A 72089-nucleotide genomic window follows, 5' to 3' on the forward strand; every position below is an offset into this window, starting at 1 on the left:
CACAGGACCATCACAAAACATCTGTCTTTAGGGATCAGGAATTTTGATTCCTTTGATACTTCCATACTTCAGGTTGCGACAATTAATCAACCTTAGCGATTAACAATAGACCTTTGAGAAAGTGTGTGACCTAGTATTTTAACGATTCAATTCAATTGTTTCTTGATGATGTGCTTAATGTGTACCGTGAAGATACTAGTGTAAATGTTATTGATCTTTGCCACGTGTACAAGTCAGAACTCAGAACCACACAGTAAGCTCAGGTCCTCTTATTGGACTCCACGCACCCTTAACAAGGTGAGGTTATTTTTCTCCCCTCATGTGGAGATTTCACCACCCTTGAGTTGACACCAATGATACAGGGGGTCGTGCCCTAACCCTAACCCATCAGCGATTGGCTTGTTAAACTCAACGGGGCAGTGAATTTCTGTGGATGTGATATGGTGCACCACATAATTTGTTCTGGTGACAAGTAACATTGACAACAGTGAAGTTGGCTTCAACTATGTACCAGTGTTTATGCATGTATGTATTTATGTCTAGATGGTATGCATATACTCACTGTATGTATTCACTTTTGTACTATTACTGCTGTTGCAAACCAAATCGTCAATTGGGGACAAATACAACACATCTTTAACCCAAACCTTAAAAAGCCTGGTGAATGAAACTCACAACAACAACACAGCTTCCTCCATTATGCTAATGAGGAGGCCAGATTAGCTTTAGCAACTCAACAGCTCAAGCTGTCAAGAGAAGAGAACAGACGCATGTTCTACTTACATACTGCATCTCCCTCAGAAAAAACACGTACAGCTGATCAGAGTCCATCATAGCAGGTCGAGGGAACGTATCGCTGTCCATGACAGATCGCAGCACATAAAATAAACAAGAAGGGACCTATAGCGATGCTAGTTTGACAGATGGCTGGCTAACGCTTTAACTACCGAGTCTTAACGTTATCCAGAGAGACGTTCAACAAAATAGAAGCGGTCCAACAACCCCGTCAACGAGAGGCAAATACAAAAAAAGACGATAGGTTGCAAACGATTAAGCAATCATTACTAAGGTTGTGGTATGGCTTAACTTAAGTCGACCCCGTTCACGATCAACAATAGAGCTTGAGTAGAGCCTTGGCCGGCTTTTGTTACCATTAGCACGTAAAGGTTAAGTACGCAGGTTAACTAACGACGTTAGTAGTGGATATAGTAGTTATTTCCCTGGCTCAGGCCCATCCAGCAGACTAACAGCTCGCCGGCGTCGCCGCTACCGTTAGTCAACGGGTGAACTTCAGTCTACAACACCGCACGGTAGAAACCAGTGTTGCCAGGTTTTGAGAGAGAAACAAGCAACCAGGTCTATGAAAACAAGACCAAAAGAAGCGAGCCCTTCGCCCTTTAAACATAATACGTTGGCCATTGGAAAATGGCAGATCTACAAGCTCACAACGCGTCGCATGCTATTTTCAAAAAACATTTTAACAACACAAATCTTGTATATGGCATAAAATGTTCTCAGATGGGGGTCCGCAGACAAATACATATTAATTTGGGGGTTCGTTCTTGACATGAAAATGTTTGAAAAACGCTGGTTTAAACAACATTAGTAAGCCCAAATAAGCAACTACACTTTAGAAACAAGCCCCAAAAACCGCAACCACCAATATTTACAAGCAACTTTACAGGAAAACAAGGCCGCTTATAATAAGCCGACATGGCAACACTGGTAGAAACACGTCAACAGAACATGCATAGAGTAGTTTTTCGCCTCTATGTAAGGCAGGCAGGTCCACTACTTCCTCCCATAAAGCGGTCATCATAAATAATCCAGGGTTTAACTGAATTCTTATAGTTTAACAGTTAAAATACACCAACCGGGGCTCTGATATCAGAGTACACGTCCTCAAGCTGGATGTGTCATTCTTTTAAGTTAGACATTAATCGTTCACATGCCAATGTGCCTTGTTACATGTGATTAGGACTTACAAGTGCCATATGCAACAGAAAGTGGAGTATCTTTGGGGAGTATCAGATGCATTCAAGATAAATAGGATCAGTGTCGAATCGATCAAAAAAGATTAAAGATGCCAAACATTCATTTGCAAAGAGCTGGGTTATGGGTATCTCAAGAATGAATGTTACCCTGTTGATTTTTTTTTTGTTGCATAATGACCTACAAGTATATAGCTAAACAATGCCGTGGAACAATGTACAAGATAGTCACAAAAACATTGTTAGTTTGAATATTTTTATGAAAAGGCATAATTTGTAGGATATGATTGATTGCCTGTGTAACTATTTCTTGAAATATAAGAACATAAGATGAAAACTGGAACGATTCCAACTCTAAAGTCAATCATAGGAATATAGTTTAAGCAGCCTCTACTAAGTTTTTTGTCACTTTGGATAGAGGCTGTTTATCATTAAGATATTTGATTGTTATATTCAGTGTAAAAGTTCTTGTTGCAGGCTCCTGGCTGCAACAGGCAATACAATTTGTCCTAATGCTGTACCACAACAATTAAGGTGCAAATCTAGAACAGCAGATCTAGATTGCAGAATGAAAAACGTAAATGCTGCTGGCATTTTCCATTCTGACATTTAGATGTGCTGCATTTTAAGCACAACTCTTAACGTGCACTTAACAGGCATTCAAAAGGATTAAGGTTACATGACTATTAATAGCATGGTCTTAAGACTTACCAGAATGACCCACTCTCCAATTTTTGTCTTGATCAAATCAAGGACACAGCCCGCATACAAAAATCCTTTCGACATAGACCCCAATTCCTCTTCCTCGTAAAAGTCAGAAACAGGTTCGATTGAGTCCACAGATCCTGAAGTTAGAAAACAAGCACATTTCACATCACATGTAGTTAGAAGCAATATCAGCCATTTTCCACATTATTTGAATTGAAACAATTTGATAAATACGGAAAGGGAACAATTCATTCCGGCCAGGCTGAATTTGGGGTTTGATGATACACTTTTTTGTGTGTTATATTATGACAATAATAATAAAGGAAACAAAAACTTGTAACCTTGTAAAAGGAAGAATTAACTTTTTAAGACTGCTTTGACAGAAATGAAAACTACATATCGATGCTGTTGTTGGGCTGAAACCTTGTATCTCTATATTTCAACTTTTTATATCTCCATACAAATATTAATGCCCCAATTTGTCGTACAAGTGTCACACAAAAGTAACTAAAATGGCCAATCTACAACACATTGTGAGCTTGTAGATCTGCTGCTTTCTTTTAATATTTTTAATATTTTAGAAACATTTTAAAAGTGAAAGTGGTTAACTGCATCCCTGGATTTTATAAATGTTGAACCAATGCAAAGTATTAACAAAATCGTGTGACCAAATAATAACAACATTGGATCCATTGGAACACAAGCTATTTTTTCCCTATTTCCTGAAAAGTAACCGTTTTGGACATACAAGGTTTCAGCCTGACAGCGACGATATAATAGCGACAATAGGGCTATGTTTTAGGAAGCCTCTAAACTGCCAACCTGAGGACGAGTGTTCCATCTCAACACCTAGGCCAATGTCAAATGGCTTTTCCAGGATTGTTTGTGGAACCTTCTGCATTTCCTCTGCTGGATCGAAGGTTGGCTGATTGTCTTTGTTTTTATTAAAGTGACCTCCATCTTTCTTTACAGCAATATCCGACCCTCTGTGTGCTTCGGTCAAAATGACCTGCTCATCTTCCTTCTCTGGCAGCGTTTCCTCCACCTCTGGTGCAGTGAGGCTGTCATCCCTCTCGGCCTCTGTGTGGTTGTCATCGTGTGTTTCTTCTGTATGAGGGAGCGTCTCACTTTCCTCAATATTTGGTATGCGTTTATCTGTTGAAAAACACAGGATTAAAAAGTTAATAAGGGACATGACTTTCTAGCTATTTCTGCTTTATCCTTATATCATATATTGTTGTTGATCTTTATGTTTTGAGTTCATAAATATTAACATTGGTTCATTCAATGCTCATGTCTTGCCAAGTCTTCCTGCCGGCCAGGAAAATATTTCAAACTAAATTTAAAATATTAAACAATAGAAAAATAACAACCTTTATCGAGATGTGATGCTGTGTCTGTTGACAGCGGTGTGCTGTCACTAGCCACTGAATATTTCTGTCGTAGGCTGAATGCAAGCTCCTGGAAATCATCCAGTATTTGAGATTCCTCATCAAACGCGCTTGTTTCCTTTTGCTGCGAGTCGCTCTTCAAGTCGCGGCCGTCTAGCATCTTTTCAATCTCATCCAGGATCGGGTTCTCAGAGGCTTCCAATATGGCCTCAAGTGCCTTTTCACTGTCGTCCAAGGTGCCCGTATGTGACTGACGGGTAGCCTGGAGCTCCAAGTCCAGGTCAGAGAACATAGCCTCCACCCTGAAGAGGTTCTTGAGACCCAATATCTTTTGGAAGCGCTCCATATACTCCTCGTTGAAGTGGTTTCGTAGCAGAGTCAGTCTCAGAACATCGTCACTGTATTCTGGCTCTGAGGTTGTCGGAGCAGGCAGGCTTGATTCAAGCAGGGGTTCAGCGTCTTCTGGCCGTGATGGGTGTGACTGTGTGGAGGAAATTGCATTTTCATCTTCAAGGAGTCCTTCCTTCTCACCCCCCTGCTCCACCTCAATCTCCTCAGTAGGAATGCCTGCTTCCTCTGATAATTCTGGGTGAGTGCGCTCATGCTTATTCTTTTCTAAATCTATTGCATTATGTTCTTGATATTGGTCAGATAGATACTCCTCTTTGTGATGATCTTCTGGCTCCTTTGTTTCCTCCTCTGCAACTACGATGTCTTCTTCTGTGTCCTCCTCTGCAACTACAATGTCTTCTTCTGTGTCCTCCTCTGCAACTGCAATGTCTTCTTCTGTGTTCTCATCTTCTAATTCAGTGCCGAGATCCTCACGGTGATGCTTAGAAGTGTTATTGTCCTGTATATCTACATCGGCTTGAACCTCTGGCATCTCAATCTCCAGCCCCACTTCTGCCTCCCCTTCCTCCTCCACCTTAGTGGGTCTGAGTAGTGTCTCACTTTGTGGTTTGTGAGGGTGGGGTTCCACTGAGTCGTGTCCTGTTGACAAAGGATTCTCTGCTGTAGTGCTCTCCTCTATGTTTTTGTGGGAGGCCTGCTGTTCATCAGTGGGAAGCGTGGTTTCGTCTTGTTCATTTTCATGCTCTGCAACTTCTTCCTCCTCCCCAACTTCATCCTCCTCTTCCTCCTCCGCAACTTCACCCTCCTCCTCCTCATCATATAACGATTGCTCAGAATCATCGTTGGTTTCCATCTCCACAGTGTTTTCAGGATTGGAGGTGAGGAGATCTTCAGACTCTTTCAGTGGTTCTGCTGACAGCAGTTGGATGTCATCTTGCTTTGCCTTTTCAAAGTTAGGAGGGGGTTTGGGGGCACTTTCTTCCTCGTCTTCATCATCCTCATCTTCCTCTGAACTTGAAATGTGTGCCGTCGTTTCTCCACCAGTGACAAGTGCAAAAACTTTATCCCCTAGTGATGTCCACACGTTCTTCTTCTCTTCTTTTTTCTTCTCTGAAGTCTGTTGATCATCATCATCACGTACTGTTGTTGGACTTTCCTCCTTCGCTGGATGTTCAGGAGCGTCTGCTGCCAGTAATGGAGTTCCCTTTTCAGTATCACTGTAATCTTCATAACCATCTGCCAATTCTTCACTTTCTTCCTCTTCATATGGTGTGACCTTCCAAGTGTCTTCATCGTCAGTTGTGACAGCATCAAATGTTGTTCCAAGTGTAGTTTTTAACTCAGGGATGGGCTTTCCTTCAGAAACAGAGTCAGATACAAGTTTTGAATCAAGATCATCTACAATATCATTTGCCGTGACCTTCGAAGTGTCTTCGTCGTCAGTTGTCACAGCATCAAAGGTTGTTCCAAGAGTAGTTTCTAACTCAGGGATAGGTTTCCCTTCAGAAACGGGGACAGGTCTTTTTTGTAATGCAGTAGTATCATCTCCGGGCAAAGATTTGAGCTCAGTGTTTGTTGGCTCATCTTTGGCTCCTTTTTTCAAAACATCGTCTTCTGTGGTAGACTGCTCTTGCTCTATGTCCTCTATGACACTCTCAGTCACCCCAGACACAGTTCTCGCACCAGACTCCTCTAACTCTTTATTGGGTGATTCCGTCATTATATCTTCCGGATCTACATCAAGATCCTGAGCATCATCGTTATTGTCATCCATGTTTTCAGTACCCTTTACTTCTTCTCCAGATAGCTCTTTTTCTTCTTCGGTAACCAGTGATGTTTTTCTTTGGTCAGATGTGCCATTATTTACATTAATATCCCCCATCGGCATAGAGGTCCCCAGCAATGAATCAATATCATAGTTGTCAAACCTATCATATCCTGTGTCAAAACAGACAAAATCTGTTTCCTGGAAAAAGAAAACAAGTATATTGCACTTTATTGCAACACAACAGATAAGAAACAACCACAGAGCTTGTTGAATTTAAGGACTATATAATTCAAATAGTGTTAAAGCTAATTCATTGTGTTAATAAAATAATAAAATGAATGTGTTCTCATACCTGAGCTGGGGCCTCCAATTCTTTTTTGGTATATATATGATTTACTGCAAGAAAGTCCTTAGGGAAATAGCCAAAGTGACTACCAACCTATTGACAGAAATAAGGAGACATTATATGGAACATTATAAGCATGTAGCTATAGTATATTGCATCCAATAAAGTTCAAATATTAAAGATAGTCAACTTACACTCCCCGCCCATATGTCTGTCCTTCTGCCTGATAGTTTGTAGTATACATAGATAGTTTCTGATTTCTTGAAGGACAGAAACCGACAGTCTGGTCCTGAGAAATCACTCACAGCTTTCCCTCTACATAGGAGCACTGTGAATACAAAACATAACAATTTTGGTTGAGAGGCAAGCCTTACTAAATTGTCATTTTTTCATACAGTGTAGGAAAAGAAATTCAAGAATCTAGCAGCAACCATTTTACACTCAACATTTTGTCAAATTGTGAATGATGGGCAAATGATTTTACCTTTATTACAAACCGATAAATTGTAAAATCATCCCTGTACTAAATGTTAGGCTTTGTTGTCCCTCTCCAGCATCAGTACCCGATATACCCATTTGATTATGAACGTCCTTGCTCCCTGCAGCTACAAAACAATCTCCTTTGAGGAATGTAAACAGGTAGGCCTAAGGGGTAAACAACATTTTTTTAAGGCGTAAACATTGTGTGGATAGAAAAACCCATAGGAAGTGTGGCAACAGATTAACAGCCCTGAAAATTCACCTTTCAGGAGGCCAAGAAAGGAGGTAGTACTATTTATTTTCCCGCTAGACAGACGTTCTTGTACATAGCCTTTATTCCCCCCCCCCCTTTTTTTATGTAGCCTACATAATGTTATCTTTTACCCGTTTTTAAAAAAATATATATTTGAACTGTGGTGCCACTATATATGTCTATGAATTGAATATCAAGGACCTCATTGGAAACAAGACCGCAAGGACTTTTATGAACGGACCTTTTAGACAAAGTATTTTAAATGTACTGTGCTGTTTTACATTTTTTGCCTAATAAAATATTCAATCAAATTCAATCAATCAAAAACAGATCCCCCTACTAGTTGTGGCAGGATCTGTTGCCACACTTCCTATGGATTTAGAAATATTAGCTTCATATGCTCATTTCTAGTTAATTTTAAATATTTGTATCGGCCTGAAAACTAATTCTCAGAATGGGCCTTTGGGGGGTGACTAACTATGCATGACACTAAGCCTGACTACATCCTTTACCTTACGTGTCATCTATTACTCTACTGGTCGAAACACAAGATTGTGATTGTGATCATGGGTGTGTGTAATAATTTAGAGTTTTAGACCTACTCTGGTGGGTAGAAAATACATGCATGTAACACTATGATATATTAAACTGCTAATATGTAAACTAAGATCAGGACTAGGGACCTAGGTGACGACTAGCCCCATCAGTGACCTCCACCTCCCCCATCCAACGGGGGGGTCACAGGGTCACAGCTGGGGACGATTGCTTTCCGTTGAAAAGTTCTACAGTATAAAAGCCATTTACAAACATCGAACCAAGCAAACTGCAGCTGATCCAGTTTGAAACATTCAAATATAACGACACGAAAACGCAGCAATAATAAGCCAAACATGCAAACACTGTAAATAAATGCTACTGATCCATTGAGGTGCAGTCAGAGGGGTTTGTTGTGAATTTCGCCAAACCGGCCCCGGCGTAACAAAAATTAGCTGCTAATGGTGGCTAACGCCATCTCGACGGGTTTTTCAGGACGTGACATAATATACACAACAGTGCAACAATCCTGCGAGGTTGTTATCCACTTTAGTTTACAAACTAACAGGTCAACAGGTCAAAGATAACGCAGTTTACAGCTTGTATTACAGTCCAATATCTCGTCACACACAGGCTGGCAGGAGCAAAGCATCACTGAACGATGATGATGAGCCAATAAAACATACTTACTGCTACACTCCTCATCGGCACATCTTTTAAGTTCAGAGAACCTTCTCTCCAACGCTGCAGCTGAAATAAGACTAAATAGTATTAATATAAGGCCTTTTCGGTAAAAGTCCTTCTTTGCTGCCATGCTGGCAGTTGTGTTGCCTGGCTAGGTTCGGCTGCTTGAGCATGAGCACTGACTGAGATGAAGCCGACACGTCAGCAGATCCGGCCTGACTCCTGAGGGTGTTCTTTTACTGAATACACTTCTGGTTTGAGCCTGAGGATGTTAACAGTTTCAAGCAAAGCTTAGATAAATACGATCGAGGCAATATGTGAGATATAGTTGTTGTTTTTTCTCTCTCCATGTAGCAGACCCCGTTCAGGACGTGCATTTATTAATGCACTTTTAGGGCAGTGGTACTGGGTAGTGTAATCGAAAGACTCGCCCCAAAACACGCTCACCCCCATATTTTTTCGCCGACCAGCGGTTCTAGTATTCTTGTATTTGTTTTACTGAGGAGGATAAGGTTAGAAGTATTCTTGTATTTGTTTTACTGAGGAGGATAAGGTTAGAAATACGTTTAGGGTTAGGCATAGTTTGACTGACGGAATAAGGAATAAGGTAGGTTTGGCATCGTTTTACTGAGGTTGCGTAACGCGTTTAGGAATAAGGTTAGGTTGTTTAGGCATAGTTTACTGAGGTTACTTTTAGGAATACCAGGTGAATACCGCCGGATTTGCCCCCGGACGACTGCGTTTTGGGGCGAGCGTTTTATGCCAAACAGCAATACGGATCCCAAGAAAAAACAAAACAAAAACCGGATTGAGGAGGAGGCACAGGATTTTTTAATCCTGAGATCTGAGGCTGATGCATCGGTTCTAGCCTAGGCTTCTCTGCTAGGTCTACCATAGCCTTAGATAAAGACTATTATCGTAGATGTATTTTATCGAGTCTGACTTTTACTTTCTTATCTACGAGTCTTAGCGACCCCCCCCCCCAGTTTGCCCTGCAATGTCACCAGTAAAGCCCGTATTTCTCCAAACATGTACAAATGGTAAATATAAGGTGCTTAACCGCTTGCCCCAAATGTTAGCTAGGTGTCCGGAGTATTTGTGCAATGTATTAGTCTATATTCTTAAGTAAAGACGTATTTTAATCCCGTCTGTGGCCGAACGCCTCGTTTACTTCCTATTTACATTGAGTGTAATTCCGGTCTTCACCGGAAGCGCTCCGTCACTGACGCCCATTGGGAACTTCCGACAGAATCAGCCACAGATGGGATTAAAACACTTTATTGAAAAGTATGGACTAAATACATTGCACAAATACTCCGGCTAAGACTCTCGTAGATATAAAAATGTCAAAATCGATTAAATACATCTACGATAGTCTTGATCTAAGACTAGCTCTATCTTAAGTGATAGGCAGGGCCTGAAGGGCGCTGCCCTAATAAATATAAACTAGAAAAGGGCACTCCTCCTAGGAGCGCAGGTCTTCGGCAGGCTGGGTGGCCTACCCACTAGCACTACCCAGGGATGTGTCAGTCCTGGGTTGCAGCCAAGGGGCCAGCTTCCTGCTTTGAAATTGAGTCGATATAGGAAGAGAGTTCAAGTGACTGTTCATATGAATGGCCTGTAGTTTCGATGTTTTACCCCTGCTGGTGTCAGAAAGAATTTCTCTCAATGCAAGCTGATGGGTTTTTGACGAACTTTAAGTAGGGTATGTTGTAGGAGGGGTACACAACCAATAACAAGCTACACAACCAATAGCATTCATTCCCCGCCCCCGCTCTTGATTGACAAGCTACCCAACCAATAGCATTCATTTTAGGGATTGTTTTCCGGTTGCTTTTTTGTATATATTAAAGATGGCGGATTTCAAATAGCTGAAAAATCAGCTTCAATTACGGTCTGTAGAAACCAATTGCGTCACTTAGTCCATTCATTTTTACGGTCTATGGTTGCAACCGACAGGATGATGAAGCTGCGGGCCGTGCGGGTGCCAAATAGCGTTTCTATATGACATGATAGTTGAAGGCCGGGAACGTTTTGCATTTTGTAAATACAAAAAGTTCCCGGTCTACCCGGGAAGGATGCAAGTTGGGAACCGTGCATGCACGTTGGGAATGCCTGGCTAAACCTTTATTTAGACAGTAAAAAGACACAAAAGTAAGTAAAAAGACACAAAAGTTCACACTTTTTCAAGTGTGAACTGGCCAAGAGGCCGAATAAAATTACACGTCTTTGCCAAACAGCCTACAACACAAAACAAACAACAATAGGACATCCATGATACACAGCAAATACCTAAAAGATTTCCAATAGTGATTCAGATTAAGCAACATAAATAAAAGCTAATGGTTCTACATAAATTCAATTTAAATAACAGATTATCTATATCTATCTATATCTATATATATATATATTTGGCATATCGGTCTGTTCTGGACAACCGGATCTCCATATATGCCTAATTATGGGGGTCACCAGAGATTTCGACCCAGGACGATTCGACCCGGACCATTCGACCCACTCTCGACCCGCTTGGACCTGACATTTCGACCCGGACCGCGAGAGAGAGAGAGAGAGACAGAGAGAGACAGAGAGAGAGAGAGAGAGAGAGAGAGAGAGAGAGAGAGAGAGAGAGAGAGAGAGAGAGAGAGAGAGAGAGAGAGAGAGACATAATAATAATAATATGTACATTGATTTACCAAACAATTATTATTTGTCCCCATCCACTATCACTGGGAGTCTGGGTTTGACTCCCGCTCGGGACATTACTTTTTCAAACAACACATTTTTTTCGCCGATAAAGTATAGTTTTGGACCATGACGGAGGCACGCCGACTCAGGAGACCTTGAGGCCAAGGAGTCGCGCCCGAGCGCCTCCAGGCGCGAGTGCCCGCGACGACCGGCCGATGGTCTCCTAGTCGACTAAGTGCCGTCCGAGTTATGTACCGATAGGCACAGAATAGTAAATGATGTTGTGGGGACTGCGTTTGCCCCGCTATGGTTTGCCCCAACTGCCACTCACTGCACTAACATAGCCCGCCAGCCCCCTGTATATAAAGTTTGTTGTGTCAGTTAAAGTGATGAAGTACATGCAGAGTAAGATTTAAGTCAGGACAGCTAGCTTATGAGATGAAGAACTGGGTCTGAATGCACGCACCTTGTACCTCCAGGACCTCACCACCGTCACCTTGTACTCTACTACCCTCTAGGGGTTAATAATTCGATAATAATAAAGATAATTCGACCCGGTAAATTTGGGTCGAACTGACTCGAATTCGCGGTTGGGCGAGTTGTCCTGGGTCGAAATCTCTGGTGACCATTATGGGGATATCAGCCGGATCAACGGTTTTGAGCAACCGCTGATCCGGCGGCTTTCAGGTAGGACGCCGGACGGGGTGCTTATATCTAGTTTAGGGGCACCTCCCCATTGAATTTAAGATGACATTTGGCTTGTTGTCTTTCATTTATACCGAGAGGTCCATTTTGATCTTTTTAAACTTGTATATACTTGTAACTTGTGTTCCTTATTACTTCATGACTTCACCCATTTTCAACCTATTTTCATATTGGTCCTCACTAATGCTCATTATAGGTACAGTTTTTGTCTACCCCATCTGTGTCCCAAAGGAGGGCTGTGGACAGTTCAGAAACCCGCCTACTACTAGTGACATCATAGATGGGGAATCCAAGTTAATAGAAACTGGGCTTTCTATTCCTGGAAAGTTAGCATGCTGTATAATGGAAGCCATTGCTCTCATGTTTTTTTTTAACAAAAAACAAAACAAAAAAAACTGCCTAATGATGGTGTCACTGGTAGGCAGTGACACCATCCTATGAGACACAGACCGAGTAGAAAAAACTGTACCATTTTATCATTAGCATTAGGTATGAAGATAGGTTGAAAATGGGTGAAGTCGTCCTTTAACTATTGTGCCAAAGTCTGTACACACACCAGGTTTGTTGATCACATGACCTGCACTGATTTAACTATAGGAATTTGGCCCGTCCTACCTGAAAGCCCCCCCATACCTTTGGTGATTGTACAACTTGTGGTTCAAGAGTTATAGGCCAAAATGTGAAGCGGCCTGACGGGCCTGTTATATAGTGCCGCCATGAAGCCGATTTGAAATATTTGGGGTGGAAATTCTTCCTTGGCCTACTCGGAGTGTGCGTACAAAATGTCACCCCGATCAGGCCAGCGATGTCCGAGATTAGCTGCTCACAATCAAACAGACAGAAGGACAGTGGCGAGAACAAAATCTCATGCCCTCGGAATAATAGGTTTCATAAAGTTTGATATATTATATATCAACACTATGATGTGTTATTCTTCCTTCAGTCATTGTGTACAAACATTGCACACTTTGTTTACTCACCACACAAATATGGAATATTTTTCACCTTCTGTGATTTTGTGGAAAACAGGGTTTACCTCTTTTATTTTGTTATTTTTTTTTATCAGTTTCTTTGTATTGGTCATGTAATAAAAAATGGACTTTGTCTCCACCTCATGGACAGCCAACGCAGCGGCAAGGCAGTCCACTTTAGTTTGAACACCATCAAAGGCTACCCCTCAGTCTCCACCAGTCATTGTGGTAATTTCTCTCTCTCTCTCTCTCTCTCTCTCTCTCTCTCTCTCTCTCTCTCTCTCTCTCTCTCTCTCTCTCTCTCTCTCTCTCTCTCTCTCTCTCTCTCTCTCTCTCTCTCTCTCTCTCTCTCTCTCTCTCTCTCTCTCTCTCTCTCTCTCTCTCTCTCTCTCTCTCTCTCTCTCTCTCTCTCTCTCTCTCTCTCTCTCTCTCATTCAATTAAGGTTTATTGCCATTAAATATTTTAGTACCTGCAGCTGATAAATAAATCCAAATAAAACAATACAAAGTAACAATATTAGCTATTAAAGTTAATCAAACATCAAACATTTTTAATTATTCAATTTCATGAGAATGATTAGTTAAATATAAGTTATTTATGGTGGCCTGACTTGTTTCCATTGCGGTTCAATTCATCAATATAAAAACAACACAATAATGCATGTCATCAACAAATACAAAACCCTATGTACAAAGGAGAAAAGGGAAAAATGACGGCAGTGAATGACATCCTCCTTTCTATGGGAAATTGCATTTACCTCCCCTTGTGGTCTCCTGATAGATGATTTTTCAGGCCAGTTTTGAAAGAAACCAGTGATTCACATCTTTAAATGGATGGTGTCATGGCATTCCACATTTTGGTGGCAGAGTAGTAGAATGAGAATTTTCCCTTGTTTGTTCTATATTTGGGTAGCACCAGATCGTTGTCACTCCCTCTAGTATTGTGGCTGTGGGTATCACTCACTTTGGAGAATTAGTGAGTCAGGTAATGAGGGTATTGAGGGCACTGCCCCTTAACTATGAATATCAATCCCATTTTTATTTGCTTAACCCTGTTTTCTACCCGGAGCCATCCCAGACTGGCAAAGTGTGTTGGAATTAGGTGGGTCATGGGCTTTAGGCAGAGAAGTAGCCCGAATCGGTTTGTTTTGGGAGGTCTGAAGCTTAGTTTTTAGTGACATTGAGATGTTGGAGAATCAAGAGGTGCAAGCATAGTCAAGGGCTCCAGCAAGAGTCTTGAGAGCACTTTTGCTGCCCAAAGATCTTGTTCTTTGATTGACTTTCTTGATAACTTTTGATGCAATTTTGTCACCTGTTTGTTGTCAAGAAAACAGCCCAAATAGGTTCTCTTTGCTTGAGATTACTATTGTCAACTCTGACCTTGAAATCATTTACATTTACATTACTTAGAATGTTTGGACCCCAAAAGAATTGATTGATTGATTGAAATTTTTATTAGGCAAAAGAATGTAAAACAACACAGTTACATTAATAATGCTTTTGTCTAAAAGGTCCGGCCAAAAAAGTCCTTGCGGACTTGTTTCCGTTGAGGTCCTTGAGTTAATTTCATAGACATATATAGTAGCAACCAAACAGTTCAAAAATCAACATGAAAATACAGATAATACAGAAAAAATACCACTATGTACAAAAAAAAGCATTTAAAAAATATATGTACAAAAAAGGGGGGGGGGGAGCATGGAAAAATACAAATTATATACAAAAAAAGCAAGAGGAAATACAAAATATGTACAAAAAAGAGGAGGGGGGGGGTCGTCTGTCTACAGGGAAACTGGTACTAGCTCCTCTTTCGGCCTCCAGAAAGATGGGTTTTTAGGGCTGTTTTGAATGAGCCCAGCGAACTGCATTTTTTGAGGGATGGGGTTAGACTATTCCATTCCTTGGTGGCTGTGCTATAGAAGGAGAATTTGCCCATGTTTGTTTTATGGGTGGGTGGTACCAGATTGTTGTTTACGCTCCCTCTAGTTTCGTGGCCGTGGGTGTCACTAACTTTTTCGAGGTATTTATACAGATATGCGGGTATAGGGGGCATATCGGGCAAATCTGCATTTACAATTTTGAAGACCAGACCCATTTTTAGTTGTTTAACCGTGTCTTCCACCCTGAGCCAGCCTAGGCTGGCAAAGTGAGTGGGAGAGAGGTGGGTCATGGGCCCCAGTCCGAGAAGTAGTCGGATCAGTTTGTTTTGGGAGGTTTGAAGCTTAGTCTTCAGTGACACTGAGGTGTAGGAGTACCAAGAGGAGCTAGCATAGTCAAAAAGAGGCTGAATCAGGGCCCCTGAGAGGGTCCTGAGGGCCTGAGGGTTGACAAAAGAGGAAACTCTGCCCATAAATCTGGTTCTCTGGTTTACTCCTTTGACCACCTTTGCTGCCATGCTTTCACCTGTCAGGTATTTGTCAAGAATACATCCCAAATAGGTAATCTCTTCTTTGCTAGTGATGAATGGATTCTGTTTTACCAAGGTGTAATGACAGTTAGTTATCGGAAAGCCAAGTACGGAGTTCAAAACTGAGGGCTTCCTCAACTTGCATTTTGTCCTCGTTCTCGAGACCAGGAGTGCTGAGTCGTCAGTGAACAAGAACAAATTGCAGTTATAACTCAACATATAAAAGTTTTTGTCCAAGTATGTGTTTTTTTTTGTGTTCTTTTTCATATTTGAGCAATTTTTATGTTGGTCAAACTTACATATTTTGGGGACGTTGGGGAAGTATGGATTTCTGCAACCTATAATCGCCAAGGCTCATTTCTGACATTCTAAGGGGGAACAGAAGTAAGTGCAGCTCTGAACTAGAAAAAGTGCTCCTCGGAGCACAGGTCTCCGCCAGGTCAGGTAGGTTATTGTGGGCCAACAATGTTCGGAATTCGCCAATCAGGGTGGAATATGAAAAATCGGACAGAACCATCTTGATCACTTGACTATAGAGATAATGGGTACCGATTTGCGTGATGATTGGACAACATTTGTAGGAGTAATTCAAAAAAGAAAAGTGTTGAAAAAATCGGCCTCCTGGTGGCGCTATAATAGGGCAATGTTAAAGGGTGGCATTTGTTCTTCAAGATAGTGCGAATGTGCGTGCAAAGTGTCACCTCAATCAGACGCTGCGTTCATGATTTGTGGCATTTTGTTCAAAACAGGCCACTTCTGCAAACTTTAGATGTCAATGTTAGCCAATCAGGATGAAATATGAAAAATCAGACAGTTCCATTTTGATCACATGACTATAGGAGATCATGTGTACCGATTTGTGTGAAATTTGGATAAAATCTGAAGGCTTAATATCCAAAAATGTGTTGTACATAAGTGGGCCTCCTGGTGGCGCTATAAAAGGCAAATGTGAAAAATGCAGGGCAGATGTTTTTCCTTGGCCTCTAGGGAGTGTGCATGCAAAGTTTCATGCAGATCGGTGCAGTTATAGTTAAAAACACAAATCAGCCTTTTATAGCGCCACCATGAGGCTGATTTGAAAAATGTCAAGTGCCATTTGTTCCTCGGCGTAGTGGGAATGTGTTTGTGAAATTTCACGGAAATCGCAAGCTGCGTTCATGATTTGAGGTATTTTGTTCAAAGGTATGAATGAATCAGAATCGACTTTATTGTCACATCACAGGTTTACAGATGTAAAGAAGGAGGTGATTTTTTTGTTTTGTTCAAGCTTTATCATTTTTGTTTGGGGGGGGCATTGAGAGCAAGGAGAAAAATCAAACAGTAAAGAAAACATGTCAAGGAGAGGCAAAATCTAACCTTCATTTATAGCATAAACCAACAGGTATGTAGTGTGTACATGAGGTTAGGCATGAGGTGAAAAGTGGTAACACTTCAGTATAGGTCCACAGCAGCAACATGTGCGATTAGATGATGCAGGGTTATCCTTGGCAGGATGTCAGGTATGGAGTAACAAAAGTAGCATACAGCCTATGCATATACAAAAAAGAAAAACAACATAGGATATTGCGAGCACACAAACTCTCTGTTTTTAAAGTCACATGCCTTGAAGTTCATGGATCTTGAAGTAGAATATAACAATATTACAACTAGAAAAAGTGCTCCTCGGAGCACAGGTCTCCGCCAGGTCAGGTAGGTTATTGTGGCCTCCTGGTGGCGCTATAATAAGGCAATGTGAAAATGGTGCCATTTCTTCTTAGGCCTTGCATGGCAATCGGACACTGCATTCATGATTTGAGGCATTTTGTTCCAAAAATGTGTTTAGCTAAATTAGACCTGCTGGTGGCGCTATAACAGGCCAATGTGAAAAGGGTGGCATTTCTTCCTCGGCCTAGTGGGAATGTTTGTGCAAAATGTCACAGAAATCGCACGCTGCGTTCATGATTTGAGGCATTTTGTTCAAACGGACCTATCCAGCAAACTTTGGAAGCCAATGTTGGCCAATTAGGATGGAATATGAAATATCGGACACTTCTATCTTGATCACATGACTATAGATATACTGTGTACCGATTTGTGTGATTTTTGGACAGAATGTGAAGGAGTAATAGCAAAAAAAAATGTTTTCCAAAAGTCAGCCTCCTGGTGGCGCTCTAAAAGGCAGATGTGAAAAATGCATGGCAAAGGTTTTTCCTTTACCTCTAGGGAGAATGCTTGCAAAGTTTCACGCAGATCCGTGCAGTTATAGTTAAAAATGTAAATCGGCCTGTTATAGCGCCATCATGAGGCTGATTTGAACATTTTCAAGTGGCATTTCTTCCTCGGCCTAGTGGGAATGTGCGTGTGCAATTGTATGGAAATGGCAAACTGCGTTCATGATTTGAGGCAGTTTGTTCAAAACGGACCAATCCTGCAAACTTTGGAAGCCAACCTTAGCCAATGAGGATGGAATATGGGAAATCGGACAGATCCGGGTTGATCACATGACTATAGAGATACTGTGTACTGATTTGCATGACGTTTGGTTAAAATCTGTAGGAGTAATGGGAAAAAATGGGTTTGCACAAATCGGCCTCCTGGTGGCGCTATAACAGGCCCATGTAAAAAACGTGGGGCAGAGGTTCTGAATTGGCATCCAGGGAGTGGGTGTGCACAGTTTCGCAGCGACTGGGCCAACGGTGCCGGAGATTAGCTGCTAACGGACGGACAGGACGGACGGACGGACGGACACACGGACGGACGGACACACACACGGACGGACGGACGGACGGACGGACGGACGGACGGACGGACGGACGGACGGACAGGGGTTAAAACATACTCTCTCGCCATGCCTTTCGGCCTGGCGGAGACAATAATATGCAATGAAATTGTAGGGTTATGAATTGAGAGGAAAGTTTGTTTTAAAGAAACTTTGTGTTCATGCCTCTATGAAGAGCATGTGTATTTCAAAATCTGGAGTGGATTTATGGAATATTTTGGAGGAACCCAAACATTATTCAGTTCAAGAAGGTACGCTGCTCTGGTGGCACATGGGAAAACATTCTGCCCACCAATGTGGAGCCTATAGTTCAAATCCTCTGCGGTGCATCCAACTTGGCCGGGTGTTCCAACTTCCAACACGCCCATTTTCGGGTCAATATATGGAACCATATAGACACAAATATGACACAATGGTCAGTACCATATAGACACAATGGTCACAATGGACTAACTGGGAAGAAAAACATGTATAACAAGTGAATCTCATGTAGGAAAACATAAGGAGGTTCTGAGCATGGAATTTACTACACAAAGATAATAGTGACAATGTGGTTGGCCACTAGGTTGCAGGAGTGCACACAAATCCACCCATATCATGTACATATTATATTTTAGCCTTCAGTATTTAATTATACAGGAGAGATTTACCACAGTGAGTTAATTACTGCTTATTTGGTTATTAGTTTGATTTGAATTAATATTGCTAAATTTCCTGTGAGCAGGCCTACATGAGGCAACTTTGACTGAAAGCTCCCAAACAGTTTCCCTCAGTGAATCTTTAAGCCATGTCATGTTTCACTGAGCTGGATTTAAAACACTATTGTCCACTGATGACAATATTGGGAAAGAAAATCCAAGGTTAATTAAATCTATAACTTGATATTTTGTGGGATACTTGTAAAACCGTCTTTATCTACAGTAGCTGATTATATTGGCTGTATGTTGGCTTGAAAGACAGAAAGAGAGGCAAATAAAATAAGCTGCTCTTCTAACAGAATGTTTTATCAAAGTAATAATAGGAATAGGAAGTGCAGACCATGGGAGGTCAATATAACATACGTATAGATATATAAAGGAGAGTTCAAGTCAAGTCCACATGTCCCATTGTATCCTATTATGTTAAAATTATGTTAAATCGGCCAGCGCCGGCCGGCCTTTCCTCGGACGTCACACTCACTCATGTCACTATGACTCAGCTATAACCATATAAGGAGTTTCTAATGCAGCTACGCCCAAATATGGAGTGTGTTGTCCAACCTCAATGTGTCGTCATGGCATCAGGTGAAAACAAATCAGTCAGCTCCACAAAGTCAACTGCACAAAAGGGGCATACCCATATATGGGATTATATCGATATACTGATGACATCAGGGATGTCCATGGGCATAAAAGGGACAAGGACAGACAGATACAAAGATCTCCAAATATGGGCACAAAGGGACACAGACAGACGGGTACAACGGGTACTCTGACAAAGGCCCCGACACTATGACTCAGACATACTGTATTGGTCGGATGGTTGGTGGGACGTATGGTGTGAGGGCCAATTGGCCCGAACTCTAGCCTAGATGTGAGGGCTGCATAGTGGCCCGAACCGAACCTCTAGTGTTTTAAATCCTCAGAAAAATTATCTCTGCTCAATGGACTGTAATGTATTCCCCCCCTCCCCCCCCCCCCAAAATTACTTACTAAACAGACTTTGGGTTATACTCAATATTAGCTCTATCCTTGTCCTCAGGATACAGGATAAACAAGTGATAAACAAAAAACTGAGCAGACAAAATGGACAATCCTTGGATAGGGCTATCCTTGACTAAAGAAATTATTAGTCGACTAATAGTTATAGGAATTTGTTGACTAACTGATATAGTTGATTTCATGACAAATCTGTAAAATTGTATTATTGTGTAGGCCTACCGAGACCAGCCTTTATAGATTGGTGAGGTTACAATACTGGCTATTGGCCTATAGACTGGTAGAATTAGAGTTTACTAGATTGTGCTCATAATTTCCCAAGAAATAATCCTTGAGCATGAAAAAACACATAATAGCGAGCAATCAACTAACAAAATCTTGGTAGACTATGACCAAAATGACCATTTAATCAATTATTCAACTAACTGAGGGGATATCCCTACTTGGATGGAGAGAGAGAGAAAAAAAAAACATCTATCTAACGCGATGCTGCATTATTGGTCGTGAAAACTGTATAGTTTCATTTTTTATCTTGTCAATTTTTCTTTTCTTTTTCTTTTTTAAATATTTTTGTGCTCTCATATAATATGCATTATATTTGTATATTGTTGTTGTTGTTTGTTTTTTTGTAAATGTTCTTACTTTGATTTTCTTTGAATATTTATTTTCATTACATGTTTATTTGTGCATTTGTTTTACTATTTGTTCTGCTAAAGGTAAAACTCAAATAAAGTGTTGATCATAAAAAAATGTCATGTGTGAAAAACATGCCATGCTAAACATAAATAATACATTGTAACAATTTCTCTTATTAACTGCACAATCGTGTCAGCCATTTATTCACAACAACAACAACAACAACATATATTCATAGGCAGTCACGTTGTCATGTTGCGTGACAACAGTCGTTGCGTGTGAACCTGCAACGACATGGTCCAGTCAATCCTTCATTTTACATATACAGTAGCCTAACCTACTAAGGAACCTGTAAGAGCCATATTTAAAAGAAATCTGTATTAGAGTATTTTTGAGTATCTTGAGTATTTGGATTACATTTCTTGATTGCCATTATTTTGTGCATGCTTGTGGGTTTGCAGCTAATTAAGTCCATTGAGCCAGTTGCTAGAACAGCCTTTGATTAGAAGCTTTCTGTATTAACAGCACCTGTGTCTAGAAAAGTTTGTCAGTCTAGAGCTGGAAGCAAACACAGTTTTTTGACCCTGTAAAGAACCTACAAAACCTGTTAAGTTAGAACCACCTTTTTGAACACTTTGGATGTATATGTCATGTATGTTTTTTCTGTGCACGTTTTTCTTCACTAAAAAGTTAAACTCATCAAGGTGTGATTTTTTGGAGTCAAGCTTATTGTTTTTTGGGCTTTCACTGGAATTAAGAATTGGGACCAACAGAACCCTAACCTTAACCTCACAAACAATGCCTAACCTAACCTTAAACTAATCTTAACCCTAAACCTAGCCATAAACCTAAACATTGACCTAAAATGTAAACATTTTGGGGTCCAGAAACATTGATGTTAAATGTTTCTGTAGAAATGTACAGTGACAATGATTTCTCTGGCGATTGGGTTGCCTGAGATGCAGCATTATGACACTCTAGCTTACATGTACATGTACAAACAGGACAGATCACAAGCAAGAAGCGAGTAATTTGTCTTTTTACCAACAGAAAGGAGTCCTGAGGCATCTTCTTTTAATAAAGTGTCCGATGAAGATGTACTGATTACCAAAGCAACAAGTCATGATAATATTCCCACCTTATTTCACGAGATGCAGTAAGTTGATTATAACACCACTGTTCTAATGAACAGAATGGTTTCAGACAGTAACACCATTGTTCTAATGAACAGAATGAGATACACATTTTCATTAATAATAAATCCTTAGTGAATTTGTTTGTCACACCTGGTGCCTGTCTGCTTGTCTAAGTGCTTTTCTGGGGAACGTCTTGTCTGCGTATCTGCCCACCTCAGTCTGCTTCCCTGTCTGTTAATGTCTCGGTTAACATTCCCCCCGACGCCCTACCTGAAATCTGGTCGGCCATTCTGCTTGTGTTCTGCATGTCTGTCTGTGTGTCTACCCACCTGCCTTTCTGTCTGCTATAAATATCTGTTATATCTGTTATAAATATTTCAGTTACTCTTGTCTGTGTGTCACAGTGTTTCCTTGTTTCCCGGTCTGGTTTGTTTGTCTGTCTAATGATTAGACAGACAAAACCAGACCGGGAAACGAGGAAACACTGAGACAGACAGGGAAGCAGAGAGACAGATTAGACTCTAATCTGTCTCTCTGCTTCCCTGTCTGTCTCAGTGTTTCCTTGTTTCCCTGTCTGGTTTGTTTGTCTGTCTAACTGCACGCCTCCCTGCCAAGCCATTAACTTGTTTTGACTTTACTCCTGCCTCCGTGTACCTGCTTTTGATGTTCAGCGTCCTGACAAAATCAGACTATTTGCAGAGAAAGGTGTTATCAAAATTAATTGACTGGGTTTTTCAAATTGTCCCTTGATCTAAGGCCCATCCTGATCTGCTAGTATAGGTCAGGAAAGAAAAGGTTGGGGCGAAGTCCCAAGAGCCGAGTGGTTAGGGCAAATACTACATGGACTCTAATGCCTGACACCTAGTCCCCGATTAGTTTCCTGGTCGTGTGAACCATTTGCTTCATGTCACTACTCTACTCATTCTCCGTGTTTCTTGTCTCTCTCCACTGTACAAATAAAGGCTCAGAAAAGTGAAGTCCAAAGAGGGAAGGAGTTTGTTCTCGCTCTAACATACAGTAGATCATATAATTGTCTCCGCCAGGCCGAAAGGCATGGCGAGAGAGTATGTTTTCGCCCCTGTCCGTCCGTCCGTCCGTCCGTCCGTGTGTCCTGTCTGTGTGTTAGCAGCTAATCTCTGGCACCGTTGGCTCGGTCGCTCCGAAACTGTGCACACACACTCCCTGGATGCCAATTCAGAACCTCTACCCCAATTTTCACATGGGCCTGTTATAGCGCCACCAGGAGGCCGATTTGTGCAAAACCCTTTTTTTTTTACATTACTCCTACAGATTTTATCCAAACGTCATGCAAATCGGTTCACAGTATCTCTATAGTCATGTGATCAACACAAATCTGTCCGATTTCCCATATTCCATCCTCATTGCCTATGGTTGGCTTCCAAAGTTTGCAGGATTGGTCCGTTTTGAACAAAAAGCCTCAAACTATGCACGCAGCTTGTGATTTCCGTGAATTTTCACACGCACATTCCCACTAGGCCGAGGAAGAAATGCCACCCTTTTCACATTGGCCTGTTATAGCGCCACCAGCAGGTCTAATTTAGCAAAACACATTTTTGGAACAAAATGCCTCAAATCATGAATGCAGTGTCTGATTGCCGTGAAAGACCTAAGAATAAATGGCACACTTTTCACATTGGCCTATTATAGCGCCACCAGGAGGCCACAATAACGTACCTGACCTGGCGGAGACCTGTGCTCCGAGGAGCACTTTTTCTAGTTATATATGTTATCCTTTAGCTCCAGCCCAGGCACCATGTAACTTCAACCTTAGTTCCTTGGAATGCAATTTCACATTTAAAAATGCCTGAAATATTTATTGAATTGTATTCATTGAAAATACGTTTGAAAAGCAGTATGTAATTGTAGATCAACTCATGGGCCTTGGTTTGCCTGTTGTTCGAGTTATTGATACCAATTTCTAAGATTGTGCTTGGTTTGTCCCACCTGTTTAAGAGCAGGCATGCTGTAGGTGAAGAGATAAGGTTGACTTGAGGCTAGCCAGGGACAACTTCAGGGGAGAGCTGCCAGGGCCTTATGGATGGCGTAGCCTATTACAGTGTCTTGTGTTCCTGATCTGGTTTTCTAAGTGTATAGTTTTCAAGTGCAAATTTCTGTTTCCTATTTTTGGAACGTTTACTTTTGGCCAGTCTTATTTCTTTTTTTGTATTGTCGCAGGCTTGTACTGTCTGTTAATTGTTGGAGGTAAATAAAATACCTGAAATCTGCATGTGTGGAATGTGGATCTGTCTACTTTTGGGAGCCTTGAACCGTCGGCCAGCCTTTCCTCAGTGATGATGTGGTCACAAACAATAAGCCTTGGGGTTTCATTGTATTTTGTTCATGAGGAAACCATGTTTCCTATTCCTATATTCCAAAGTTTTCATGGGGAACTTTTTCTCATCACTGTATGTCTCTATTAGGGCTTGTGTAAGTGTATTGCACAGGCAGTAACGTACTGACTAGAGTTGTCAAATTTCTGAACGGAAGTTTTCGGGCCGGGGCGAAATCATATGCTAATTAGTCGGGAAACAATGGTAATTGTTCCGGCCCAGTTCGGCCGGGCCTTAATTTTCAGGACGTTGAGAACTCTAGCACTGACACATAACATTGTATTTAATTAATCTACAGATTACAAAGTGTTAACACTATAAAGAAAAGTCCTAACTGAACCTGTGCCCTCTGATAATGCCTGAGCTCAACAGCAACAAAACATGAGAGGGCAGTGAAGGTGCATTCCTTTACAGTTGATTTTGGAAAACGACTACACCAATCAATCAGCGTCAGACTTAGGCCAAGGACTCAACCCCTGTATTTCTTTCTGTCAGTGACAATGTTATGTTTGTGAATTTGTAATCTCAGTTTACTTTGGAAAACATCCATATTAACACGCACGCACGCACGAACACGCACGTGTATATATATATATATATATATATATATATATATATATAATTTATGACATTTAGGACAATAATAGTTAATTGTATTTGTATTGCACTTTACATTTGAACAAACCTCAAAGTGCTACAGTACAGAATAAAAACATTTGCATAAAACAATCTAAAAAAAATCTATTCAAAACAAGCAAAGGGGCAAAAAAACCTAGGGGTTAAAACCTAAAAAGCTAACCAAATGCTTTATTAAAAAAGAAAGTCTTTTCACTAGTAAGAAGGTAGCTAGTCAGTAATTCATATTTCTGGGCGGTGTAGCCGCCCCTATAAGTGGGGTTGGGACACCTCATTAGCTGTACTGTGATTGGCTCATTAGTACACCCCTAGCTGTACTGTGATTGGCTGACTCTATTGGCTGACTCTATTCAGCACTGTGATTGGCTAGCGAGACACATGATGACATTAATAACCTATAAATAGGATTATGCACTTCAAAAAAATATTTTTTTGCCGGACCCAGGGGGTCTGGCTTACATGAGGCTTTGTACCTGTTTTCTCCATACATGGGCATGGTCACTTTGTCCTTAGGCCCCAGCCATAAAAGTCTGTCCCCCTTTCGTCCATACATGGGCATGTTTTGTACCTGTTTTCTCCATACATGGGCAAAAAACTGGTTTTGGTCACTTTGTCCTTAGGCCCCAGCCATAAAAGTCTGTCCCCCTTTCGTCCATAAATGGGCATGTTTTGTACCTGTTTTCTCCATACATGGGCAAAAAACAGGTTTTGGTCACTTTGTCCTTAGGCCCCAGCCATAAAAGTCTGTCCCCCTTTCGTCCATACATGGGCATAGACACAGGCTGACACGTCATGTGAAGTCTGGGTCTGGCAGAACCAGGTCTCCTGGTCTTGTTTTTTGAAGTGAGCTTCCATCACTATGATGACCACTGTGATGACCACACCGCCCACTTCACACTGGGTGTGATTTTTGCCAGACCCAAGGGGTCAGGCTTACATGAGGCTTTGTACCTGTTTCGTCCATACATGGGCATGGTCACTTTGTTCTCCGGCCCCAGCCAAAAAAAGTCTGTCCCCCTTTCGTCCATACATGGGCATAGACACAGGCTGACACGTCATGTGAAGTCCGGTGACGTAGTGCTCTGATCTTACAAAGTACTTATTCTGGGTCTGGCAGAACCAGGTCTCCTGGTCTTGTTTACTAACAGAAAGGGATGACTGATGTTCTGCCAGAACCCTCGACAGCATCACCCCACCAGAAGTCCCGTTGGCTGTCTCTGCTGACAGCCTGCTGGCTCCCCAAGTCTCCTCAGTTCCACTTTGGAACACAGCACCCTTTGGCGAGAGTGTCAGTTGGATAGTCCGTCAGTCTTCCCTCTGACCTGTTTTCCCATCTGTTGTTATGTCAGAACACTTGTTTGTCCGCCTGCCTGTCAGTCAGTTAATTTGTTTGTCTCTTGGTTTGTTTCACCTGGTACCTGTCTGTTTGTCTATGTGTTCTGCATGTCTGTCCGTGTGTCTGGTCTCAGACTACAAGCGGGGGGATTTCTGGGTCAGAAACAACCGAGTATCGGGGGGGGTCAGGAGTGAGCAAGATAGGTCCCGATGAGCTGTGGGTTGCCTTTGGTGTTGGATCAAGCTTTCAGAAATGGTTGCCACAATGACTCATCACAGTGTCTGACTCTCCCAGTCTTTCACGCTTTCACCGGGTGTGACACTGGCAGAGGAAAGAAGACTGCCTGGGAAACTTGGAAGTCATTCCCAGAGGTGAATGAGGCTTTCAGTGAACTCCTATGCATGCCAAGTGAGGTCAGTGAAGGATCAATATTCCTGCTAGAGTGATTTATGGTGCTCATGTATGACCAAACCAGTCAGTTCATGGAAGTGAATGATGCCAGGAAACAGTTCTTCACACAGAAGTCAAGAACACTAAAGAACATTCCTCCAACGCAGGCAGCACTCAAGCAAACATCAAGCGCATTTGCTACCAGGCCATTTGGAATCAGACATTTGTCCTGGAACCAGAGATGCCAGAGACATGTGATTGGGGCTGGACAATGGAAATAACTGGGTGGCAACCGTTTTGCACCACTCTCCCTGAAGCAACATTGTGCCACGAATTGATCCACTGTCACTGCACGAAAGGGTGTACTGGACGATTCAAGTGTGCCAAAGCTGCAGTCAAATGTATAATCATTATCATTATTATCACAAATATTTTTTATTGTCTTGTTTTTCTCTCTTTCCTGTACACAAGATTTGACAATAAAGAACAACCTTGAACCTTAATTATTGTCATTTACTATTAATATAGTATTAAAATAGACTGCCACCATGAGTTTATAATGCTCATTTGTTTTGTATTATTCCTATTGTCACAAAATGGAAGTAAAGTTTCAATCTAAACGTATTACTATGTAATTTAACCTTGACCTTGATTTAAATGTATGTCCTTGGGTTCTGGCAATCTCCAAAGTATCATCAAATGAATGGGCAACCCCAAATTAGTTATAAAGAACACCTTAAAGGTTTTTCTACTGTATTTAGTTCCAAAATTATATGTGTTTGTCATTTAGAGCTAGTGGACTGGCGGCCATCTTGGATTTGACCTCTCAGAGGTCAAATCTGACTTCCCTCCACGTCTGAAAATTAATATTATGGTATTTACTAACTATGCTGAAAGTTTCACGATTCTTACAAAAAGTGAACGATTTTGTTGCTAATCCGCTGTCAGTCACAGACTTTGCCTGTCTTGTCTAGGTGTTGTATGCTATGTTTTCGTTCTAGTTGTTTTGGTTCTATGTTCCCCAGCTGTATTTCATGTCTAATCAGCCCTCATGTGTATATTAGTCTTGTTCCCCAGTCAGTCCTTGTCGGATCACTGTTTGTGTTGCATCCTTTGTCTGTAAGGTCTTATGTTCACCTGTATTAAATTCCCAATCATGGGTTTTGAACGCTATTCTGCCTGGCTGTCCTGCATTTGGGTTCTCACCACACCAGCATGTGACATAATGATCCGACCAGACTGGACCCAGTGGACAGCACACCTGACCACAGTCTGTCTACACCTGAAGTCCTGGTTGTGTAAGCGCTGACTGTCCAGCTTCGCTTCGGCCCCCGTTTCTATACATCCCTATATGCCGTTGGCAGTGGAAGAATGCTCTGGGGAGTTTCAGCCCCTTTCCCTGTCCTTCGGACCCCGTCTCCCATTGGCAGTGGAAGAAGAGACTCTGTCTATTTCCCGTCTGCAGTGGAAGACTGCTCTGGGGGGATTCAGTCTTTTGGACTACGTTTCAATGCCCCAATGGCAGTGGAAGAACGTTCCGGGGGATTTCAGCCTCTTTATGGGTTTTGAACACTATTCTGCCTGGCCGTCCTGCATGGTTCTCAGCTTCTCACCACACCAGCATGTGACAGTTGGACATGTTTTCATTAACAAAATCAATAGCCAAAAACAATGTACTGGATATCCAAACATTTACCAAACCTTTTCCCAGGCCTGGAAAACAGTTTTTCTAAATACAAAATATTTCATCACAGTGCGTCACAGCCACGTCAAACAAAATGGCGACTGAACTAAACAAGTTATAAGCCCACTTGTTTCTATGATGAAAGAGTAAGTTAAAATGTGAATATCTTTCCGTGGTTTTGTCTGCTCCGTGGACGCTATTGTTAAATTAGTTTCGGTTTGTTTCGAGTGGGGAAGGTTCGACGGACACGTGAATCCCGCCGTCGACAGATTCAAACGCAGAGCAGAATCTGTTCTTGAGAGATTACACCGGGGCAGGTAAATAAAATGGTAGGGCAGGTGAAGTTTGCTATCTGGTTGCCCCACGGGCAGGTGCACATTTTGTCTCTCCAGCTCTTTATTAAACAGAAAATGCCTTTTCGGGTCAGGATACCAATTTTATCGAATCAGGACAGAGAACTCAGACAGGATACAGATTAAACAAGTGAAATTGGAAGTGATGACACAAAGAAATGAGCTTGTAAAATTGGAACATTATAAAAATGAAGCTGATAAATGGGTACTCTCTCCTGATTGGCTGAAATGGTGTCACCTAACTGGACATTTATTTTCTGTCTATCAAAGAGCTGGAGAGACAGAGAGACCCCTGTTACTGAACAAACACTCTATAGCAATGAGTACAATCAGAATCTAGAGCTTTAACCCATAACAAAACCCTTTTTGTTTTAACCAAAAAATATCACTTACCCTACCTTCAACCCATAGTCATATTCATAGCTATTTAGATATTTGGCATACATATTGAGGTATGACATTTTTTATCGTGCAGCCCCATAATTCGCAAGTAGAAAGTAAAAAATAAGTGTTTAATTGAACGGTAATTCAAATTTAACCTATCATTTTATAAAGGACGATTTACTTTTCGGGCAAGTGGGCAAGACCTGTGGGCAAGTAGAAAATGAGCTGTACTTGCCCTCCTCTCTCCTGCAACCACCACCCCCTCCTCCCTCCTCGTCCCTCCTCCCTGACGATTTCGCCAACTTCTTTGACAAGAAGGTGAACGATATCCGATCCTCCTTCCCTCCTCCCCCGGCTGGTGCCCTGCGCACTACCCACACCCGTCTGCCTGCCACCCCCCCTCTCTACCTTCATCTACTCCTCTTCCCCCCCCCCATCCCCTCTCTATCCCACTTCTCTCCCCTCTCCCCTAACGAGGTCCTTCTCCTTGTTACCTCTCGTCGCCCCACCTCATGCTCTCTGGACCCGGTCCCATCCACTCTGCTGCAGTCTATTGCACCTGAACTTCTTCCCTTCTTAACCCACCTTATTAACACCTCTCTGACATCTGGCTACTTTCCCTCTGCTTTCAAGACTGCCAGAGTCACCCCCCTCCTGAAGAAACCGACACTTGACCCCTCTGAGATCAAGAACTACAGACCGGTTTCCCTTCTATCCTTCCTATCTAAAACTCTCGAACGTGCTGTCTTTAAACAACTGTCCTCCAACCTCCACGCATTGCTGCTTGTCTGGCTGACATCTCGGAGTGGATGTCGACAAACCACCTGAAGCTCAACCTGGACAAGACCGAGCTGATGTTCCTCCCGGGGAAGGGCTGTTTTTGCAGAAAATGCACTAAAGACTTCTGGTGATTAGTAGTTTTCGTTCCCTACCTATGTTGAATACACTTATTGTAAGTCGCTTTGGATAAAAGCGTCTGCTAAATGACTGTAATGTAATGTAATGTAATGTAATGCCCGACGGGCAAGTGCCTCTGAGACCTTAGTGTCAACCCCTGTTACTAGAAAAAAAAAAGCTATCATTGTACTTTGGTGTTATTTTTTATGCTATGTTGATGAATTGAATACATAGGACCTCAAATCCACAGGACTTTTTTGTGTTATCCATTTAGACCGAGGGCCCTATTTCCGCCGGTGCCTTACCTATTATACCTAAACTTCCTTGCCAAAAAAAGTAAAAAATGGCAAAGACGTTTAAGGATAATGGGTAAGGCGCCGGCGAAAATATGGCCCCAAATGTGTGTCTGTACTCGTGCTGTTTGCATTGCAAGTATTCAATCAATCAATCAATGACCGAAAGCTTGCTATACAGTGTATGTATACACATTTTTAATAAATCTGATTTTGAACAGTTTCAAGTGTGCGGACTGCAGGGGCTCCCTTTAATTGTTCATTTGGTTTCCTTTTGGCTCCGGCACCTCACCCAAGTATATTGTCAGATGAGCTGTTTTATTTTCACTAGAAGAGAGGAGAGAGGAATGCACGTATGCAACATGAAAACTTATGAAACGAACAATATAAAAACATGCATGTGCAATATGAAAACATTACGATAGCACACCTTGTAAGACAACACTACATTACATCATTATGAATAGCATGAAAATGTGAATTGCATCAATAATGGTGAATGGCAAACAATGATGAATTGCCAAATGAATGGCAAAAATGAATGTTGCGTCAGAACTGTCTGAGCGGCTGACAGCCGGCTTAGTCAGACCAGTTTGCTCTACGGCTGGTGGACTGCTCCCCAGGAACTCTGACCCCCATGCTTGCCCATTTGACCACGCTTCTAGCACTGTCCCATTCACTCCCGGTTTCCACCCCCTCCTGTGTCTAATAAACAAACTTGTTTTGACTTTACTCCTACTCCTGTTCAGCGCCTTGATTAAATCCGACTATCTGCAGAGAAAAGTGTTAGAAATTAAGAAATTAAAATAAATTGACTGGATCTTTCAAATTGTCCCTTGATCCTGATAGCGGAGTGGTTAGGGTGAATACCACATGTGGGCTCTAATGCTTGACAGCAAGGAAATGCAAGCCACTACCCTACTCCTTCTCTGTGTTTCTTATCCCTCTCCACTGTACCTATCAAATAAAGGCTCAGAAAAGTAAAAGAAAACAACTTAAAGGGGGGCTCCTCTGCCCTACAGCAGTGGTTCTCAACCTTTTCAGGCCGCGACCCCTCAAAACAATCATATTTGAACTGCTGACCCCCCACCCTGACAAGCACTTGGAACTGTAGGAGTTCACAACGCCTCGCGGTTTGAGGCGTTGTGAGCTTGTAGATCGGCTTTTCACAATTTTTGCCTCTTTATTATATTATTTGAAAATGTGGCCAATGTTTGACCAGTTTTTATTGTTTGATTACGTTTGATGCAGTAGTGGTCTTTTTTTCCTTTTCTTTAGGTATTAAAAACTTCTTTACTTCACTTTACTGTCATCTAGGGACCCCCAAAAATCATGTGGGGACCCCCCTGGGGGTCCTGACCCACAGGTTGAGAACCACCGCCCTACAGTACAGTATGTTTGAACATTGATCATATATATATATTTTTTTTTACACATTATGGATTATATTGTGTATAAGGAAAATGTAATATACTGTAATATACTATATATTGGCATCGAGATTGTAACATGTCCTCTGTGAGGGGACAGAATTACATACAGTACTGTAAGAGACATAGGGGAGTGGACACATAATTATTTTGGAGATATAGGATACTTTGGATTTCAGTATCATGCCACTATTGTGAGACTGCATTGAGTACAATTGACCAGTTTATTTTCAAACTTTTTGTTTGAAAGCCACATCAATGGGCAAGTCAAAATCTCAAAGCACAACTGTATTCATGATGAAAATAGCTGATCTACAAGCTCAGATCACAATGCATCGCAATGCTATTTAGCTATTTTCACTATATTTAAATGAAAAAGAAATGAAAATATTTCACGCCAATAAAGCTCCTTTGAATGTAATTGAATAAAGACCAAGCCAGCCCTACCTGCCTCTGTCACAGTTTGGCCCTGTCCTCTGCACAGCCCCTCCCCGCCCCCTTGTTTGTGAGACTGTTTCCACCTGCGTGCCCATCTGTGTGCTGTTTTGGCCTAATGACTTCCTTATTTAAGCGGACTTAAATGTTTACTCGGTGCCTTAGTATAACACTGACTCTGCCACGACGTGAGTGGTCATGTGCTCTGTTTATTCATGTGTTTACTCCCCGTGTTTCGGGTCACTGTTTATATCCCTCTGTCGAGGTGTACCTTTGTTATGTTATTTCCAAAGTAAAGTATTATTTCTGCAACTCCTGTTTCCGTCTCATGTAATTGGGTCCTCACCGTGTTCCCCAGTGCACACCGTGACAGCCTCTGATTGGCTTCCTGGCAGCAAGGACCAGGAAGCCCGCCCCCAAAAAGGATGCAGGACCAGCTTCAAGTAGATAGCATCCCAAATCACCTTCACCCTTTGCCCTTGGCAACCATACTGACGATGAAGGATCCGTAGGCCGCTGCGAGTAGCCTATGTTATTATCATTTTTATCCAAAACAAATGTTACATTATAGTGTGAGGTTATGATGTCAAAGTGCAGCTGATTGAGAAACTTAGATTGAATGAGTTGTTTTCAATTCAGATTGATGAAAGTACAGATATCGCAAATGATGCGCAGCTGTTGGCATTTATGCGACATTTGATGGACCCACCCGACACAATAGTGGTGGTCCCCAGGTTGCTCTTAGTCAGGATGGTGGTCCCTGGGTCAAAATCAGTTGAAACCCCCTGTTTTAGACTGAGTGTGTGACTGTACTCGCTGTTTGCATTTCTGTCTAATAGTATTCAATCAATCAATGACCGAAAGCTTGCTATACAGTGTATATATAAAAATAAATCTGATTTTGCACAGTTTCGAGTATGCGGACTGCGGAGGCTTCCTTTAATTGTTCATTTGGTTTCCTTTTGGCTCCGGCACCTCACCCAAGTCCACTGGCAACTGAGCTTTTTTTTTCTTCACTATTTAGAAGAGAGGAGCGAGGAATGCACGTATGCAACATGAACACTTATGAATGAGCAATACAGTAGGTGGCCAGTGACTATCAAAACCATTGGTGATGTGTGCTGGATTTGAACCAACATCATCTCGGGTCACGCGCTTCATGCAGGAGGTGTGGAAGGAAAATGGCCAAAGTCACTGCTGTCGCTACTGTATGAAAACATTGCGATAGCACATCTTGTATGACAACACTGCATTACATCATTATGAATAGCATCAAAATGTGAATTGCATCAATAATTATGAATGGCAAGCGACGATGAATGACAAATGAATGTTGCATCAGTGCAACGCAACAGAACTGTCTGAACGGCTGACAGCCGGCTTAGTCAGACCAGTTTGCTCTACGACTGGTGGACTGCTCCCCAGGAACTCTGACCCCCAGGAACTCTGACCCCCATGCTTGCCCATTTGACCACGCTTCTACACTGTCCCATTCACTCCCGGTTTCCACCCCCTCCTGTGTCTAATAAACAAACTTGTTTTGACTTTACTCCTGCCTCCACATACTTGCTTTTGAGTCCATTCTGTTCAGCGCCTTGATTAAATCCGACTATCTGCAGAGAAAAGTGTTAGAAATTCAGAAATTAAAATAAATTGACTGGATTTTTCAAATTGTCCCTTTATCCTGATAGCCGAGTGGTTAGGGTGAATACCACATGTGGGCTCTAATGCTTGACAGCAAGTCCCCCATTATTTTATTATTTGACAATTTGGCCAATGTTTGACCAGTTTTTACAGTTTGTTGGTTACTTTTGATGCAGTAATGGTCTTATTTTTCTTTTCTTTAGGTATAAAAAATAACTTAAAAGTCACTTTACTGTCATCTAGGGACCCCCACAAATCATGTGGGGGCCCGACCCACAGGTTGAGAACCACTGCCCTACAGTACAGTATGTTTGAAAATTGATCATATCTTTTTTTTTCTCCACACATACATTTGACATTAGGGGCATTATATTGTGTATAAGGAAAATGTTATACACTGTATATGCTGAAATGTCCATGTGGCCTTTGCATATATTGGAACAAACAATGAGATTCCTGAAAACCAGGATCACTGAACATAGGAGTGCCATTCTTAATCATGATGCATCAATCCAGTAGCTACCCAATTTACTAAAGTTAAACATAACATATCCACTCTCTAATATATTGGCATCGAGATTGTAAAATGTCCTCAGTGAGGGGACAGAATTACATAAAGTACTGTAAGAGACATACTGTAGGGGACACAGAATTATTTTTGGATATATAGGCTACTTTGGATTCCAGTATCATACCACTGTTGTGACACTGCATTGAATACAATTGACAGTTTTTTTTCAAACTTTTTATTTGAATGTCACACCAATGGGCAAGTCAAAATCTCAAAGCACAACATTTATAATGAAAATAGCTGATCTACAAGCTCAGATCACAATGCATTGCAATGTGATGCATTGTGAACTTGTAGATCAGCTATTTTCACTACATTTAATTAAAAAATAAATGAAAATGTTTCACCTATAGCCTAATTGCATGATGATTGTCTGCAGTGTGCACTACAGTTCACTCAGTTCACTGAGTTCACTCAGTTCACTGAGTTCAGACTCCTGTAGATCCACCCTACCTGCCTCTGATTGGCTTCCTGGCAGCCTGGCGAATGGAATTGAATAAGGACACACGCCCCCATAGACCAGCCCTAGCTGCCTCTGATTGGCTTCCTGGCAGCAAGGACCAAGCCCGCCTCCATAGACCAGCCCTACCCTACCTGCCTCTGATTGGCTTCCTGGTAGCAAGGACCAGGAAGCCCCCCCCCAAGATTAATATAAGGATCCGAAGGCCGCTGCGAGTATTTTTTATTTTATTTTTTTATCCAAAACAAATGTTACATTAGTGTGAGGTTATGATTAGGCATTGTTTTTGTGAGATTAAGTTATGAAAAGGATCCTGATTACAGTTTATATAGCTATTTACAGGGAAGGAGGTAAGTGGTACTCTCAAAACGAATGTGTCAAAAATAACACATCATGTGTTGTTTCTTAACACATCTGTGTGTCTAGTTAAGGACAACACACAATGTGTTGTTTTGACACATAATTTTGTGTTGACAGATTTTACACATGTTGTGTGTTAAATGTGTCAACACACCGATTGTGTTAGGATTTCAAAGATAACACAGAAGTGTGTTATTTCATGTGTTAAATGTGTCAACACACCGATTGTGTTAGGATTTCAAAGATAACACAGAAGTGTGTTATTTCATGTGTTAAATGTGTCAACACACCGATTGTGTTAGGATTTCAAAGACAACACAGAAATGTGTTATTTCATGCGTTAAATGTGTCAACACACCGATTGTGTTAGGATTTCAAAGATAACACAGAAGTGTGTTATTTCATGTGTTAAATGTGTCAACACACCGATTGTGTTAGGATTTCAAAGACAACACAGAAATGTGTTATTTCATGCGTTAAATGTGTCAACACACCGATTGTGTTAGGATTTCAAAGATAACACAGAAGTGTGTTATTTCATGTAATTTTACACATAGCTGTGTTAATGTGTTTTTTATACAAATTTACATATAAATGTGTTATTTTATACAGAGCTGTGTTAGTTTACACAGCTGTACTTACTCAGCGCAGAAAATACTAAAATGCTCACAAAAAGATAAAAATAAACAATTGCTTGAAATTCAAGTATCGGTAACATTTATTAAAATGTATTTGACTTTCAGATATTTGTAACAAACAGTGCAAACTCTTGACTTTAAGACTGAGTTTTGAACAAACTCATTAGTGCAAACACCTGAAATACATAAGACATTCAGGTTTATATAAGTAAACATTTGACATTGACTCTCTTTAACCAACTTTTTTAAACAAAAAAATGAAATTCAGGTTTATAACAATAAACATCAGAATTGAGAAATCTCAGTGCAAACTGGTTGAAATACTCTTTTGAGGTATAAACGTATTGAAATAAACAAATCCTCACACTTGTGCAATATCCTTGGCATTCCAAGGGATCAATGGAACATTTGAGAACACCATAGAATACAGACATAGAACACAGAAAAGGTCTGTAGCACAACTATCTAGTGTCATTTAACAATAGTAACAAAACAAAAATCTTTAAAAAAAAAGAATTCAGAATTCAGAGGGAAGTCAACAATGGCAACAACCTGCAAATGATCACTGCAGAGGACATCAGGACACACCATCATAAATATGCAGGACCATAAGGCCAGTGGACACAGCCACTTACAGGCGGCACCATTTATAACACTTAAAAGTAATGCAAATTTAAGCAATCAATTTGTATCTTGGATTAATATAGAGTCTGTTTCCATCACTGTAAGATGACAGCAAATCTAGTGGTCTGATGTCAGCTACATCCTTTATATAGATCATTTTATACTCAGCATTCCGCTCCACCACATAAGAAAACAGATGATCATCAAAGTATTTCACAGATAAAATTTGAATAAAAATTAACACCTCTTCCTTTTCACAATTTGGAAACATGTGTATAATCTCCCCAAAGAGACGCTCTCCTCTCAGGTCACGGTTCAAAGCAAGAACACAACCAGTTCTGTATGTCTGACCAAGCACACAGACAGAGTGAGCCACATGAATTGTGCTGCAAATGCCAACATCATAGCCAAGTGCTTTAAAATGTTCAATGAGCTGATCACTTTTTGCCAGAGATCTAACAATGAGTGGAAATGAGTTTGGGACAGTAATTTGGTTTGTGAGGGGGTCACCAAATTTCCAATGAAACATACTTTGAACTTGACATTTATAAGCCAGAGTCTTAGAGATATTGATGAAATTACACACAACATGAGCATGCCTTTTCAGTGGAGCATGCTTACCCTCAAATCTCATACACCACAACTTCAAAAGTGGACCAAATTTGATCATCATGCGCCAATAGTGTGTCATAAAATGATGTTTTGGTGTGAGCGGCCTGTCTGGATACAGACTCTTGAACAGGTTATGGTGATCTATAACCAACTGTTTCAGAAAGATAGCCAGACCATTGCTAACAACTGGGGCAAACACTATGCTACATATTTCTCTGAGGAGCAGGAACAATTCCCAATGTTGATCATGTTCAGGTATAAAATCTCCTATTAGGAAGGGTAAAAAGATTAATAGGCACCACATCTGACTAGCTGTTTGTTTAATGGGATTCTGTGATGTCCTTAAGTTAAGAATGACAGTAGGTTTGTTTTTTTCATTTGCAAAACCGTAATCAAAGCTTCTCAATCTGTCATTGAACTCCTCCAATGTGAAAAGCTTCTCCTCATAGATGAAATGTTTTAGCATCAGTTTTACTTCAACTAGAGCCACACCCTCTAAAATGTCATGCATAATGTCGGCACAAATGTTCTCAGTCACATGAAAATAATTGACCGAGTTTAAACAGGAATCCTCTTTTATACCAGTTAGAGATGGATTGTTAAGCATAACATGTTGTTCATAGTTTGCTTTAGTACGAAACTCCTGGTGATCATCATCAAACACATGCTGGGCATCTAGTTTGTGAGTTAAACATACATGGCAATATCTGTTGGCTGAAAAGCTTTCCAAAAACCCTCCAAGTGAATGAATGGCAAGATTATCAGCAGACAAGAGACAGATAGTTCCATGGAGCCGATTACTCTGACCCTCAATTTGAACCTCTATCCCTTCCATTTCAAGAATTTGAATGTCATCCAACAAAGGCTCTAATATTTTGCCAAAGCCATATTTGTCTCGGTCTATAGAATTGAAGAGTAGACCAAGGTGAATGTTTGCAAGGGAGGAGTTGAATTCCACAGGGAGGTTTCTCAAGCAATAGTAAACCGCTCCCATTTTGTGAACCTTAGTTTTTGACGATAAGGGGTTGGTAGTTTCTACGTCGTCAAAATAAAGCTGGATTTGTAGGGCATTGGAATACCTGCTGTATAATTTATGTTGTGCAAAATGTGTGCCATCACAATAATCACGCATTTTACCATCAACACTTTTGTTCGATTGGTTAGAGAGTCTCTGCATTTTTTCACTTTCAAAGAGAAACTTTATGGTGTCAATAATGGATACATACTGGCAAGTGTCTGCAACCATTACTTGAGTAAGTTTCCCCCGCTTTCTTGCAGTGTCACCTCTGTACCCCAATAAGATTTCTGAGGGCTTGACAAGGGATTTTTTTTCTGAAAAATATTTGTACATTTTGTAGGGGGTATCAATCTCTGAAAACATGTTGTGTGCCTTTTCAAAATCCTGCATCAAAGATTGGACAGCGGGATCATCGTTTGATATAGAGTAGCTATTAAGCAAAGATGTTGTTTTATGCTTTAAAGAATCCAATGTGTTCTCCATTAGCTCTTGCGTGCACACAATGCTTTTTTGAACATCCGTTAAGGTGGAATTTGATGCAGAGTACATTTTGGCAACAAATGAAGCTGCACTTTCACGGTGGTCTAACAAACGATGATCATCCATTGGAGTGTCCATTTCACAGTCCAGATTACTTTCTGCAATGTCCTGGTTAGAGGATGTTTCTGCGTCATCTTGTGCTAACTCATTACGGACATGGACCACGTGTTCAGCGTGTTCTGGGTTTGCAGCAAGAGAGTGGGCTCTATTAAGATGTTTAACATAGGAATTGAATTTATGGTAGGTTCTTTGACAGTGATTTTGACTGCATACAATTGTATAATCCTGTCCATCTGAAATTGCATGTACTTGCCTAAGATGACTGATAAGTGCCCTTACTTGTTCTGAAATGGGTTTCTTGCACTTGGGACAAATGTACATTGTACACAATGTATTACAACTTACTTACACTGCCTGGAGCTTTGCAATAAGCTCAACGACTTTCGATCTCTTTGTACCTGTGACGGCTATGCCGTAAAAATGCTCCAAGAACGCATAGACTGAGAGAAGTGGGGGAGGATATGAGACATTGCAAACCCAGAACACTTTGAACAGCTTGTCCAGGGCGCAGGCCAAACCTTCATCTTGAAGTGGGATGGCGACTTTGTCGTTCTTAACCACTATGATGTATTGAGCCGTTGTACTGGGGTGTCCCAAACAAACAAGCTTCGGCTGGAAGCTTGCTCCCACTTCTGCATCAGGAGATTCCACGAGGCTGGGGATGCTGGTTCCATTCTAGGAAAACAAGCACATACATGTATATATCAAATAGGGCTGGCAATATAGCAATATTTATTTTATAATCTTTAAGCGCACTCCCCAAGTTTGAAGTAGATCGGACAAACGTTTCTCGAGATAAACTACTTTGTATTCGCCAGTAGGTGACGCATTGCCGTGTCTGTGTGCGTGGCGGGCGTCGATTTGTGTCACTTTTCTGACAATTAGTGACTTAAACCGCCTGCCCGTCCAAGATGATCATAATAATAAAGTTAGCTAGCTCTTTTTCTTCTACACGTCTTTTTCAATTGTACTACAGCTCTAGAAATACTATTATCATTTTGTTTGACAGTTAATGTGGACCAGTGATGTCATTCATGCACAAAATATTACATCATTGGTCCACAACTCAAATTAACTCTCAATAACTTAATAAAGGGGTATAACTTAATAAAGGGGCATAGTCCCTTGAAAGTGAAATACTTATAAAAATGTGGTAATAATTGAGACAGGGACTCACAAATAAGGTGTGGGAGATTCATGAGACAAGAGGAGCTTTCCTACCGGTTTGATGTCCAACATGTAAGACAGCGCCGATTTCACACTGATTTTGGTTGATCCTTTGGTCCTCCCTGACGCTGTAGGAGGTAGGAGGTGTGTGAGGATCTGAAGGGCTCTGAAGGAACGGGACTCTGAGCAGGACACAAAACAAAATGGAAAATACGCACCATTACTGATGCCACCTCCAAAAAAAGTTATCCAGCAAATTATCCCAACAGAAAAGGCTGTGCCGGGGGAATTCAGATCAATAAAACATTTCTTTTGATTCATCCCTAGTGGGAATATTAATCCAAATTACCCGATTTGATGTACAGTAACTTACCATCACTCTCTTCACCAGCAAGAAGGAAACTGAGGTCTTTTTCCATTGCAGCCACTTTCAGTAGTTTCGGAACGATATGTCCTTCCCATTTTCGAAGGAAGAGGTCTTCCTTCCCTGGGAACATTTTGGTGAACTCTGCATCAAACTGGAAAAGTGGCAGATAATACAGCAATTACATTAGTATTGCCTGTTGTCTAGGCTCCAGATGTGCATCTGCAATATAACATGCTGTATAATTACCAAGTACGGCAGGTCTATGAACCGAGGGTACTGCTGAAAGATCTCTTCCATTGTTGGTGACTCTCCATTGATCCACAGTCTTCGGTGGGCGTAGGTTTCCTCCATACCCTTTTTGATAGCTGTGGAATTCTCAGCAGTTGGTCTCAGCCTTTTGGTGGCAGTTATCCACTCCGTGACGGACTCTTCCCCAATGGACATATCCATTGTTACAGTAACTGCAATAGGACCAAATGCAGAAGGACCACTGGAACTCCCCCGCTTGGAATAGCGACGTTGGTCCTCATGAAGTGTTCTCCGTAGGTTGCGCAGTTTCACCTCAATGAATCCACTGTGGGACACTGGGTCAAAGAAGTGCTCCTGGATCACAGTTGAATAAAATAAATTGTTTAAGGATAACTCTGCCAGAGTCATATCCTTTTCTCACCTTAATACAAACTCATATTTTAGACAAGGTGTAGCTCACTGTAAAATGGCAGTAGAGTATCCCTCTAAGCGAATATTACAATGCAAATTGTATTTTACTGAAATACATCCGTTTGCACTTACAAATCCTTCATTCTCTTCGCCCATCTTGATCTGCAGTGATGGGAAGACTGTTATTATGCTTTTTGCCAAGATCACCTTGTCAGGATTTCCAGGGTAGCTGAAAGCAAAATGAAAGATTTTGAAGCCAGAAGATTTAGAAAAATATACAAGGACAAATTTTATATTTTTTGCCTTCCTCAGAGTTAAAATCACTGCAGAACATCTTGCCCGACTCATAAATGCCAAAAATAACCACACGCCCCAGTATCTTAAACTCGTAAAAAAGCTGTTTGCGTCAAGTCACATTTCATGTTCCTTTCTGCGTTAAATTGCACATTTCAGAAGTAAATTACTTTTTAAAAAGTTAGGAAACTCGACTTCGAGCCATTATATCTCCACTTTAACATTCGTGGAATGAGCAACACAGCTAAATGTGTGGGTAGTGCCCCCCAAAAATGTGCCAAAATGGCCTGCAATACCATTCAAATCCTTTTTGTCTCTAAGGTAGAAATTAAGAATGAACTCACAATCCTCTTCGCTCCACCAGATCACCGACACATATTCTCACAAGAAGTTTTCTGGATGCCCCGGAGAGTGTTCCTGATTTCTCATATTCAGCTCGGACCAATGGGGCTTTGTGGTCAATGAGCGCACCTAGACTGGCTGCGTCAAAGCTGTGCGCAAGTTGTCCTTGACCGTTCTGGAAAAGAGCACACACACACACACACACACACAATATGCAAAGACTTTAGTTCGCTATTGGTTGGGTGTTAATAAGGCAATACTCTACGCTGCCTTCACAGCAATCTTTTCTTCTCTAGTGCAAGGTTAAGTTGAGAGAGGGTAAGCATATGTCAAAGGGAAAACAATTAGAACTTTTGAGTGCAGCGCACGGTGGAAATTTACCAAGAGTAGCACTGAGCTATATACACACATCCTGAGCGACCATAAAACAATAATAAGCAAAAACAAAACATAACAGGAAAACATCCCTGTTGTTTTTTTGTTCTTGCTCATTATTGTTGTGTTGGCTTGGTTCAAGAACTTATCAAAATGCCTACGGAGAAAATTAATGGAGGAACTTACTTCCGGGGCCCAAAAGTCACGTGCCTGTTGCGCTCTATACACATACCTGCGTTGGACCACTTTGACGGGCTGCACCGGCACTCAGCTGTCCAGCCTTTAAAAGAAAGAAATGTCACTGCTTGAACAAGAGCAATGCTAATTGAGATTAGATGTTCAGTCATACCAAGGAAGCCTGCACAACGTCAATGAGGCACAAGATATCAGACGCGCTTCCATGTGCAAAAACTTAAATAAAAAAAGAGTTGGCAATACTGTTTTGCACTGACGTCAGCCCAATATGTGATATTACTGCATATATGCATCTCTCTCAGACACATACCTCCCTTTGACCACTTGGACCAGGTGCTTCATGAGTCGATGGTTGATCCTTAAAAAGAAAACAGACCCATGTAAATCACAACAATGTGTTTACAGCTGTACATAAGTAGCTTATCACACTCAAATCCAACATGACGCTTCCATGAGCAAAAATAAATCATCTAAGTTTTCGTATAGAGTGAAATTCTTTGATGTTTTGCACTGACATTAGCACAATATCTGATACTAGGTAGTACTGTATCTATGCATCTCCCAGACACATACATACCCCACTTTGACCACTAGGACCAGGTGCATCTGTACTCAGTCTCGATGGTTGAGCCTTAAAAAAGAAAATAATGTCACTGATTAATGTTTTGCTCATCCTGATGTATCCCATTTAAAAAACGAACTATCCCTTTAAAAGTCAGAACGGGGGCTACTATTTAATATATGCATACATACCAGCTGCCTCTGTTGCTCATCCTCTGGCTTCATTGACTTGAACAGAATTTGATATTTGTCCAATTGTGCTACATTGCCACCTATGTCTGTGTCAACAAAGTCATCAAAGGAAGAATTAAAAATAAGAAATCGATCTAATTCTGCTCTGCAAGTCAATGAGCGTTTGGCGGTTTCCACAATTTCAGCAGTGGTGTTGAGGTGCAAGACTTTTTTCCAGATCTCCCTGCCATCTAGGAGACAAGCTACAAGTGTGGGAGGCCCACTTGCTTCCATTTTCCAAGCTGGAAAAGAGCAAAAAAAATAGTTATTTGTTACAAAATATGGAAAAATGCTAAGGTTGCACGATATATCGGCAGCAGTTAGTCATGCACATGATTTTTTAAAACATATCGGCATTGGTTCGATGTTGGAATGTTAATATCCGTTATCAGTATTACAGTGTGATCAGACACCAAATATTTTGGGAATAAAGAAATACACAACTTTTTTCAAATTCACAATGTTTACATGTGTTAATATTAGGGCTGCGGGATATATCGTTTCAGCATAATCATCGCAACGTGCACATGTGCAATAGTCACATCAGAACGTGCAATGTGAAGTAAGACAAATTAACTCATAACATACAGTAATGCACTGCCTCTCTGTGATGTTCTAAGTTTTTTACTACGAATAGACAGTACCTTTAGTCACTTCCCATCCTGCAACTCACCTTGTCTGTGGCTAAAAACATTAATTTAGTCAAAGGAACACTGGAAGCTGGCCAGTACAACCACTTGGGGTTTTGGCGTTGCTCAAAACCTCAGTGTGAGGAAGAGGCCCCAGATTTATCCTGGTGGTCGCACTGGGGAGATGCCACAAGAGATGTGTGTTATTAGAAAGTAGCTCATCATAACATGTCTACAGTGTTTTTTTTGTTTTTTTTACCAAACAAACACTTTACAGATGGAAAGAGGATAATTCAAGCTTTCCTACAGTTACAATGCTGGTGGGTTTAACATTGTGTAACACAGATAGCAATTTTCTGTTTGGATGTATGGGCTGTCAATGGCTGTTGTTGCAACTCTATTCATTCATTTATTTTCCAGCCAAAAGCAGGAATTAAACAATTTAAGCACTACACACTTCATGTTAAATAGTAATCTCACAAAGCACTGTAGATCTGCTATAAAAACAAAAAAAGAAGTTGAAAAGAAATAGCCATCTACAAGCTCACAGTGTGACAGTTTCACATTGTAGGCTATAATATCAAATTATGCGATTAGGTTTAATCCATAAATACCATTAATGTGTATTAATATAAAACAAAACAAACCAAACACTTGCATACATATATAACATTAAACTAATACAGTGATAAATGTAATTAAAACATTAAACTAATACAGTGATAAATGTAATTAAAACATTAAACTAATACAGTGATAAATGTAATTAAAACATTAAACTAATACAGTGATAAATATAACTCATTAAACTAATACAGTGATAAATGTAATTAAAACATTAAACTAATACAGTGATAAATGTAATTAAAACATTAAACTAATACAGTGATAAATATAACTCATTAAACTAATACAGTGATAAATGTAATTAAAACATTAAACTAATACAGTGATAAATGTAATTAAAACATTAAACTAATACAGTGATAAATATAACTCATTAAACTAATACAGTGATAAATGTAATTAAAACATTAAACTAATACAGTGATAAATGTAATTAAAACATTAAACTAATACAGTGATAAATATAACTCATTAAACTAATACAGTGATAAATGTAATTAAAACATTAAACTAATACAGTGATAAATGTAATTAAAACATTAAACTAATACAGTGATAAATGTAACTCACGTTTCATTTAGACACCGCTAAACTAATTTAATTAATCCATACGTTCACAACACGCACCGTGCGGTGGTAGTACACAACTACAACGCTAACGTTACCTTTATCCACAAAGCTGTTATTTAATAACCACAAAATACTTGGTAAAACAGCGGTTTGTCATTTAACAAAACACATTTTAATAAAACATTGTTTCTAAAGAACTACTGCACAAACACTGAAAAGCTATTCACCTTGCGTGCTAAATCTGGTCTAGAGCCCGCCTACTGTATCCAGCTCTTTTCCACATACACATACATACACACACACATTCCATTTCCGTTTCCGATACCGGACCGGAACTCTTACATGGGCGAGCGCCAAATGCTAAATGCAGCTCGCCTCGTTCATTCATTTTTTTTTGCATGTACAGCGTATTAACTACAGCCCGAACAAAACTATCACAATACACAAGTTACGAGCCAACTGACGTTTCATTTAGACACCACTAAACTAATTTAATTAATCCATACGTTCACAACATGCACCGTGCGGCGGTACAAATGGGAATTCTGTGACTCAAGCTAGCTAACAACTACAATGCTAACGTTACCTTTACCCACAAAGCTGTTATTTAATAACCACACAATACTTGGTAAAACAGCGGTTTGTCATTTAACATAACTATTTTAATAAAACATTTTCCTATTTCTTACCGTGTCTCTAAAGAACTATTCCACAAGCAACACACAGTTGGAAAGCTATTCACCTTGAACGCTATATCTGTTCTAGAGCCCGCGTACTGTATCCGGCTCTTTTCCACATACACATACATACACACACACATTCCATTTCCGTTTCCTATACTGGACCGGAACTCTTATGGCCAAGCGCCAAAAGTTACTGTAGCTTGTTCATTTTTCTTTGAATGTACAGCGAATTAACTACAGCCCGAACAAAACTATCACAATACACAAGTTACGAGCCAACTCACGTTTCATTTACACACCACTAAACTAATTTAATTTACCCATAAGTTCACAACATGCACCGTGCGGCGGTACAAATGGGAATTCTGTATTTCAAGCTAGCTAACAACTACAATGCTAACGTTACCTTTATCCACAAAGCTGTTATTTAATAACCACACAATACTTGGTAAAACAGCGGTTTGTCATTTAACATAACTATTTTAATAAAACATTTTCCTATTTCTTACCGTGTCTCTAAAGAACTATTCCACAAGCAAAACACGGTTGGAAAGCTATTCACATTGCGCGCTAAATCTGGTCTAGAGCCCGCGTACTGTATCCGGCCCTTTTCCACATACACATACATACACACACACATTCCATTTCCGTTTCCTATACTGGACCGGAACTCTTATGGCCAAGCGCCAAATGCTAAATGCAGCTCGCCTCGTTCATTCATTTTTTTTTGCATGTACAGCGAATTAACTACAGCCCGAACAAAACTATCACAATACACAAGTTACGAGCCAACTGACGTTTCATTTAGACACCACTAAACTAATTTAATTTACCCATAAGTTCACAACATGCACCGTGCTACACACGGAAATTCTGTGACTCAAGCTAGCTGCTATGCAAACGTTAACCTTATCCACAAAGCTGTTATTCTTAATAACCACACAATAGGCTACTTTGCAAAACAGCGGTTGGTCATTTAAGATAATAATGATTTTATAAAACGTTTTCATATGTCTTACCATGTTTGTGAAGAAGATATTACCGAATCCCGCAGCTTCTCCAACTTCTGTGAAGTAAGATGTTTTGAGTGCAGCCCAGAAGAGTGAGCAGAACGGCGCGCGCGACTTAGTGGCCAACACATGTTATGTTAAAGTCACGTGATGACTATCTTATGTGTTAAAATAGTATTAACTCACAGAGTGTGTCTAGGATATTAACACATGATTGGTAAATGTAACATAACACGTGTTAGAATATAATAACACAAAAAATGTGTAGGATTTTAACACATCCTTTTTAAGAGTAGACCCTAACCCCTAACCCTATACCTAACCTATGGAATCAATTTAGTGCCAATATTATGTTGTACTTGTAAAAAGATTTTGTATTTGTAAACAATTTTGTATTTGTAAAAAAAATAATTTTATTCGTAAAAATAATTTGTACTCGTAAAAAAAATATTTGTATTCGTAAATAAAAGATTTGTATTCGTAAAAAAAAGATTTGTATTCGTAAAAAAAAGTTTTGTATTTGTAAGCAAAATATTTTTATTCGTAAGATAAAAATGTGTCCATAAAAAAAATATTTTAAACTTTTTTGCTATATATATTTTTTTGTGTGTTTGTAAGATGTGTTAAACATGTTGTAATTGTAGAATTATATTTACAATGAACATTGTGACCAGAAAAAAACAACAGTTTGCTCGCTCGAAGATCTGTTCTACGGATTGCAAAACTTTATTTTTGGCACTCTGCACTTCCGGGTATGAGCCAATCACGTGAGGCCTTTTCCACTACCCAATCATAAAGCTCCATAGGTCTCCATGGCAACATGGCAAACGGGGTTGCCATGTTGCAACCCCAAGAGTTTTAGCTGCAACATATTTCAATTGCTCAGGAAATAAACAACGGATTACAATAATATAACATTCCCTATAATCAGTAACATGTAGGTGATACCTATGTCTATCAAATATGTTTTTATTGAAAGGCAATCAAAGGCTAGATCGAGTTTAGAAAGCAAACAGGTAATGTCAGGGGGCCTCAGTGCGGCTGCAGAGTTTGATTGAGTGTGAGACTAGGACACTCATTATCCCACATGCCATATGTCAAAATGACCGGCTTCACCGGGAATCGTGCGCGTGTATTTTGCTAAGAGATTGGTTACATAGTTTAATTGATATTAATTTATTAGTGCATTAAATTTCCCCATCCACTTTAATGGGAAAATGAAAAAACTCGATTTCAAGTATTTTTTTCTCAGAAACTGTAAGGGCTAGAGTTACAAGACTTGGAGGGGAGGTTCATAATTTAGTCAGAAATTATCCAAAAACAAAAGTACACCAGTCGGCCTCATGGTGGCGCTATAAAAGCCCCCTTTACGTTTTGGCCTTTAACTTTTGAACCGTAGGTCGTAAAATAAAAATATTTTTCCCCTAGATTCCTTGGGTCATGACGCAACTCCCCATATAGGCCACGCCCATTTGCGTCAGGATCGATTTTCCGCCATTTTGAATTTTCTTCAAAACACACTTTTAGCTCCTCCTCCCACATATTTTGTCCGTAATGTCCGGGCGCCTCAGTGCGGCTGCAGAGTGAGACTAGAATAATAGAGAGCACATGTTCATCAGCTTGTAATTTTCAATGCAGAACATTTATTATTACCATTTAAGAGTGCAAGAGTGATGCTTTATTATTTTATTGTTATTATTATTATTAGATACTGTATATATGTGTGTTGGAGGGAATCACATCCTGCCAAAAACTAGACTACAGCGCTGGCATGGCCTACATATTTTTCTACACTTCTAATAGCCTACATGACTCATATATGCTATTTAATGGTAATAGAAGAAATATGTATTCATTCACATTTATGTATTTGACACAGGCCACATCAAATACGCATTTAGCCCTGTGTGTCTCATATATGTAGGCATATTTCTTCTATTACCATTAAATAGCATATATGAGTCATGTAGGCTATTAGAAGTGTAGAGAAATTATCAATATTATTATATTAATACACAACAAAAGCCAGGTAGAATCCTCCCAGGAACTGTCAAATATCTCCTAAACAATCTTTTAATAGATTTAATTAACAATAAATATCAATTAAATAATAAAAGTTTTTTAATTATAAAATAAAAAATATTTATTAGTCCAAATTAAGTCACAGGCTTTTACATTTTTTGTAGGCCCCTCCCACTAATTGTGCAAGCCAATTACATTGTCACATGTCATCAGAGATCATGTGTAGCTTAAATGGAGTGGATTGGTCCAAAAAGAATCATGTTTTTGCATCAAACGGTTACATTTTGTGCATTCGTGGCGCCCCCTATGGATCAAAGTGGGAATGCTTTTAGGGATTCGTTGAGTAAACTACCCTTGACATGTGATTCAAATTTGGGATTGACCGGACGTTTCGTTCGTGAGTTTTGGCCTTTTTTGTAAAAATCCCTCCTGCTAATTTTGGAAGTCATTTATTGAATGAAATTCCGTTTGGAGGTGTTTATCGTATGGGTCCAGAGATCATGTGCACCGATTTTTGTGAAATTTGGACAAAATATGTGGGAGGAGGAGCTAAAAGTGTGTTTTGAAGAAAATTCAAAATGGCGGAAAATCGATCCTGACGCAAATGGGCGTGGCCTATACGGGGAGTTGTGTCATGACCCAAAAAAAAGAGAGGGAAAAAAAAATTTTTATTTTACGACCTACGGTTCAAAAGTTAAAGGCCAAAACGTAAAGGGGGCTTTTATAGCGCCACCATGAGGCCGACTGGTGTACTTTTGTTTTTGGATAATTTCTGACTAAATTATGAACCTCCCCTCCAAGCCTTGTAACTCTAGCCCTTACATTTTCTGAGAAAAAAATACTTGAAATCGAGTTTTTTCATTTTCCACTTTTCATTAAAGTGGATGGGGAAATTTAATGCACTAATAAATTAATATCAATTAAACTATGTAACCAATCTCTTAGCAAAATACACACGCACGATTCCCGGTGAAGCCGGTCATTTTGACATATGGCATTAGTAGAGGCCCTAGGAGGGGTCCACGCGCGACTGCTTATTTTTTTTTCTAGTTTTGATTTTTGGCATCCATAGGACCTCTAATATTGGGATTTTGATGATCCCAAGAAAAAAAGTGGTCCCAAGTGTGTTTTTTTCAATGTTTTATTACCCCTATGAGACTTGGGAGATGGCTGGCTGGAACTCCGGCGAGAGTGTCTTTCGGAGACTGTGGAACGCTCAAATTTAGACGTAGCCCAAAGATAGAGATACCATTTGATTCCAGACAACCTCAGGTTTCCAATGAGACCAACCTTTTCATGCTACCTTGTTGGGAAGGGGGCTAAATACCTAATGATTCAAAGTTAAGACAACATTTTGGCGAGGGAAAAACGACCATCACCATTTTCCAAATGGTCCCTTGAGCTGTCACCTCAATATATGTGAATGGAAATGGGTTAAATGGATACCTACAAGCCTCCCCTGTACAGACATGTCAAATTTATGCCAATCTCATGCAGTTTTGGGCAAGAACCATGCAGTGTTTTGCATGCAGTACAAATATGTAATTTCCGCCTATTGTAAAAAGGAGACCAATTTACTGCATCTATAGCTGTATGAGACCACTGTACTGTATCTATAGCTGCATGAGACCACTGTACTGTATCTATAGCTGCATGAGACCACTGTACTGTATCTATAGCTGTATGAGACCACTGTACTGTATCTATAGCTGCATGAGACCACTGTACTGTATCTATAGCTGTATGAGACCACTGTACTGTATCTATAGCTGCATGAGACCACTGTACTGTATCTATAGCTGCATGAGACCACTGTACTGTATCTATAGCTGTATGAGACCACTGTACTGTATCTATAGCTGCATGAGACCACTGTACTGTATCTATAGCTGTATGAGACCACTGTACTGTATCTATAGCTGCATGAGACCACTGTACTGTATCTATAGCTGCATGAGACCACTGTACTGTATCTATAGCTGTATGAGACCACTGTACTGTATCTATAGCTGCATGAGACCACTGTACTGTATCTATAGCTGCATGAGACCACTGTACTGTATCTATAGCTGTATGAGACCACTGTACTGTATCTATAGCTGCATGAGACCACTGTACTGTATCTATAGCTGCATGAGACCACTGTACTGTATCTATAGCTGCATGAGACCACTGTACTGTATCTATAGCTGCATGAGACCACTGTACTGTATCTAGACCACTGTGCTGAATCTATAAACCACTGTACTGCATACATAGACCATTGTACTGCATTTATAGACCACATACATTGACCACTGTACTGTATCTAATATAGACCACTATACTGCAACTCAACACAACTTAAAACATTTATTTATAAAGCACATTTAACATGACCAGGTCACCCAAAGTGCTGCACAGGTCGCCACGAAGGCTCGGTAGATGCAGTACAGTGGTCCACAGATGCACTAGAGTAGTCTACAGATGCACTCGAGTGGTCTACAGATGCATTATAGGTGTCCACAGTGGTCTACAGATCACGACAGTGGTCTACAGATGCACTAGAGGGGTCTACAGACACACTAGAGTGGTCTATAGATGCACGACAGTGGTCTACAGATGCACTAGAGTGGTCTACAGATGCACTCGAGTGGTCTACAGATGCATTATAGGTGTCCACAGTGGTCTACAGATGCACTAGAGGGGTCTACAGACACACTAGAGTGGTCTATAGATGCACGACAGTGGTCTACAGATGCACTAGAGTGGTCTACAGATGCACTCGAGTGGTCTACAGATGCATTATAGGTGTCCACAGTGGTCTACAGATCACGACAGTGGTCTACAGATGCACTAGAGGGGTCTACAGACACACTAGAGTGGTCTATAGATGCACGACAGTGGTCTACAGACACACTAGAGTGATCTACAGATGCACTAGAGTGGTCTACAGACACACTAGAGTGGTCTACAGATGCACTAGAGTGGTCTACAGATGCACTAGAGTGGTCTACAGATGCAGTACATGGTCTACATATGCACTACAATGTGTCTGTAGACCACTCTAGTGCATCTGTAGACCACTGTCGTGCATCTGTAGACCACTCTAGTGTGTCTGTAGACCACTGTCGTGCATCTGTAGACCACTCTAGTGTGTCTGTAGACCACTCTAGTGTGTCTGTAGACCACTCTAGTGCATCTGTAGACCACTCTAGTGTGTCTGTAGATCACTCTAGTGTGTCTGTAGACCACTCTAGTGCATCTGTAGACCACTGTCGTGCATCTGTAGACCACTCTAGTGTGTCTGTAGACCACTCTAATGTGTCTGTAGACCACTATCGTGCATCTGTAGACCACTCTAGTGTGTCTGTAGACCACTCTAATGTGTCTGTAGACCACTATCGTGCATCTGTAGACCACTCTAGTGTGTCTGTAGACCACTGTCGTGATCTGTAGACCACTGTGGACACCTATAATGCATCTGTAGACCACTCGAGTGCATCTGTAGACTACTCTAGTGTGTCTGTAGACCACTGTCGTGATCTGTAGACCACTGTGGACACCTATAATGCATCTGTAGACCACTCGAGTGCATCTGTAGACTACTCTAGTGTGTCTGTAGACCACTGTCGTGATCTGTAGACCACTGTGGACACCTATAATGCATCTGTAGACCACTCGAGTGCATCTGTAGACTACTCTAGTGCATCTGTGGACCACTGTACTGCATCTACCGAGCCTTCGTGGCGACCTGTGCAGCACTTTGGGTGACCTGGTCATGTTAAATGTGCTTTATAAATAAATGTTTTAAGTTGTGTTGAGTTGCAGTATAGTGGTCTATATTAGATACAGTACAGTGGTCAATGTATGTGGTTTATAAATGCAGTACAATGGTCTATATATGCAGTACAGTGGTTTATAGATTCAGCACAGTGGTCTAGATACAGTACAGTGGTCTCATGCAGCTATAGATACAGTACAGTGGTCTCATGCAGCTATAGATACAGTACAGTGGTCTCATGCAGCTATAGATACAGTACAGTGGTCTCATGCAGCTATAGATACAGTACAGTGGTCTCATACAGCTATAGATGCAGTAAAGTGGTCTCCTTTTTACAATAGGTGGAAATTACATATTTGTACTGCATGCAAAACACTGCATGGTTCTTGCCAAAAACGGCATGAGATTGGCATAAATTTGACATGTCTGTACAGGGGAGGCTTGTAGGTATCCATTTAACCCATTTCCATTCACATATATTGAGGTGACAGCTCAAGGGACCATTTGGAAAATGGTGATGGTTGTTTTTCCCTCGCCAAAATGTTGTCTTAACTTTGAATCATTAGGTATTTAGCCCCCTTCCCGACAAGGTAGCATGAAAAGGTTGGTCTCATTGGAAACCTGAGGTTGTCTGGAATCAAATGGTATCTCTATCTTTGGGCTACGTCTAAATTTGAGCGTTCCACAGTCTCCGAAAGACACTCTCGCCGGCGTTCCAGCCAGCCATCTCCCAGGTCTCATAGGGGTAATAAAACATTGAAAAAAACACACTTGGGACCACTTTTTTTCTTGGGATCATCAAAATCCCAATATTAGAGGTCCTATGGATGCCAAAAATCAAAACTAGAAAAAAAAATAAGCAGTCGCGCGTGGACCCCTCCTAGGGCCTCTACTACATGTGGGATAATGAGTGTCCTAGTCTCACACTCAATCAAACTCTGCAGCCGCACTGAGGCCCCCTGACATTACCTGTTTGCTTTCTAAACTCGATCTAGCCTTTGATTACCTTTCAATAAAACCATATTTGATAGACATAGGTATCACCTACATGTTACTGATTATAGGGAATGTTATATTATTGTAATCCGTTGTTTATTTCCTGAGCAATGGAATTATGTTGCAGCTAAAACTCTTGGGGTTGCAACATGGCAACCCCGTTTGCCATGTTGCCATGGAGACCTATGGAGCTTTATGATTGGGTAGTGGAAAAGGCCTCACGTGATTGGCTCATACCCGGAAGTGCAGAGTGCCAAAAATAAAGTTTTGCAATCCGTAGAACAGATCTTCGAGCGAGCAAACTGTTGTTTTTTTCTGGTCACAATGTTCATTGTAAATATAATTCTACAATTACAACATGTTTAACACATGTTACAAACACACAAAAAAATATATATAGCAAAAAAGTTTAACATATTTTTTTTATGGACACATTTTTTACGAATACAAATATTTTGCTTACAAATACAAATTTTTTTTTTACGAATACAAATCTTTTTTTTTACGAATACAAATCTTTTATTTACGAATACAAATATTTTTTTTACGAGTACAAATTATTTTTACGAATACAAATATTTTTTTTACAAATACAAAATTTGTTTACAAATACAAAATCTTTTTACAAGTACAACATAATATTGGAACTAAATTGAGCCCATACTAACCCTAACCCTAACCCTAACCGCACGCGGAAGCCACTAGTCGGAGTAGTGAGATGTCGGAATGGAAGGAGCACCCCGGTGGAGACCTGTCATTGTTTGGGTAGACCCTTGTTTTGGGGTTAAAGAAGTAGTTCACCCAAAAAAGGACTTATTTTCTATCAATTACTCTACAGCCCATGAAGCCTTGAATTCATGGAGATTGTTTTGTTTTGTCGCATTCCTAAGCCAAAATGATTGGCAATGACCGGCAGAGCCTCTCTGGTAGGAGACTCAAATCATTTCCTACTGAGCAGCCACCTGGTCATCAAATTATCAGTTTAGGAATGTGACATAAACAAAATAATCTCCATGAATTCAAGACTTCATGGCATGTGTAATTGATAGAAAATTGGGTGAATTACTCCTTAAGGGCGCGCTCCCACCAAGAGTTGGCTGGCCGCTGTTAAACGCAGGTTGTGCGCGGCCACAGTTTTTTGCAGCCAGCGGATTCTAAAAAACGGGAGTGTCGCGCCTGTCACTCACTTTCAGGAGCCTCCCCGTAGCCCGCACCGCCTGTGCCTGCTGCCTTGAGCACCATGTTGCTTCCTGAGTCTTGAGACGGTCCGCCTTCGACTCACCCGATTGGACAGAGGGAGAAAATCAGCGCCTGCCTCCAGCAGTTTTATGCTTAGTCGCGGAGAGCAGATAAACGCAAGGTCTGCGCGACTAGCGGAAAAATCTGCTCTTGCGTGAATCAACGCATTTGCATTGACAATGCATTGGCAGATTCTGCAAACAGCGGCCAGCCAACTCTTGGTGGGAGCGCGCCCTTAAACTATGTTTTGAGGCATAGTTTTTAAGAGGTTAGGTTTAAGTCTGAGATTATGTTTTAAAATAATTAAATCCACACGGGGCTATTGTTAATTAGTTCTGAAATTTGGTTTTAAAGGATTGGACAAAATTAAGTTTTATTCTTTAAAAAAAGTTACCTAATGAGGCTTTAATTAGTTCCAACATTTATTAAATGTTGTTGTAATCAAGGAAACATTTTTGAGCTATTTATTATCTTTATTGTTATTTAACTAGTTGTATTTTTAATTAGTCCATTCATTTTTTAAATATTTATAGGGTATTTCATTTTAAAACACTTTTGACTCTGGCTTTTGTCTGCACCTCAGATAGTTTTTAAGTTGCTTGATTCAGCTTTTAGATTGATATTAATTTTATCAGACAAGCCCCCATCCTATATAAACCCATTGTAATTTCAAACTTTATTTTAACCATGATAGATTCATTGAAAACACCAGTCCTTGGTTCTGGTGATGCTTTTTCAATTAGGCTACTTTTTTCTTTTTTTTATTATAATTTTCTATGAAAATGAAAAACGTTTAATAAAAAAGAAAATGAAAAAAGTAATTGAAAAAGCAAATATCAGTCACCAGAAACAGGGATGTTTTCAGTGAATCTAACATGGTTACAATGGAGTTTGAAGTTACAATGTGTTTGTATAGGAAGGAGGCATGTCTGATAAAAATTAATATCAATTATACAACAGGTAGTTATGACGAAGCAATCTGATTGGTTGAAATAACTACCTACCCGAGCTTCAGACAAGCATGACAGCACACCTTATCAAAATATTAAAATCAGCTGGGCTGATCAGACAGAGTCTGGCAGAGCAGAGCCGGCTATGGCTAGACTAGCAGTTTGCAGCAGTAGCGCTAAATCTGGCATTAAAAAAAAGAGAATTTCTATCGAATATCTTAAATACAATGAGATACTAAGATTTAAGATTTTGTTTCTCTGTGTCCAGTCTGAGAAAAGTTGTCAAGCTGGACTGAGTAAACAAGAACTCTGTCTGTCTCTGTCAGACGGACCCCATGTATTTCCAGGATAATAGTACGGAGCCCCTGAAGGGACATTACTAGGTAGATAATTTTTAATTTTTAATTTTTTATCCCGCGATTTTTGTAACCCATTTTTTTCACCCGGTGCCAATTTCCTAAGTGATCCTGGGCGCTACACCAGCACTACACCAGTCCCCCACAGTAGGGAGGCCAGGGCCGAGCTCATGCTTCCTTCAGGCATGAGAGCCAACTGACCTTCTTGTCACCTGACAGGGGGGAGTTTCCCTGGTTGGACGTAGCGCGTGGAAGGAACACGTTATTCCAACCAGTTCCCTTCCCCCTCCATCAGGCGCCCCGGCTGTCATGGGGGAGGCGGTATAGCGACCAGGATTACTACATGTTTTTGTGAGGGTATTAACTACCGTAGGAGACACGGGGAGAACATGCAAACTCCACACAGAAAGGCCCTTTCGCCAACCCCACCTAGGGTATGGGCGCTGATGACGCAGAGGAGAAGACTCGCCCCCAGCGCCCACAGCGTCCCCCGGCGGGAATCGAACCCAGGACCTTCTAGCTGTGAGGCGACAGCGCTAGCGCCACCGTGCCTCTTAGGTAAACATTTTTAAAGGGTCACTTTATTTTTAAAAGCTGGCGGTTTATGTTTTGTGGTATGGGGGAAAAAATCATATGTTGGCAGAAAAAAAGAGGAGGCTATAAAAACTATTTTTTTAGGGGGTGACATTTTTTTAAAAGGGGAAGGAATTTTTTTGGGGGGTTAACATTTTTTTTTATAGTTTATTTATTATTAAAGGGTGTATAAAATAATCTTTTTAGAGAATGATATTTTTGTAAAGAGGGGTGATTAAAAAAAAAAAAAAATCAGTTAGTTTTTTTTTCAAAGTTAGTCTTTTTTCAAAGTTAGTGTTTTTTTTCAAAGTCGTCCGCACGACTTTGAAAGTCGTGCGCACGACTTTGAAAAGGAGGAAAAGTTTTTTTTTCAAATAATTTTTTTTTTCCAAATATTTTTTTTCCCATTTTTTTTTTCAAAGTGAGTGTTTTTTTTTCAATAAAAATGTTTCTTTTTCATTTTTTTAAGGTAATTTTTCATTTTTTTTCCCCAAGTATTGTTTCATCTTCAAAGTTTTTTGCCACAGGGGTCCCCGTGGCGGGGGTGGCGGCCGGCCACCGAGGCTCCCCGTGGCGGCCGGTGCTCAGCTGCTCGACCCGTCCGAAGGGCCACTCTTCCTGGGTACCAGATGGGACGAGTGCCCCCCTCCCAGCTCTGGAGGTGTGCCAAAAGTTTTTTTTTTTTTTTTTTTTTTCTAAATAAAAAAAATCATCCCTCTTTACAAAAATATCATTCTCTAAACAGATTATTTTATACACCCTTTAATAATAAAGCAACTATAAAAAAAAATGTTAACCCCCCCAAAAAAAATCTTCCCCTTCTAAAAAAATTCACCCCCTAAAATTTTTTTTTTATAGCCTCCTCTTTTTTTCTGCCAACATATGATTTTTTTCCCCATACCAAAAAACATAAACCGCCAGCTTTTAAAAATAAAGTGACCCTTTAAAAATGTTTACCTACCCTTAAAACAATCTACCTAGTAATGTCCCTTCAGGGGCTCCGTATAATAGAGATAACACTCGCAGAAAGGTTGTTGTTTTGAGAGAGAAATGTCTCGCAATATGAATACATTTTGATATGTTTTTTAAATATCAAAATATTGAATTAAGCAACTTAAAACTGTCTGGGGTGCTCACAAAAGCCAGAGTACACTTTTGACCCCAGAATTGTTTTAAAGTGAAATTCACCTTTATGTATTGTTGTAGTTAAGGATATATTTAGAGCTATTTTAGTTAGTACTAGCTTTTATTATTATTTAATTAGTTCTTAGTTCTATTTGTTCCTTTAACCCATTAAAACGGGAAAGCATTTGTGTCATGTTTTTTTGAATATTCTTAGGATTTAGAACAGTGGTTCTCAAAAATAGCAGATATACAAGTTCACAGCGGCCTTGTACATATGCTATTTTTGAACATTTTTTGAAAAATCTTGAAAGTGTTTTGAATGATTTAGAGTTTTATTTTTTTACACAAATGTCCTCCTCTGGCTGCCCCTGGCACAAAACATTTTCAGATGGGGGGTCTGCGGCAAATACATATCATTTTGGGGGTTTAAAGTCTAAGCTCGGTTTAAACAGGTCTAAACTCGGTTTAAACTCAGTTGTTAAGTAAATTTAGGGTTTACAATTAAATTAGTTACAATTAAATCTGAATGTTAGTAGCCAGGGGGTTTACTGGGGGACAAATTAGCCCAATTTCCAAATACTTGAACTGCAAATTGTTCCGTCATACTATCTAGAGCACGAAAGCTCTGAAAATGATCGGGGGGTAAAGCGGATGCCACCGCCTCCCCCCACTTCCGTTTCATCTTTGCAGTAGCGTCAATTTGGCGTAATGTAAATCAAATTAATCGAAGCATATATAGCGTGCTGCTTAGCCGAAATGGGAATAAAAAAATATGTCTTAAAGACAGATATATTACGGAAATGACAAACAGATGTTAGCTTCCTTTCTCATAGGAGTGCCATTCGTAATCATGATGCATCTAGTCCAGTAGCTACCCAATTTACTAAGGTTAAACACAACATATCCACTCTCAAATACTGTATATTGGTATTGAGATTGTAAAATGTCATAGAGGAGGGGCATAGGGGACACCGAATTACATACTGTAGAGGACATAGAGGACACAATTATTTTGGATATCCTTGCACCAAAAGGTCTCCCCAAGAAGGGGAGGGCCAAGTTCAAACAGCATCCAAAATCACGATTCACCCATTGACCTTGGCTACCGTACCGAAGATTCAAAGGCTTTTTCTTTATTTATTTTTAACAAATGATGTGTTAGTATCAGATTAGGGCTAGGCATAGTTGAAAAAATGTCACTGAAGACTAAGCTTCAAACCTCCCAAAACAAACTGATTCGACTACTTCTCGGACTAGGGCCCATGACCCACCTTTCTCCCACTCATTTTGTCAGCCTAGGCTGGCTCAGGGTAGAAGACAGGGTTAAACAACAAAAAATTGGATTGGTCTTCAAAATTGTAAATGCAAATTTGCCCGAAATGCCCCCAATACCCGCATATCTGACTAAATACCTCCAAAAAGTTAGCAACACCGTGACCCACAGTCACAAAACTAGAGGGAGCGCTCTAGAACAACAATCTGGTACCACCCACCCATAAAACAAACATGGGCAAATTCTCCTTCTACAGCACTGCCACCCAGGTTTGGAATAGTCTAACACCATCCCTCAAAAAATGCAGTTCGCTGGGCTCATTTAAGTCAGCCCTGAAAATTCACCTTTCAGGAGGCCAAAAAAGGAGGTAGTTCCATTTTTCCCGTTAGATAGACAACCCCCCCCCCCCTTTTCTTTCTGCCCTGACTCCCACTCCCCAATTTGCTGTACTATAGTGTTATTATTGCTTTGACCCTCACCCCCCCCCCATTGTTTGTACATACAGTATTATTTTCCCCCCTGCTTTTTTTTTTTGCTTTTGTTTTTGTTTGTACATATTATTTTTTTCCCTGTATTTTCTTTGTGATGATTTTTTTTTGGAAAATGTTGAATAATTTAGAATTTTGAACCCAGAATCTCCTCTTCTGAGGGTCCCTGGCACAAAATAGTTTTAGATGGGGGTTAGCGGCCAAATACATCCGCGGCACAAAAAAGATAGAGAACCACTGGATTAGACAACATATTTGGGCGTAGCTGTAGTGTGAACTCATGGGCCTATACAGTTGTGGCTGAGTCATCGGGACATCAGCGGCATGACACAGGCATCCCGCTATGTTCAGTCAAAAGGACAAGTGCAGTCGCTGTCTTCACCTTGGATCAACAAGCTTGGAATAGCATCCGGTCCTCTTTCGACATCGAAGAATCCCGGAACGGAAACATTTCTTCTGTCTTGACCAGTTGACCACTTCGTGCTTACACACTAGAACCAAACAAGACCTCTCTGTCTCTAGCTTCCACCAGCAAAGACAATCTCAGTTAAGTTCTAATGGAACATCAGTGCAGCTGGCCTGGTCTCCAACCAGTAAACCAGGCTTATTTTCAGAGGCTATTTTTCACCCGGTCTATGTGTCCATGAGTAAGACACTAACCCTAACCCTTACCTTACTTAAGATCGTGTCTCTGTTGTCTCTATTCAGTATGAATAAGACCATAGGATAAAAATCTCTCTCTCTCTCTCTCTCTCTCTCTCTCTCTCTCTCTCTCTCCCTCCCTCCCTTATCCTTTTCAATAAACAACTTTATTATAATCTTGATGGTGTGGTTTACTGAGTTGCATCTGCCAAAGAAGCCAACACAAGTTATTGAACCTTGGGGTTTAATTGTATTTTTTTTCATTAACCAAGTTTCCTATTCCTATATTGCAAAGTCACTGTTATTTATTGAATTAAACTTTCATAGTCAGTACTGTATGTGTCAACACATAAGTATTTCACCGAGTCTAACTTTTTCCTCATTAAGTGTCAGTGTACTGACACTTAAACATTTTATTGAATTACTCTACAGATTAGCTACAAGGTGGCGGTAACACCACACAACAAAGTCCTAGCTGGCCTGTGCCCTCTTATAATGCCTGAGCTCAACAGCAACAAGACATGAGAGGGCAGTGAAGGTGCATTCCTTTACAGTTGATTTTGGAAAATGACTGCACCGATCGACGTCAGAGTTAGGCCAAGGAACCCCTGTATATTTTCCTATCTGTCAATGACAACTATGTTTTTATTTCTTTTCGTTTTGTAGTCTGAGTCTCAGTTGACTTTGGAAAACATACAGTTTTTTCAAACAAGTAACAAAACAAAACAAGCCCATTATATAAGGACATGCACACACGCATCCATGTATTCACCACAATGTATCTGATTTGGACCTTGTGTGTCACATGGAGCCTCATCTATGCAGGTATGTCCACTTGCACTCAGAGGCATTTGACATAACAGTTTTATTTATTTGTTATTTACTTTTCTTTTAATACTTTATTGCAGGTTCGTACATTACATTACATGTTATTGATTTCATTTATCGCACAAGTTCTTTACTTGTTTAATTCATCCTGCATCATTTTTTAAATGTTTTTAAATTACATATACCAACAAAAATGTATACAAAAAATGGAAAATAAAAAAGGTAAAATAAGAAAATAAAGGAAGAAGAGGACAAAAGAAGAGAGAGGGAGGGGGGGGGGGGGGGATAGCTTTCCTGCAGTACTCCCAAATCTACTTTTACACTTCATGTATTTCTGGGTCCCATTTACTCCAGTTTCTTTCAAATTCATCTCCACGGTTTCTCATTTTGTAAGTAATTCTTTCCATTTCTTTAATATTTTCTACTGTTATTTTCCAATTATTAATAGATGGTGGGTTTACATGCAGCCATTTCCGTGTGATTTGTTTTAAGGCCGCGATACGTAGTATTGTATACAGATATTTATCTCCCTCCCTGTGTATTTCTAATGGAATAATACCTAATAAAATATTGATTGGGTGTATAGGTTTTCTTAAGGAAAATGTATTTATTGTCTCCGCCAGGCCGAAAGGCATGGCGAGAGAGTATGTTTTACCCTCCGTCCGTGTGTCCGTCCGTCCGTGTGTCCGTCCGTCCGTCCGTCCGTCTGTCACCAGCTAATCTCCGCCACCGTTGGCTTGATCGCAGCGAAACTGTGCACACACACTCCTTGGATGCCAATTCCGAACTTCTGCCCCAGATTTTTCACATGGGCCTTTTATAGCGCCACCAGGAGGCCGATTTGTGCAAAACATTTTTTTTTACAGTACTCCTACAGATTTTGTCCAAAAATCTCGCAAATCGATACACAGTATCTCTATAGTCATTAAACAAAACTGGTCTTTCATATTCCATTCTGATTGGCTAAAAATGGCTTCCAAAGTTTGCAGGAGTGCTCCATTTTCAACAAAATGCCTCAAATCATGAACACAACATGCAATTTCGGTGAAATTTTGCACGCATATTTCCACTATGCCGAGGAAGAAATGCCACTTGAAAATTTTCAAATCAGCCTCATGGTGGCGCTATAACAGGCCGATTCATGTTTTTACCTATAACTGCACCGATCTGTGTAAAACTTTGTATGCGCACTCCCTAGAGGTCAACGAAAAACCTTTGCCCTGCATTTTTCCCATTTACCTTTTATAGCGCCACCAGGAGGCCGACTTATGTAAAACACATTTCTTTATATTACTCCTTCCGATTTTATCCAAATTTCACGCAAATCGGTACACATGATCTCCATAGTCATGTGATCAAGACGGATGTGTTTGATTTTTCATATTCCATCCTCATTGGCTAAGATTGACATCTAAAGTTTGCAGTAGTGGCTTGTTTTGAACAAAATTCCGCAAATCATGAACGCACCGTCCGATTGCGGTCAAACTTTGCACGCACATACACACTATGTTGAGGAACAAATGCCACCCTTTTAACATTGGCCTGTTATAGCGCCACCAGCAGGTCTAATTTAGCAAAAAAAAAAATTGCACAAAATGCCTCAAACCATGAATGCAGTGTCCGATTGCCGTGCAAGGCCTAAGAACAAATGGTACCCTTTAAACATTGGCCTATTATAGCGCCACCAGGAGGCCACAATAACCTACCTGACCTGGCGGAGACCTGTGCTCCGAGGAGCACTTTTTCTAGTTATATTTGTTTTCACTATCTCCCAAAACATTTTCAATTTTGGGCACGAATAGAAAATGTGTGTATGATTTGCTTCCAGTTCTGCACATTTCCTCCAGCAATCAGCACTGCCTGCTGGTCTATATTTTGATAACATTTTGGGTGTTAAAAAAATCCTCATATTAATTTTCCAAGCAAATTCTTTCCAAAACTTTGATTGTGTCATCTTAAAAATTATTTTGCATGCTTCTTTCCAATAATCTTCCAAAATTGTTATTGATAATTCTTTTTCCCATTTCTCTTTGGTATTATCCGCTTTTACCTTAATTTCTTGCAAAATTTTATAAAGTTTTGAGATTTTACTCTTTTCACTATTTCTATTTTTGCTCAAAAATTCCAGTAGCTCATGCTTTATCTGTCTCTGGTCTCTCTGCTGTTTCATGAGGTAGCTTCTAATTTGTAGATACTTAAAGAAATGATTTCTATTTATATTAAACTTATTAACTAAGGTTTCAAAAGGGTCTACCATGTTATTTGTAATCATCTGTGAATATACCTGTAATCCCTTTCTGGCCCATTCTTCTGGTATCTTATCTGTTTTATTTGGCAGAAAGTCTGGATCTCTGGCAATCTCTCTCAAATATATACAAATGTCGTCACATTTATACATTATACGAATAGATTTCCAGGTTGTTAATGTATTTTCTACACATCTGTTATTTCCATTATATTTTTGAATTTCCTTTAAACTCAAATGGGGTAATGTTCCAATTGATATTAATGTTAATTGTTTTTCTATTAGTTTCCATTTTGTTTTAACTGAATTATTCATCCATTTCATTATGATATCTATTTGGGTAGCATGAAAGTAAATCATTAAATCTGGGTAATTAAATCCTCCCTTTTCTCTAGTTTGAGTTAACACGCTGAGTTTTTTCCGTTTACTTTTGTAATTCCAAATAAAATTTGAGAGCATTGTATTCCATCTTTTAAAGCTACTTTTTAGTTAGTTAGTTAGTTAGTTAAAGTTTATTTCGGTCAATACAACCATACACCCATATGGCATTTCATACAATTAACGAAAAGAACAATTACAAACAAAAACAAAGCAGAACAAAACTGCTTGACCGAAAAGGCGTAGGCTGAAGCTAATAGCTTATAGCGCCTACCCTTCTTGCATTGAATAATCTATTAAAACAGAAAATCATTTTTTTTTTTTAATATACTCAAACATTGAAAAAGAAAATATTCCTTTGCTATATAAATCTAAATAAATATAATATTTCCAAGATATATAAAACAGAAAATCAATCACATATCAATCATTGATAATACTTCTATTCTTCAAATAATTGCTTAATCAACAATTCCACATCACTATATTTACTATAGCAACGTATATCATTATCCTATCATATTATATTATTATATTTCATTATCATTTTAATTTTATACATTTTCTTAAATTTGGCAATAGAGCTACATATTTTTAAATCATTTTCACAGTTATTCCATATTTGAATTGCTTTTGCTGAGACACATTGTTTTTTTATATTTGTTCTGGCCTTAGTTACCTTAAGCATATTTGCTCCCCTTAACCAATACCTGGTTTCTTTAGCTTCAAACAGCCCCTGAATGCAGATCGGGAGCTGATTATTGTGCGCCTTGTATGCTATTAGCACCGTTTTTAAGTGAACTAGATCTTCGAATTTTAGGGTATTTAATTTGATAAAAAGTTTATTAGTTGGTTCATAGTAATCAGTTCTATTTATTATTCTTATAGCTCTCTTCTGTAATATGAATATTGGGTTTGTGTTAGTTTTATATGTGTTCCCCCATATTTCCACACAATAAGTAATATATGGGACTATTAGAGAACAATATAATATATACAATGTCTTCTGATTCAAAATATGTTTGGTTTTATATAATATTGCAATAATTTTAGACATTTTTATTTTTACATTATCTATATGCGATTTCCAGTTTAATTTGCTATCAATTATTACACCCAAGAATTTATTTTCATATACTCTTTCTATCTCGACATCATTAATTTTTAATTTTAGTTTACAATTTATTTTCCTTGTGCCAAATATCATAAATTTAGTTTTATTTATATTCAGGGATAATTTATTTATATCGAACCACTTCTTTAGTATTTTTAACTCTACCTCTACCGCATTCAGGAGCTGCTCCAAACTCTCCCCAGAACAATACAGGTTAGTATCATCTGCAAAAATAACATATTTCAATAGGGTAGACACTTTACAGATATCATTTATGTATAAAATAAACAACTTTGGGCCAAGTACAGAACCCTGCGGGACCCGTATGTTACCCTTGCTAACTCAGATTTTATATTATTTAACTGAACATATTGATTACGATCAGCAAGGTAACTCTTCAACCATGAGTGGGCTATCCCTCTAACACCATATCTCTCCATTTTATCTAATAACAAGCTGTGGTCTAATGTGTCAAATGCTTTTTTAAGATCAATAAACACCCCTACAGTATATTTTCCGTCTTCTATTGCTGTTGTAATTTCTTCCACCATTTCCGTCACAGCCATCGAGGTGGACCTGTTTGATCTAAAACCATACTGGTGGTTGCTAAGAAGGTTGTTTTTTTCTATGAATTGATCCAATCTTTTAACAAATAGTTTTTCTATTATTTTTGAAAATTGTGAAAGCAGAGATATGGGTCTGTAGTTGGAGAATTGATGTCTATTACCACTTTTGAAAATCGGAATTACTTTTGCAGTCTTCATATTAGTTGGGAAAATACCTGTTAAAAATGATTGGTTACAAATATATGTTAACGGTTTTGCTATATTTTCTATTATATTTTTAACTAGTGACATATCTATCTCGTTTGAGTCGGCTGATTTTTTTTCCTTAAATTGTTTTACTATTTCCAGTATTTCTGTTACCTCAACCCCTCTAATAAAAATAGAATTAAGATTCCGGGGAACAATACCCTCCAACCCATCCCTGTCTCTTGGTTCCACTATCTCATTTGCAAGATTCTTACCCACATTTGCGAAATACTGATTAAATTAATTTACTATTTCCCTTGGATTATTTATAGTTATATTATTATTGTTTACATAGTAGTTTGGGTATTCTGCTTTTGATGTACTCTTTCTTATTATGCTGTTTAATACCCTCCATGTCCCTTGTATGTTGGTTCTATGCTGGTCCAATAATTTATGATAATACTCTTTCTTATTAAATCTTATAATATTTATTAGTTTATTTTTATATGTTTTATATCTAATTTCTGTTTCCTTTGTTCTATTTAAAAAAAAAGTTTTATATAATAAATTCTTCTTTTTACATGCATTTTCTAGTCCCCTGGTGATCCATGGTTTGCTCACATTCTTGTGTTTATTAGTCTGTTTTCTGACTGGACAGTTTTTATCATAAAGTATAATTAATGTGTTTAAAAAGGCATCATATGCTTTATTTGGATTTGCGTCTGCATAGACCTCCTCCCAGTTCTGTTTGCTAAGGTCCACTTTGAGGGCTGCAACGGCCTTCGGTGTTTTAAGTCTATACATTATACAGTTGTCATCGCCGAATTGCCTCTGGCTCTTGAGACAGTGTTGAAGTATTGCAAAAACAGGAAGATGGTCAGTTATATCATTTATGAGTAGTCCACTTATTATTTTGGTGTCAATGTAATTTGTGAATATATTATCTATCAAAGTAGCTGTGTCTATTGTAATCCTACTGGGCTTTATGATCAAAGGAAAGAGACTATTGCTATACATATGATTAATGAAATCTGTCATTTTTTTATTTCCTTGTGCTTTTAAAAGATCAATATTAAAATCTCCACAAGCTACTTGAATCTTATTATTATTACAATTACCAAGCATGGCCACTAGTTTGCTATTAAATGTTTCCAGACAAGTACCTGGACACCTATAAACACAACTAATTATTATATTTTTCGCCTTCTCAGCTTTAATTTCTATTGTTAGACATTCTAACATATTGTCTATACTTTGTGTCTTACTTTTAACAATATTGCATTATATATTATACTCTGTGGAATGGGTACTGGTAAGGTTTGAAATAAAAACAGAAACTGTGGAAGAATCATCATTTTAACGCTTTCTACTCTGGTCATTATTGATTCTGGTATTGTTTTCCATCTATTAAGATCTTGTCTCACTTTATTTTCTAGGGTTTGATAATTATCTGTATACAACGTTGTTATATCTCCAGTAAGATAAATTCCCAGATATTAAATTTTCTTTGAATCACATTTTAGTTTATATCTTCCCTTAATTTGTTATTTACTTGAGACTAAATTGGACAACATTTATAAAATCTTATGCCGTGAGTAAGTATGACATTTTAACCACTTAAACCCTAAATCATTTGTAGTCAGGGGGCCAATTCAGAATAGTGCTTCAGAAATGAAAGTTTGCTAAAGTGTTTAAAAGCAGATTTTTTTTAAGGGACCCATACTAGAAGCTCTAGGCTGTTGAAATTTCTTTCTCATGACTTTTAAAAGCCTTTTTAAAAATAAAATACTCCATTCATGCCATAGGCCCGTTCAAAATAAATAGACCATGTTACATTTTCTTTTTTAAATACTTTTTTATTTATTTAATGTTAAGGACATGAATAAAAGATCAATAAAGACATTCATTTTGAATGTTATTGCAATATTATGTAGCATTGTGGTAAAAGATGCATATCGATAGTCCAATCAATTTGTGGTTTGACCCAGGGGAAAATGAAATCATTCAAGGTTTAAAGTGATCCCTAGGGTCATCCAAATAACATATTAAAGGTTTACCATTATATACTTGGGCCTCCATGTCTCAGCATCACACAAATAAGTGTGTATCTCTGCTTCTGAACAAGTCTATTTTCATATAATTTATGTCTATACCTTGTTTTTTTTAGGGTGTTCTTTTGCATAAAACCATCAGATATGACCCGTTTTCATTTTAATATACAGTTTCCGTGCACATTGTGGGTACCCTTACCCCAAAACAAGCTTTTTTTGGTATCCATGCATGCAGATGACATGGCGTGGCCAGTGGTGTAGTGGTCAAGAGAACATAGTTATATGGTGTACTACCACCATATGATATAACTACAGACCAAATTTAAGTCTGCAATGATAAAACTAACCAAAAAATAATTTCTATCATGACAACCGGGCTAGAACATCATGGCTCTCCGACAACAAACTATCATTACACCTGGGTAAAACTGAATCCATCCTCTTTGGGTCCAGTTCTAACCTTAGCAAGGCTGAGAGTTTCACGATCAAAGTGGGTGATGATGTTATCACAAGAAAGGATGAAATTACCTACTGTACCTGGGTTCCATCTTGGAGGCAAACCTCTCCGGTAACAAAAACGCCGAAAGAGTAAAATTTTAATTACCGTTCAATTTAACACTTATTTTTTACTTTCTACTTGCAAATTCTGGGGCTGCACGATAAATATGTTCCCCGTAACGCATCACCGTACCGTAACCGAAACCACCTTGGGAGGTAGTCTCGGGCCCGATTGCTGCGGAGTCGGGAACGGAACGCGGCAGTGTGAATCCATCCGTACCAAGAGAAGGAAGTGGACTGCTAATCATATATCATTTATATATTTTTTATAATGACGCATTATTTTAGCTGGGTTATACCTTCTCATAGTTCTACTTGAATGTTGACAAGAAATAATAATCCCGCTAGTGTTTGAGTAGCGCGAGCCGTGAAAAATAATAAACAAAAAACACATGTGTGGCGAACGTATTTATAAGGATAAATACACCAAGGATTAGTCCGTGACGTCATACCAAGGATGCGTCCGTGACGCCAATATCATATTAACAGACAACGTTACATTTCGAGGTTTCAAAGACCAGTGCACACACTGCTTTGGTTGTGTATTGTTAATCTGTTGTTATTATAACTCAACACAACGTCAGGAACACAGTCAAACTTTATTATTCACTCTAGAGTGACTTTTCTTCTGTGAATGACATTCTATCTCCCAAAGCCCCATAGTCCACAGCGCCCCCATGAGGCACATATTTACCATTACTGTTAAATGAAATGGTCTCGAGTCTTGGCCAGTGTGAATGCTGGCCAGCCAAGCGTACTCGGAAACGGTTTGATTCAAACGGATCCAGTGTGAAGCCGCCCTTACTTTCCTGACGTCACTACCACTACCCCTGGGTCACGACGTAAATTGTTCTCTTGCAAATCCCATTGAGAAATCATAGATTGCGTCATATAAGAACTGTGTTCCAAAAATAAACAAACCACCCGGGCAATTTTGTCAGGTATGTGACTCTGTAGCGCCAATCGGAACCTCTCCCTCCGAATGGGGCTAGTGACTCTGTGTCATTTATGTATTGAGTTAGCCTATATATTGAGTTACGTCTGTGTTTGGAGAAAAAAACTTAGGAACTTTAGTAGCCTACTTTTTCACCGTCAGTTGATGCTTCATCATATCCATATGAATAAAATCGCCCAGCTGATTTTTTTATTTCTGGAACACAGTTCTTATATGAGCTGATTTGTTTATTTCTGGAACACAGTTCTTATATGACGTGATCTAGGGGTGGGACGATATATCGATATATCGATATATCGCGATACTTTCTCCCGCGATAAATAATCGATATACTGCCGAAAAATATCGATATTTTTTTTTTTAAATATCTTTTTTATTTTTTATTTATTTTTTTTGTTTGTGATACGTTGTTTTTCTTCTCTGTATTTGTGTAATGATGATTTTGAACCGTTTGGTGCTATTTTATGTGTTTATGAATTGAATACAAGGACTATCGTGATATATCGTTGGTGAATTTTCATGCAATATATCGTGATATCGCAATTTATCGATATTTTCAGATATCGTGATATATCGTTGGTGAAATTTCTTGCAATATATATCGAATATCGTGATATCGCAATATATCGAATATCGTGATATATATTGTTATCGTGGGCCTAATATCGGGATATATATCGTATCGTGAGGTACCCATATCGTCCCACCCCTAAGGTGATCTAAGATTTCCCTATGGAGTTTTCAAGAGAAAAAATAATGCCGTGACCCAGGGGCCCTCTAGCGGCAGTGATGTCAGACTTCGGTGCTCTATACTGTATGTACTGGGCTGGCACTGCTGTTTTGAATCTGATATAAGGAAGGCTTTATAAGCTGCCTGTTTCATTCTTGTATTTTCACACGTCGGATAAGGACTAGGGAACCGCACCATGTGACAAAAGTCCACAGGTGTTTTTATTATATATCGCGGGTGGGATGCCTGCAGCCGCTCATCTCTAGTCTCGCGTGGCCAGACTGTTGCCTCCCACAATTTTCAAATGTTTCCGGTCATACAGTCTGGGACTCAGAAACTCTGATCATGATTAGAATATAAACTGGATGTGAAGCCTCCTCCCCACTTCCGTTTCGTCTTTACAGTCGCGCAAATTTATCCTAATATAAATACAAATCATCTAAGTATATTTAGCTAGATATATTGGGCTCCCCCCCACATGCTGACCCACAGCAAGGGCTAGAAGCAAGTCAACTGTTGACGTCTGACCACAGTTTCACCCCAGCGGCCCCGGAACTCTGAAACAAGACCCTCACAGATCTGTCATAAAGATAAGGGGTAGAAAGAATGCCTCTGCCAGCCAGATCTCCTGTTACACCAGTCCACTCTCTCACTGTCTCCGGCCTCCCCCCTCTTTGGAAGTAAATGGGGAGTGTGTTATTTATGACATGCACACACAGACTAATTTCACTGGCTCAGCGATTGAACCTATGAACAATGGGAAACACTGAAGGCCAATGAAACTGCTCACAGGATATGTGCTGTGACTTTAAAGTACATTGTTTCTCTTCTCTGATCCTGACCTGATCCCAAAGGACCAAGGGGGGTGGGAGAAGGGGTGAGGGGCGCAGCCCCCTAACACTCTATCTCTCCCACGTACCCTGGCAGAACTCTGACCGCTCTCTGGACTCTGAAAAAAAGGACTGTCGTGAAAAGCCTCCCAGCCAGGTTGTATGAGTCTGCAACATGTGAATTGTGGCAACATCTAACGATATGCTGTATGTATGGGTCGGTCTCATCCTCCCTAAGGCTTCATGATCCATCCCCTTTCTCATGTCCAGACAGCGTTGTGCCATTTAAGTACCTGTTCATTTCTTTCCCCACACGATATCCTATGTTACACTTTATCTACTAACATTTAAGCCCTCATTTCAGTGGGTGAACTAATACTTTCCTTTTGGTTCTAAGTTATCTAAATGGTCCCTTCAGTAGTTAACATATCTTGACGGAGAGCCTGGTGTTACATACCGGCCTCACTCAAAATATCAATATTACAATTGGGAGAGTGCGCATGCGCCGTTGACAATTTCGCTGTCTGTGTCTGCCTGTGGCTGTGGTAGTGTGTCTGCTCGCGCGCGCAGGAGCAACCCCCGCGCACGAGCCTCGCACGAGCAACCCCAGCGCACAAGCCTAGCCGCACGGGCGCCTCTGTGTCGGATGCGCGCCCTCATCGTACACACACAGCATTAGCTGCTAACGTGGCCTGCAACTTGGATTCTGTTGCTGCTGGTTGTTAATGCAGCCTGCTAATAGTGTCTAAAGCATGTATGTGAATGTTTATGTCCATTACTGTGTTGCCGTTAGTTGGGTTACATGACTATTAGCCAAGCGCTGCCTATAATGAGCCGTTAGCGTGTAGCTAAGCTAACGAACGAGTGACGTTAGCATGCGGTTAACACCGTTGTGTGGAGAAGTATAACTCTTGGTTAGACACCGTTGTACTGGAGAAGTATAACTCGGTTAGACACCGTTGTACTGGAGAAGTATAACTCTCGGTTAGACACCGTTGTACTGGAGAAGTATAACTCGGTTAGACACCGTTGTGACTGGAGAATCTCTCACACGTTGTAGCAGCAGCACAGCCCCTCCCCTCCCCACACACACACAGCGACGCTACACACAGAGAGAGAGAGAGAGAGAGAGGAGAGCTGGTTGAGACCTGGTCTCAAACGTGTTACGTCTTGGATAGACCACTGTCTGGAATAATAACTGATCATCATACATACAGGTCTACTACTAACCTTTGTTGCTGTTGTCATCTTAAATTGACCAGCTAAAGTAAAATTTTAGAGTGTTCTCCAACTTGCTTGGAGATCAGAGTGATGTGGTGGATACGTTTAACGCTGTTGTCGTGACTGAAACGTTACACATCCTACCAACAACCTGTATGAACGTTAGTCTGGTAAATGTCATCAATGCTACCTAATTAGCCCGTTAAAGCAGGGGTCTTCAACAGAGGGTCCGGGACCCCTAGGGGGTCCTCAGAGTTGCTACAGGGGGTCCGCCAAATCTCTGTGTGATAGGATCATTGTTTTTTACATTAACCACTTGAACCCTAGCATCCCTATTCTAAGGACAACTTTAGCCGAAAATAGCCGATCTACAAGCTCACAACGTAACCACTTGAACCCTAGCATCCCTATTCTAAGGACAACTTTAGCCGAAAATAGCCGATCTACAAGCTCACAACGCCTCGGAGCTGGTAGATCTGCTATTTTCGGCAAAGAGGGGGAAAAGAGCAGACCAAGTACAGAGTGAAAGTTCACTAAGTATTGATGGTTTAAGTCGTTAAATGTCTGAAAATACACATTAATATGAATCCAACATCTATGAAAAGCTTTAATCTGCAACACAATTTTATGGAATATATAGTGGGGGTCCCTGCTTCATCTCTCTCTCAGTTAGGGGGTCCTTGGCCTGAAAAGGTTGAAGACTAGAGATGCACGATATTGTTTTTTGGATACCGATACCGATTATTTGCTGGGTCATATCTGCCGATACCGATCCGATACCGATATATTATATATCATATTTATATTGAGCTCATTGCTGAATTTTTTTATTTTAATTTGTTTTACTGGTGAAAGTTGATGGTAAACCCTCCTCTCCACTAACCCTACTGTGATGAAAAATATTTATGGAATAAATACATTAATTATAATTATATATAAGTAACAAACTTAACTATGACATCATTTTTGTATGCTATAAGCCATCACAGAATTATTTGAATCTTTGTAACACAAAACCATATGTTATGTGGCCTATGGAACTAAGATAATTGAATCTAGTTTGTTATTA

The 72089-nt window shown here is 39.9% G+C and overlaps 2 protein-coding genes across 3 annotated transcripts in view; both read right to left on the reverse strand.

Annotated features, from left to right (window-relative positions):
* Positions 1–8907, reverse strand: part of mia3 (MIA SH3 domain ER export factor 3) — a 19013-nt gene extending 10106 nt beyond the window's left edge. For both annotated transcript variants that reach the window (XM_080453167.1, XM_080453166.1), the window contains exons 1-6: positions 8513–8907; positions 6750–6883; positions 6562–6648; positions 4073–6407; positions 3522–3854; positions 2703–2836 (exon numbers count right to left, since the gene is read on the reverse strand). In XM_080453167.1, the coding sequence (XP_080309293.1) occupies positions 2703–2836; positions 3522–3854; positions 4073–6407; positions 6562–6648; positions 6750–6883; positions 8513–8636 (3147 nt within the window). In that variant the 5' untranslated portion in view covers positions 8637–8907. The remainder of the gene's footprint in view (positions 1–2702; positions 2837–3521; positions 3855–4072; positions 6408–6561; positions 6649–6749; positions 6884–8512) is intronic.
* A 26663-nt stretch (positions 8908–35570) lies between these two features.
* Positions 35571–46015, reverse strand: LOC308103298 (uncharacterized protein). The gene is made up of 12 exons (XM_080453224.1): positions 45941–46015; positions 43086–43217; positions 42374–42654; positions 42198–42251; positions 41931–41978; positions 41658–41705; positions 41053–41225; positions 40547–40643; positions 40001–40357; positions 39761–39905; positions 39442–39569; positions 35571–38895 (listed from the first exon to the last, which is right to left on the reverse strand). The coding sequence occupies exons 3-12, from the start codon at positions 42644–42646 to the stop codon at positions 38566–38568; spliced, it is 1653 nt and encodes a 550-aa protein (XP_080309350.1). The 5' UTR covers positions 42647–42654; positions 43086–43217; positions 45941–46015; the 3' UTR covers positions 35571–38565.
* Between the last annotated feature and the right edge of the window lie 26074 nt (positions 46016–72089).

Source organism: Gymnoscopelus braueri (assembly GCF_963280865.1).
Source record: "Gymnoscopelus braueri genome assembly, chromosome: 16".
Taxonomy (NCBI): Eukaryota; Metazoa; Chordata; class Actinopteri; order Myctophiformes; family Myctophidae; genus Gymnoscopelus; species Gymnoscopelus braueri.

Coding starts and splice junctions, on each gene's coding strand:
- LOC308103298 (XM_080453224.1), bottom strand. CDS start 42,646: ATGGAAGCAAGTGGGCCTCCCACACTTGTAGCTTGTCTCCTAGATGGC. Junction 40,358..40,546: donor GCGAAGAGAATGAAGGATTT/GTAAGTGCAAAC, acceptor ACTGTGATCCAG/GAGCACTTCTTTGACCCAGT. Junction 39,906..40,000: donor TCATAGACCTGCCGTACTTG/GTAATTATACAG, acceptor CCACTTTTCCAG/TTTGATGCAGAGTTCACCAA.